The sequence below is a fragment of the Silene latifolia genome, unplaced genomic scaffold, assembly GCF_048544455.1.
Source record: "Silene latifolia isolate original U9 population unplaced genomic scaffold, ASM4854445v1 scaffold_227, whole genome shotgun sequence".
NCBI lineage: Eukaryota > Viridiplantae > Streptophyta > Magnoliopsida > Caryophyllales > Caryophyllaceae > Silene > Silene latifolia.
This window is the reverse complement of record NW_027413179.1, coordinates 44,172-116,260: the sequence shown is the minus strand read 5'-3', so window position 1 is coordinate 116,260 and position 72,089 is coordinate 44,172. Positions and strand designations below refer to the sequence as shown.

The following is a 72,089-nucleotide window of genomic DNA, read 5'->3' as shown; positions in this document are numbered from 1 at the left end:
CTTTAACTCATACTCGGACTAAACTAGTTTCGTAGTTAATTAGAACAATCGATAAACAAAAAACGATAAACAAACAAAAACAAACTATAAAAAACAAACATAAAAAACGAGATAAAAGGGAGAAAGAAGAGGATTTGATGCACCCTCAACCTACATGTATCGTTGACACCGTCTTGGGTCGTAATCCATGGTAGATTTTATCTCGAGAGGCCATCGTCGACGAAGAAACAAAGCAAACAACACGTTTTTATCGAATCTGGACAGCAACTTTCAAACAGCGATTTCTCTCTCGTTTCACGGTGAAAATTCAATTTAAAAGATGTTTTGAAAACTAGAAAGAGAGGAGAACAGAGATCTTAAAGCAACCCCTGCTTGTTTTGAGTTATTGGGCACGAAAAACAAGCACAAACAGAACTGGACAGACAGGAAAAAGCCGCAAAAACAGAGTGTATAACACTCTGTTTTTCTAGGGAATTAGTGTACTCTCAAGGGCAATTTGGCTCGTAAATCTTTGTCTAATGTGTAGATGGATGTTGTATGGTTAATTTGGAACAAGAAACTCGAATTTTGACGGATGTTTGAAGGAGGAACGAATTGTATTTCGAAGAGGACACACAAACTGTTCCAGTTTGCAAGTCGGTTTTGTGGAGGGTTTTTGAGAGGCAATTAGGGTTTGTTTCTGGAGTTTAAAGCTTGTAAGTGACGGTTGTATGTATGGAGAACTTAGAGTAATGAATGTATGGTGAAGGGTGGGTATTTATAAGGAGCTAAAGTAGGGTAAAAGGGAGGAGAGGCAGACGGGCTCCCCTGAGCATAGCTGCTGTCCAGCAGCTTTTGGGAGGTTTTCTAGGGTTTGTATGGGGGGTTTTCTTGGTGGTTAAGGTAAGGTAATATGGGTAGGATATTAGGGTATGGGTTAGGGTAAATGGGCACGGGTTTTGGTGGTATTTGGAGCGGGTTTTGGGCTCGGGATTGAGCTGCAAAACAGGGGGGCTGCTTCGTGTTTTTGCGGGCTGTTGGGGGTGATTTGGGGCATGATTTGGGCCGTGGTTATGGGGTTCGAACTGGGGTTGGATGGGTAGAGGCTTAGTTTAGTTAGTGTACTCGATATTCATGCCAACTCGTAAAGAAAACGGGCTCAAAAACCGAGCTAAAATCGAGCTCAAAAACGTGTGTTTAAAAAACGAGTTTTCTTCGCTTTTTAAAATCGATTTTTCAAATCGATTAACACATTAAAATAAATGATTTTTCAAATCAAATATACTCATAGAATGATTTTTCAAATCAAATATGTATTTTATTTTCAATAAAATAAACTCAAGAAAATAAATTCAAAACAAAATAAAATAAATTGAAATCACCTTAAAAAAGGCTTTAATTTAAATATCATTTAAATTAATAAAATGAATTCACTTAAAAAAACATTAATTTAAATATCATTTAAATTAATAAAATACTTCATCGACGACGCCCATTCTACATCGTAAAACGAGCTCCAAATAATGACAATGACAACTAAAGAATACATGTGTCCTATCATCATCGGGTGTTTGTCGGGTTCTCTATAAATTCCAATATCGACGGATACGGGTATCTACAATGACCTACCAACCTCCCGCAAAAAGCTGGACAGCGACAAGTCACTCGATCAAGTGCCCGGTTCACTCGATCGAGTGAAGCTCCACTCAGTCGAGTGATGGTGTTTCAGAAACTTCAGCCATTTTCCAAATACCAGTCGGTCCCCCATGAACTAAAACGGTGAGGTGGCCCGAAATGGAGTCCAAAACAGCTGCCATTTAACACGAAAAGAGCAACAAAAACCAAACACAATAAAAACAATACAAAATGGAACCTAAAACCGAGCTAGGGATAGGACGGACCCGGAAACCGCTTGGCTTATTCTCGCCCTCGCGTTAGCATGAGCGCACGGGAAACGGAGGATGACCTCGACCAAAAAAAAATCCAACTAACAAACGACACATTACTAAACCCAAAAGACAACGAAAAGAAACAGTCGGGCGGACTGTCTAAACACGGCTGAAACAGACTATTTTTGTGTGTTGTTTTGTATTTTATTGAATGCATAAAAGTAAAAAATAGAAGGATATGACTTAAACAAAAGCACACAAGCTAATGTTCAAGAATCAGAGCTTATCCAAAGCACACAAGCAAAGGACACTACTCTCTTATAAGGTATCAAACCACACAAGTAAAGATACACTCACGATGTGAGTCCTCCTAGAACACAAGCAAAGGGAGAGAACACGACTCATGAGGAAAGGATAGCTATACACTAGACCTAGACTAGACCAAGTGGAGCTACAGCGGACCGAGTGGGTCCACTCGGTCGAGTGAAGAGTATACTCGACTGAGTGAGTCCACTCGACCGAGTAGGGTATCAACTCGATCGGGTGAGTCCACTCGATTGAGTGGACTTGGCACTCGGTTGAGTGACGCGGTTCGGAACACGGGATTTAACCCTTTCTTCCCTAACCCTAAAATCATTTCTATCTTTCACCTTATCTCTCCAAACTCTCTGCCTTCTCTCTAAACCCTCATAAACACCTACTTGGGATTCAATCTTGGATTAGAGGATTTACTACCTTCCTCTTCATCTCCTTCATCTAGTAAGTAAAGATCTACCCTTTTCTAGTCTTTTAAACCCTAACTTTTGGGGAAATTCGTTATGGGTAATTAATTAGTATGTGTAATAGGGGTAATAATAAGGGGTTTGTAGTGTATATTAGTATAGGATGTATTGTGATAGTTATTATGTGATTCGTATAGGATGAGACGGTTCTTTGAAAAGGTTTCGGTCTGGATTCGAGTAGCTTGAGAAGATTGCTAAAAGGTAGGTTAATCCTACTCGGTTTCAATAATGTGGTGTTGTTTATGTTGATGTTGTAGTTAGTCTCACATAATTAAGGCATTTTCATTATAACATGTTTAGTGGTTAATCACATCATTAAGAGGATGATTATGGTACGTTGGGTGTAGTTCATGTATTGGTTATTATCATATATGTTGAGGATGTATTGTTGTTGAGGAGACGTAAGATGGTTGGGAGACCAACTTACGCTTGAGTCGCCTCTTGGAGTTTCCCACTCCAAGAGGGATGTCCACATTAATGGCTTGAGTCACGGAGGGACTCGTGTGGTTGAGACACGACGTCTGACAAGGGATCCGCTTGGCTATCGGACCCGGTATGTCTGGGCGTGTCCTGGTACATGTTTGTGGTTTTTGGTTTGTCTAGGCGTATCCCGGTACCATTGTGGTTGTCGATATGTCTGGGCGTGTCCCGGTACCGTGGTAGTGGAGGTTGGTTGATAGTGTGTCATTCATACTAGTAATCACGTTGCATGTTCACACACTTGAGTCATGTCACACTCTATTTGTTTATTGAAACTGACATTTGTGTGTCTGTGTAATTGTCACCTATTTCCGGGGTGGCCTGTGTCGATCCATATGATATTTTCAATCATATGGGGAACAAGTTAAGTACAGGTTGTTTGGATAGCACGCGGGAGATGGGTCGATCTTGATGAGTCACAAGACGAGTATAGTTGGTTAGATGAGTATAGTGGTCATGAGTTGTATTTTATTCATTAGTTTATGTTTGTAATAACTAAAATTGTTATTTATTTCATAAAGTTCTTAATTGTAATTCCGATTTCACTGCCTCGGGAAACCGAGACGGTAACACTCCCTAATTACCTTGGTCGGGTAAGAAGGGGGTATTACAAAGTGGTATCAGAGCGGCGATTTTGGAACCTAAAACAAATGAACCAAAAATGAATCTAGGAGAGTCTAAGTAAAATTAACCCGACATGAGTACAATAAGAGATCGATTTTGGATGAGTGGGCGCCCTCATATCAAAACTAGTGCCTAATGTCTCGGTTGGTCACTGCGTGGGTGGTTAAGAGTATGGGTGAAAGCTATGTGGAAAGTTGTGTGGTTGCATGATGTGTGAATGTGTATGAAAGTTCAATGCTAGATCAATATGCGTAGCATGTTTAGAAATGGTTAGTACGTATTGGTATATGAATGATGATATTGCTCTTTAATTTTTGTTCCTTGTGTTAATTAAGTACATGTTAGTGTATCTATAGTCTATGATTGGTGAAGTATGTTGGTAGAGTAGTTGCTAGTACTAAGATAGTGTACCAAAGACGGTAAATAGGATAACGTATGAACTAACTAGGGTGAGTCACCGATAGCCGGGGGACTCCCAAACCTTCTCTTTGTGTTGTAGGGACTTCATCATTTTAATCCGACTTGAGATCTCAAGCCATAAGCAGTCACTTTAACGAGCACGAGTCAACACTCGGCCGAGTACAGTGCACTCGACCGAGTGGGCCCTATCACTCGACCGAGTGGACCATTTTCCAGAAGCTGGAAACACTCTGGAAAATAGGGCACTCGACCGAGTGAACTCGGCCACTCAACCGAGTGAAAATTCACTCGACCGAGTGAACTTGCCACTCGCCACTCGACCGAGTGGAGCTGGGCTGGGATTTACACGGGTTTAATTCCCTTCCTTTCATTTCTTATCTCCTTCATGCCTTACTTCCACCTCATTTCTTCACCACCAAAATTCTTTCAAAAATCATTCAAAAATTCAATTGTTGTGATTTGTTACTTAGATTAAACTTTCTACTCGAATCTTCCGTCTCAAATCTCTCCTAATTAACAATGTAAGTACACCACCCTTCCTTTTGTTTTCTCCATCTTAATTAGTTATTTCTATCCTAATGTGCTCAAAGTTTGTCAATTAATTTCATGTTTTTACTTAATTCATAGTAATAAATAGCTTTCTATATCATTAATGTTGCTAGAAATCAAACTTTTATGTCAAAATTTTGGTCATCATCAAGGAACACGAAATTACTTGATAATGAACTTATATGTGGATTTTGGTGTTTGTTGTTGTGTTTAATTGGACAACAAAGGCTTAACCTTTGTTGTTATGGATGGATCTTGTTTAGTATGTGAAAATTTCATTTTAAAATTTCGAATTTTAGAAAAGTCATGCGCAAATTTTGATTTTCATGAGTAAAACTTAGTTTAATTGCTTAATAAGACTACAATCCTAATTGGTAATACGGTATGTGGTCTGAAAACAAAATTTTTCCGTCTTGAAATTTCGGTGAAACTCAAGAAAACTTCTAAGTAGCCATGAAAAACTTTAATTTTTTTGTCTTAAAAATGGTTTGAGAGTGTTAATAAGTTAGGAATTTGATGGTTATTATTACACTATGAGGTAAACCAAGAAATTTTCATCTTAAAAGGTAACTAATTTCTCCAAAATTTGACACTAACCAGGTCGAAAACTTCATTTTGATGCTTAATACACGGTTCACTTATCCATGGTTATTTTAAATCTCAAATTTTAATGTCTTAGGAACCTCCACCTTGAAAATTTCCGTCTTAAAGACCTTGAAAGTGTTGAAAATAAGCACTATATTTACCCGAATTTTGATTTTATCAAAACACCTCCTATCCTAATTTTTCTCCTCGATAATTTACTTTGACGTGTAATAACATAAAACCTTTCCTACTAGAGTCTCAAGTCTCAAAATTTTAATATTTTCAAGATGAACGACCATCACATTGGAACTTGATTATGAATAAGAATGATGTTCATGTTTAAAGGTTATGTTTGGAGTTGATAAGTCCATTTTATATATAGTTTAACCCCCTATTTTAGCTCGGTTTATTTGAATAATGCATTTCTAATAATGTATTTATGAGCTAATTCCGTGTTCTAGTTGTGTTTGCTTGTTTTTATTGTGTTTCGTAGGAAACTAAGCTCTTAGTAGCTTTTTCCCGTCATAGTAGCAAGCACATGAGTTCACGAGGCTAAAAAGACTAAGCATGACCTCGGAAGGGCATTTTGGTAATTTCCAAGCCCGAGTAAGAAGTATGAAGCATATGCAAAATGATCATAAAAAATAAAGCCCAAAGTAAAGTCCATGTTTATGTGGAGAGAGCTAAGCTTAGGATCCCTTTTTATGCTTAAAGACGGAGGAATTAAGAGGCATTTAGGCGTAGCTTTGGATTCCTTGCAAATTTGAGACGGAGTTAAGAGAAAGATCGTAAAATGCCACGACCCCGATCGGGGTGAGGTGGCCCCGTTCAGGGTGCCCCTATTCTACTCTATTTACGTTACTTCCTTTGGTCCTATATAAAGGGTGTTGTATCCATACAATTCCATACACTTTAGTCTTAGTTTTCAGAATAAATTGTAGTTTAGATTAGATTTCCTTTAAGCATTCAATTAGTTGTTACATACATTTCTTTAAGCATTTCAGTTTATAGTTCATTTACAAGTCATTTCCATTTGTTCTATCTTGTTCTTCCTTTCCAAGTTCATTTCCTTTATTGAGGTAATTCTATTTCTTGTATTGTTTTTTTATTTCCTATGTCATTTCCACTATTAGTTATTTATCATGTTTACTTTAGGGTTATTTAATGGGAATTTAGAACTATAGATTTCCTTATTAACTACCAATAATACAATTTTAGTTGTTACAAAACAAAATTTGTTTTGTTAACTTTATAGTAGGTAATTTAACGCGGGCCCATCTTATCCCTTCTAAGTTGTTTCATCTTCCTCCTTTTTTTCTCAATTTTTCTTTTTGAAAATTTTCATTTCAACAATTTATTCATTTCTCTTAAATTTAACTTATGAGTTCAAAATTTTGAGATAAAAACAATAAAACAAGTTGATTTAACATACCTGCAAAGAATTTATTGATAATAAACACTAAAATAGCCAATAAGAGGCGAGCTCATTGTTCTCATAATCGGTTTGATTTTTAAGTTCATTGACTAATAACCCAGTCCATTTCAACACTTAACAGTAAGAAAGAAACCACCAACAATCCACTTTGATTTTTTTTTTGGTGTAAATCGGGGTGTCCACCGTTTCCCATGGACAGAGATCGAACCCCGACCTCATGTCTTTTAGTGTTTTTTTTTTTTTAAATTGAAGCATCATGTTTACTTGTCCAAATGGCATTTTGTCATTAATCTTATATTATGGTACAAAATGAGAACTTAGAAACAACTTACTGTATATTTCAAAAGAACCTAGGAGATTTAGTCACAGGAAGTACATTGGGTTTAATTGGTACCAGATTTGAAGGCTTTGTGAAATTATGTAAACATGAATTAGTTGTAAAGTAAATCCAAAGGGCGTAGTTAGTTGCTTTTAATAAATCAAGTAAAAGCACATAGGATGTTTCAACATCGTCAAATCAAGATTAAGAGCTATAACGCCTTGCACATGAAAAACTCAAAATCATAAATTTGAGTAATCAGAAGATGAGATTGGGAGAAGATTAATGGGGCTTGGTTGTGAGGATTTTTTTGGCGTGTGGAGAAAGATAGAGCATTAATGGCATTATAGATAAATGATGTGAAAGGAGGTTAAAATATCTTTACTATTCTAATAGATTAAATTTATTATTGGTAGTTAAAAGAGAGTTTGGAGTATTTTGAGAAGTACCCTCATAGTTCAGAGTATTCTCATTAAATAACCCTTTACTTTATCATTTGTCATTAGTTTAGTTTACATTATGCAAGAGTAGTTTACTTTGTCTAGGGAATAAGGGAAGCTATGCACAAATAGTTTTTGCAATTGTTGAATTAGGATGTTATAGTAATCGATTAAAAGTGTGCATTACATGGTTGCTTTGTTTTTCTAATCTTTGATAAATGATCACTATCTTAGATTAAATTTGTTAATTCACTTTTATAAGTCGAGAGGCACGAAATTGAATTAGACTAAACATATTTTAGTAGACGACCTAGTCATAACGAGAGTTTGCTAGGGCCCGATCTATGGTTGACAATAAGGCCGAGAGGTGGTTGTCTTTAAGCCTAAACGATTAACGATTTTATCAACTCCTATGTTTAATTTGAGCATTTATATAATTTGCATGTGTGACGCGACTTTCCTAGGCTATTTCTTTATTATTGTTTTATCACAAGTTTACCAACCAAACCAAGCAATCATACATTTACCGACCATGATAGAAGTCACTCCATAACAGCTAATTAACAACTCCCGTCTCCTTGTGTTCGACCCCTATTACTACATTCATTTGTGTCTAGGATATTTATCTTTGATTAGGTTGCGACATCATATCAAATTTTGGCCCCGTTGCCAGGGAGCACGGTTTTGTTTGCTAATTTGTTGTTGAATTCTATCTTATTTTATTTTGTCTCGCGGAACACTTGTTCCTTGGGATATTCTCACGGTTTCTTTGTAGTTTTAGTGCCTATTTTGTAGGTCATAAAGCTTGACCTTTCATAATGAATAACGGATTCGTCCCACAACTCAAAGATGAGCCTTTTTATGAATGCCCGGTTCTACTATTCTTGTGATGGTCTCATCTCCCTTCTTGATGGTGATTACTTTGGTCATCTCGTGCTTGATGTCATGGATTTTGAGACCCGTGAAATGGCTATAAACTTGAGTAATAGGGGTATTTACAACATGATTGAGCCGGAACTTTGGAATTTCTTAGATTTTATGGCTCGCCAAAGTCAATTACGGGAGGTAGCATGCCAATACAATGTGTGGTGTATTCAAGGGGAGCTTAAAGTGCTTCGAGCTCGTTTGGAGTAACTTTCTCAAAAGGAAGCGAGCCAATGTGAGTCTTCTCCCCCTAACAGTTTTGAATTATTAGATGACGATAGACAGACTTTCTTGTTTGAAATTCCCCCTGTTGACGTTCCAATTAACCATTTCGTGGAGGAGGTAGTTGACAAACGTCCCATGGATGATGTTGGGCCCGATTACCATGAAAAGGATGAGGTTTTAGCCGAGACGTTCGACCCTTTTGAGAATCCTTCCGTGGAGGATACCATTGACCCTTTTGAGGTTGACGAAGGACTTAGTGATTTTCATTTAAAGGTTAAGTGGGATGAACACCCCCCCCCCCCTTTTTGATGAGTCCTACCATCTTGAGTTTTCATACCACCAATTTGAGACCGTTCATGATTATAATATTTGCACTAACGGTTTATGGTCTTAAGCATGATGCTCCATCTGTTTCTAACGAGTGGAGTAGTACGGTGGTTCTATTTGAAATCTCTCATAGGCATTTGATAAGATTTATCCTTTCTTTCCCTTGATATTTCATGCTTATATCTTATCAATTACTTACATATCAATTACTTACATATGCTTGTCTATTGCTCATGGCATGAATATGATCAACTTCTAAGGGCGTTGACATGCTTTTTAGAGGACAATGGATATTCATTTAGGGATATTTGTTTTATTTATGCTTTTCAAGACAATTTACAGTTTTTGGACAATTGCAATTTCAATTTGGTTTTGATTTAATACTTAGGACAATAAGACATTTAGTTTGCTTTAGTTTATAGTAGCTTGTCTTTTGTAGGTATCTTGCTACTTGGATTGGACCTTACCCCGTTTTCAAGCTAGCTTGGGGGACTATTCTACACTTTAGTATGCTTCCTTTCCTTCCTTTCTTTCCGCATGTGTCATCCCATCTCCCCTTGTTGGGTGTACTTCTTTATTTTACACATTGGGGACAATGAGTTGTTCTAGCTTGGGGGAGGGATTTAATGAGTCTAGTTATGGGAAATCTACTAAACTAAAAATTCGAAAATTGAAAAATTTCATGAAAAGTTGGTTGTTGTGATCACCCTTTTGTCTTGTGCATAATGTCTCATCTTTCCTTGCATTTCCCTTATTTTAAGCTAATGAATCGTGTATTTTACGGGTTTGCTTACATGGAGATGTCTTGACATAGTGGGTGAGGGATGGATTTTGGACAAAATAGAATTGATCTTGACATTGGTAAGCTACATAACTGGTAAGATAGAGCCTCCAAAAAGGTCGGTACATCTTTACCCGGTCTCATTTAGGAGTGTGTGGTTTCTCCTCGTGGTGTGCATTATATCAAAACGCACAAGTATGGCATTTGTTCCTTATTCTTAGACATGCTACTATAGTTTGCACATGAAGCCTTAATGTTATAATTTCTCACATGCATCACCTATTATTGAGCCTTTTCTCATTATATGCTACCACATATTTGTTTCTAGTTACACACCAAAATGCCTACCTTGTTGAGCTAGTAACCATCTTGGTGAGTTTAGGGTACTTTTGTGAGATTGATGATGTTGATGAGATCACTAATTCCCGTTATGTTGTGAAAAAAAAAAGGTGAGAAAGGAAATAAAATGAATTGAAAAAATGTAGTACAAAGAAAGAAAGATGAAAAAATATGAAATGAAAAAAAAAGGTTTTGATGAAAAAGAGAAAGAAAAAGAGATGAGATTGAACTTCCATAGTTTATGAAGAAATTGAGTTGGGAAGTTCATTTTGTGTTGTAAAAGTTTTAATTTGGGCCATATGCTGCTTTGGTTCAATGGGTTATTGCTATAAGATCGGTATTCGGTTATTTAAGCACTATTTGCTCGTTTGGATGGTTGATTAGCTCGACCTTTAACTCCATATATCCAAACTCGTTTGTCCACTTTTTACCCATTACCTCTAGTCTCTTTTATCTCTTCTCTTAGCTTCTATTTGTGCATTCTTGTTAGCATTGTCTTGTTGATTTGGAATGTTTACCATACTAGATTGCGGACGCATTCTCTTGAGTCGGAGACAGGAGAGTGTCATTCACAAATATATTGCCATGTTCATATTATGAGTGTGAGTGAATCCCGTGAGGAGTCCGATGTCAATGAGATCATGCAAGAGTTGAAATGTCCATGTGAAGTCCTTTATGCTACGCCGTCATATAAATATAATCCATGTTGTTGCATTTTCCATATGCCCATGTTTTTTCGGGATTTAATTCATTGTGCTTTAAAGTTACTTGATGGGAATTGAATTTGGATGAGATGATTGTTGCTCGTACCCTTGTCCTTATCTTACATTGTATTATGTGCTTGCTTGAGAACAAGCAAGGGTTTAGCTTGGGGGAGTTTGATAAGTCTATTTTATATATATTTTAACCCCCTAATTTAGCTTGGCTTATTTGATTATTGCATTTCTAATAATGTATTTATGAGCTAATTCCGCGTTCTAGTTGTGTTTGCTTGTTTTCATTGTGTTTTGTAAGAAATTAAGCTCTTAGTAGCTTTTTCCCGTCAAAGTAGCAAGCACATGAGTTCATGAGGCTAAAAAGACTAAGCATGACCTCAGAAGGACATTTTGGTAATTTCCAAGCCCGAGTAAGAAGTATGAAGCATATGCAAAATAATCATACAAAATAAACCCCAAAGTAAAGTCCAAGTTTATGTGGAGAGAGCTAAGCTTAGGATCCCTTTTTATTCTTAAAGACAGAGGAATTAAGAGGCATTAAGGCGTAGCTTTGGATTCCTTGCAAATTTAAGACGGAATTAAGAGAAAGATTGTAAAATGCCACGACCCCGATCGAGGTGGGGTGGCCCCAATCGGGTTGCCCCTATTCTACTCCGTTTACGTTACTTCCTTTAGTCCTATATAAAGGGTGTTGTATCCACACAATTCCATACACTTTCCATACGCTTTAGTCTTAGTTTTCAGAATAAAAATTAGTTTAGATTAAATTTCCTTTAAGCATTCATGTAGTTGTTACAAATATTTCCTTAAGCATTTCAATTTATAATTCATTTACAAGTCATTTCCATTTGTTCTATCTTGTTCTTCATTTCCAAGTTTATTTCCTTTATTTAGGTAATTATATTTCTTGTATTGTTTTGTTATTTCCTTTGTCATTTCCATTATTAGTTAGTTATCATGTTTATCTTATCATTTGTCATTAGTTTAGTTTACATTATGCAAGAGTAGTTTACTTTGTCTAGGGAATAAGGGAAGTCATGCACAAATAGTTTTTGCAATTGTTGAATTAGGATGTTATAGTAATCGATTAAAAGTTTGTATTACATGTTTGCTTTGTTTTGTTAATCTTTGATAAATGATCATTATCTTAGATTAAATTTGTTAATTCACTTTTATAAGTCAAGAGGCACGAAATTGAATTAGACTAAGCATGGTTTAATGACGACCTAGTCATAATGAGAGTTTGATAGGACCCGATCTATGGTTGACAATAAGGCCGAGAGGTGGTTGTCTTTAAGCCTAAACAATTAATGATTTTATCAACTCGTATGTTTAATTTGAGCATTTATATAATTTGCATGTGTGACCCGACTTCCCTAGGCAATTTCTTTATTATTGTTCTATCACAAGTTTACCAACCAAACCAAGCAATCGTACATTTTCCGACCTTGATAGAATTCACCCCATAATAACTAATTAACAACTCCCGTCTTCTTGTGTTCGACCCCTATTACTACATTCATTTGTGTCTAGGATATTTATCTTTGATTAGATTGCGACATCGTATCAAGAGTCTCAAGTCTCATCTTTCCCTTCTATGTCTTATTGTGTGACTTATCTTGTAGCATGTCAATGAACACGAGGATCAACCGTGGGAGAAAAAACCGCCAACCTCAACCCGAACCGACGGCACCACCCGCCATTACCCACCCGGGATACCCGTGGTTAGAGTTTGAGAGCGAACCCCATAAGAATACTTTCTTAGCCCTCACCGAAAGACGTATGAACGCCACTAGGTGTGTATCAGAGAGTGGCTTAGAAGCCTTGGGGATAGAGGTGCAAGTGCATGAAATTTTTAGCGTACATGGCATGGAGGGATTGTATAATTTGGCGGAGATAAGCTATCGCAACCTTACCTTAGAATTCTTGAGCTCTTTCATCTACAATCCAAAAGACCATACCATGAACTTCCGACTCAAGAACATTTCCTTTCACCCATCTAGTGATGTCTTTATGGAACGGTTAGGTGTAGGAAATAGGACCACCCTTACTCTTGACAAAGTGGGGAAGGAAATGAAAGCCACAAAATACATCGACCTTTATACGGGTAACAGACACACCGATGTTAGTGCCATGAAAATAAACGATGTGGAGCAGCACGTTTTGAAAGTTTTCCTCCGCCTGATGACCAACCTCCTTTATGGAAGAAGGGACCCTGCCAAACTCAACTCCTTCGAAGTACTACTCCTAAGCTCCTAACTCAATCCATTCTATGAGAGGCGTTTTTACTTTGGCCTCGTGTAAATGGTATGCTTAGCATTTGATAGGATGACCAAGTCCGACAAGTGCTCCTTTGATTGTGGCGCCCTAGTGACTAGGCTAGCCAAGAACCTCTTGGGTTATGAGTCGGGGGCTATTAATAGACCCATGAGTACGGAGGTGCCATACTTCACCATTGCCTACATGAAGGGCATGTTTTGGGTTTTGGATAGGAAAGACAAAAAGGGGTACTCGTGGAGGGTGAACACGGACTTATACATAAAACCTCCCGCAAACGGAAGATTGCCCGAAATCTCTCACTTACCCGAACTAGCCCCACTTCGCCCTCCGACCCGATCCTACCTCGTCCTCGAAAACCTTAACTACACCCTTGATGGTTAAGTGGTGCAAGGGGAAGCAACACCACAACTCCTTTCTGACCCTCCTAGGACGTCTCTGCATGCCCCTTCGTCCTCTTATGTGCCCATTCCCTTGCCGCCCTTTGATCGCCCTGGACACTTCACTTATGCCATGTCCTCTTCTTTCCTGCGCGAACCTTCGCCACACCATGACCCTCCCCGCCACTCCATGCACATGTCGTCTTTCACTGGAGGATATAACCAACCACCACCGGCTTTTGATCACCAATATCCCAAGCGGACCTAATTGAGAGAGTGAACAACACCTTGGTCCTAAGGGACATGCATGAGGTCACCTATAACCAAGGGATAAGGCCGACCAAACGCCCTAGCTTTTGGTTCGGGGATGGGAACACTTCTGGAGTATTCAAGGCCTATGTTATCCAACCCTCGGATTGGAGTCATAGGATCCTTCACGTTTATGGACACTTGTTTGGTCCTTGGACGGGACCGCACTATGCCACCAGAAATTTCTTTAATGACGCACATCAAAGTGTAGGCTACCAAGAGAATGTGAGTGGTGACCACCGAGATAATGTGGATAGTACCTAGCAAGGGGTGGGAGGTGTCTCTCACGAGGGTGGGGGCAATGTTTTCTATGGAAGCAGGAGTGGAGGAGGAGCATCTAGTTGGGCACCGGGACTTATGGAGTATAATGGCCGCTATATCAACGCAATAGTGAAGTATGCGCTGATGGACACCTCGGGCGATACAAGGAGTGAGGAGCGTAGCACGCAGGGAGAGGAGTCACCGGTTAACAACGAAGGAGCCTTGGTCCGGTGGGTGAAGAGGCTTGGCAAGAGGAGAAAGTCCTTTCTTAGTCTTGTTTACTTATATGAGAATTTGCTTGACCTTGCGTTGGTTGAATCTCGAACAATTTATTTTCTTGTGTTGTAAACTCGGCCATAAGGCCAAAATCTAGTAGATGTTATGTGGTAGGATGGTGCTATGATCACCATTAAGACCCCTTTGCAAGTATACTCGACCATAGGTAATCTTAAAGACCAAAAGTGGCCGGATCTTAGACTACACTGAGACACTCGGTCGAGTGCCTTTTTTACTTGACTGAGTGGAGGTCCACTCGACCGAGTGACCCATTTCACTCGATCGAGTGAGTCAAAAACATACCCTGGGAACCTTCTGTAAAGACGCGCACTTGACCGGGTGACACCATCACTCGACCGAGTGATATCCCCACTTGACTGAGTAAGCATCCACTCGACCCAGTGGACTGTTTTAACCTTGTTTTGACGAATTTAACCCAACATGGATTGAGTACCTTCGTCTTATGACCCCACCGGCCTCCCAATAGTTGTGTAAGCATATAAATCATTAACGAATGTATTGAAATAAGTTGTTTACGTTAGTATATGTTGTTTTGTGTGTTGTGGTATGAAATATGTTTAGTTGATGGATGAGATCTAATGTGTTTAGTAGGAATAATAATGATGCGGTAATTGGTGAATGCATGTAAGAATTCTATGAGTCTTATGCATGATCGAGTCTTGTGACGACTAGAGTGGGATGATATGATACGATGATGGATAAGAACACATGTGTGATCACGTGGTTTATGCATAACATGAGTCAGTCGGGAATAAGAATATATGGAATAAATTGAGTCACCTTAGATGAGGTATTTGACTGTGTTACAATTATCATGTACGGAGTCATGCGCTATACATGTATATCTAGAGTCACGAGTTATGCACGATACGACTAGACCCGAACCATGATAATGGGAATGAATTTTGAGCTTAAATTTTACTCTAACCCATGAGTCCGGTCTCATCCGGTTATGGGATATCTTTTGGGATTTTAGCCTAGATATCGTTGATTGTAGATGTGAGCGGAGAGAATATGAAAATTCTTCTCGCAAAAGATCGAGTGGTGAACTTCGAGATGAAGTTCTCTTTTAGGGGAAATGAATGTAAAATTTGAGAATAAGAAAGGACATGAAAGAATAAAAGAGCATGTACGGTAAATAACTATGCATGAGCACTAGCGAGAGAGACAAGTGAATGCTTGAGGAAGAGACTTGAGAGTAGACATGACACGAATGAGACGTAAAGAAGTGTTTAGGGAAAGTGAGGGTGAATCGAACTTCGAGGACGAAGTTCATTTTAAGGAGGGAATATTGTAATACCCGGTCATTGTGGGACCTGTACTTGGACCTTGGGATGTACGAGAGGACCATTAGACCGATAAGAGATCACTCAGGAGGAATGGGTAGCTGTATACTAGACCTTCTTTCCAAACCCTTTCTTCCCTAACCCTAAAATCATTTCTATCTTTCTCCTTATCTCTCCAAACTCCTCCCCTTCTTTCCAAACCCTCACAAACACCTACTACTTGGGATTCAAACTTGAATTAGAGGATTTACCACCTTCCTCTTCATCTCCTTCATCTAGTAAGTAAAGATCTACCCTTTTCAAGTCTTTCAAACCCTAACTTTTGGGGGAATTTATTATGGGTAATTAATTAGTAATTAGTATGTGTAATAGGGGTAATAATAAGGGGTTTTGTAGTGTATATTAGTATACGATGTATTTTGATAGTTATTATGTGATTTGTATAGGATGAGACGATCCCTTGAGACGGTTTCGGTCCGGATTCGAGTAGCTTGAGGAGATTGCTAAAAGGTAGGTTAATCCTACTCGGTTTAAATAATGTGGTATTGTTTATGTTAATGTTTTAGTTAGTCTCACATAAATAGGGCATTTTCATTATAACATGTTTAGTGGTTAATCGCATAATTAAAAGGATGATTATGGTATGTTGGGTGTAGTTCATGTATTGGTTATTATCATATATGTTGAGGATGTATTGTTGTTGAGGAGACGTAAGATGGTTGGGAGACCATCTTACGCTTGAGTCGCCTCTTGGAGCTTCCCACTCCAAGAGGGATGTGCACATTAATGGCTTGAGTCGCGGAGGGAATCGTATGGTTGAGACACGACGTCTGGCAGGGGATCCGGTTGGCTTTCGAACCCGATACATTTGGGCGTGTCCCGGTTCGTGTGTGTGGTTGTTGGATGTCTGGGCATGTCTCTATACCAATGTGGTAGTCAGTATGTCTGAGCGTGTCCCGGTACTGTGGTAGTGGAGGTTGGTTGATAGTGTGCCATTCATACTAGTAGTCACGTTGCATGTTCACACACTTGAGCCGTGTCGCACTTTATTTGTTTATTGAAGCTGATATTTGTGTGTATGTATAATTGTCACCTATTTCTGGGGTGGTCTGTATCGATCCATATGATATTTCCTATCATATGGCGAGCAGGTTAAGTAGAGGTTGTTTGGATAGCACGCGGGAGACGGGACGAGCTTGATGAGTCACAAGTGGAGTAGAGTTGGTTAGATGAGTATAGTGGTCATGAGTTGCATTTTATTCATTATTTTATGTTTGTAATAACTAAACTTGTTATTTATTTAATAAAGTTCTTAATTGTAATTCCGATTTCATTGTCTCGGGAAACCGAGACGCTAACATTCCTTAATTACCTTGGCCGGGTAAGAAGGGAGTGTTACAAAACCTTAATTGTTACAAGGATATGTGGGCTTCATATGTGCGTTTCTTATTTAGAATCTCACTTTACATCTAAGTCATCCTTCTAAAACGTAAATCTAAAGGCTACAAATTAAAGAGGAACAAAACAAAAATACAAAGTTGACAAATTACACCTAAATAACTAGTCATATGAGTCCAAATGGACAGCTCTTTTACTGAAATACACGGCTGATGGAAGCCACTTTATAGAGTATTGGAGGTGTAAGTGCAAGCTTGTAATGTTGCACATTGCTCTTCAATTATTTTGGCACCTTTAGGAGACAAAAAAAGGGACCATATGATGTCATTTGTCCTTGGAATCTTTCAATTTTATGCTTCACCATATGCTTCAAAGAAGACGGCTAGAATACCGTGTAAAACAGAGCCCTTGATTCACATTCGGTTCACCCCGCTCGATCGAGTGAGCTACACTCTGTCAAGTGGAATGCCTACTCGGTCGAGTACGGCCTTATAAGCTACAGGTATTACATATTCAAATTAAGAAGGTATACAACAAAAGAGGGGATAACATTTACAACAACGCAAAATATAGTCATATAATATAATTTTTTATTTGTCGTATAGCTGATTTTGAAAATAGAATCTACAAATTTTAATTTTAGTTTCTATTTTGATGTTGTATAGTCTACTTTAAAATAAAAATCCAAATTTTAATGTTTATATTATGCTCTAGTTTGTATTTAATGCTACAAATATATTCAACATTTCCTTTTTGGTTTTAAAATATAATAAATGATAATGATGTGGCTTACTACATTAGATATGTTGATGATGTGGCAGTTAGATAAGTATTTAGTTTGCGTTTCTATATATAGATATGTTGATGTGACAGTTAGATAAGTGTTTAGTTCGCGTTTTTATTATTATATATAGATATAGATATAACTAGGTTTGTAACCCGTGAAATTCACGGGTTTATCTCTTTTAGTTTTGATACTTTTATCGTATTGTTAATATTTGTTCGAGCAATTAATTGTTCAATCTTAAAATTTATAAAAGTTAGTTAGTTAATACCTTATTCCTTTCATAACTATGGTTTATTTTTTTAATCAAATCAGCCATATGACAATGTGATAGCTACTAATTTTGAAAAACTTGACAACGGAGCAATGACAGAGACGATCCGCAATATAATAAAGTGAGTTACAAATATTAAAAGTTGAAACTATCCGTATATAATAAATTCTCGTATGGGAAAAACCTTAATGGCGTCTTATAAGGTTATAAACTTAATACTTCAATATAGTCATCTCCAAATTATTTTCAGTCCTCTCCATCAACGCTCCCATAGAAGTATATTTTTGAATTCTTATCGCCACGTGCATGCTTCAAATATTATTTACATCTGGAAAACATTTATTATATTGATAGAAAAATATTAGATACAATTTAAACGGTATCTACTCCATATATTAATAATTAAATTTTCATTTCAATTGCTCAATAATCTAAAAAACTATTGATACAAATCATGATGATTAAATAATTCAATAGACAGGGATCGAACACGGGTGAGTTGTGTTCAGATTATAGGAAGTAATTTAGATAAATAAAAACTTATCATTCTAGCTGATAGATTAAGTTTAGGATTATTTAATTATTTCTTTAATTGATTAGGAGTCTTGTTTGTTAAGAAGACTATTAGCTTATTTAAGGGGTTTATGTATCTTATTTTTATTCAGTTAAGAGATTAATAAAAAGACAGAAAACGATCAGGTTTGATCACAAAATTCCAGTTTTGAGACGCTACTTCAAATATTTGATTTAAGTTGAATATGTCTTTAACTTAAGCACCCATTGTTTGAGATATAGGTCTATTTCGAGCAAATATCCCACTGACTTGAAGACTAGACTGACTTTTAGTCAAATATCAATAAGGAATTAAACTTCTCCCTCGGTCTTATCAGTCACAAGTTCGATCCTCACTACCATCATCGTTTATTATATTATATCGCTTCCGCTTTTCTATCATATGGTATCAGAGTTTCGGCTCTTGATTTCCCTAAATCTAGACGATCCTAGGCTTGTCAAAGCAAAGTTGTTAGTTGAATTTCTGATTGTGATTAGAGTTCAAGAGTTAAACTCAAGCAGGTAGTTGGTTAATCGGTTTTGATTAGACATTCAAGAATCACGGTTCTAGGCATGACAACAAATTAAAAAAAAAAAAAAGGTTTTACTATTCACGTGTACTGTTCAACCAGGAAAAAAACATGTCGTGAGTATTCTGTTTTGAAAGCAGCTACAACGAGACTGTTACGTTCTATCAAACATTGCCTCCTATTTTTTATGGTTATAATGATGAGGAAACTGTTGAGGTTAACGTCGAAATTATTCTCGTGCAAGAAGGGAGGAGGGGTGGAAGGCACGAGTTGAGATGGCAAAAGAGCGTTATAAATTATTATTATGATTGAAAAATCAACGGATATTGAAGATGATGAGCCGAAGACGAGATTAATGGTTTGCACACATAACTTCCTGTTCTTCATCATCAATTATGCATCTTAATTTGCTAGGGTTGTATTCGATCCCGGGGGATTCGAGGGTTCTAAGAATCGGGATGATTCTTTTGTAGAAGGGAGTATGGTACAAATCCTGATTATTAATTAAGTCAATAGATAGGGATCGAACACAGGTGAGCTGTGTTCCGATTATAGGAAGTAAATTAGAAAAATAAAAACTTATCATTCTAGCGGATAGATTAAGTTTAGGATTATTTAATTATTTCTTTAATTGATTATGAGTCTTGTTTGTTAAGAAGACTATTAGCTTATTTAAGGGGTTTATGTATCTTATTTTTATTCAGTAAAAAGATTAATAAAAAGACAGAAAACGATCAGGTTTGATCACAAATTTCCATATTTGAGACGGTATTTCAATTATTTGATTTAAGTTAAATAGGTCTTTAACTTAAGCCCCCATTATTTGAGATATAGGTCTATTTCAAGCAAATATCCCATTGACTTGAAGTCTAGGCTTACTTTTAGTCAAATATCCCTATGGAATCTAACTTGTCCCTCGGTCTTATGAGTCGCAAGTTCGATCCCCACTACTATCATTGTTTATCATTTTATATCGCTTCCGCTTTTGTATCAACTATATTCCCTAAATCCGAGTTTCAAAAAGTTCATAAACTTTTTTAAGTTCCTCATTCTTATTGTAATACCCGGCCTTTGTGAGACCCGTACTTAGACCTCGGGACACGAGAGAGGAGATTTAGACCGATAAGAGAGCACTCGGAAGGGAAGGATAGCCTTACACTAGACCTGAGCCTTGACCGTGTGGTGTTGCAGCGGATCGAGTGGGTTTACTCGGTCGAGTGAAGGTACACTCGACCGAGTGCGTCCACTCGACCGAGTGCGTCCACTCGACCGAGTGCGTCCACTCGACCGAGTGCGTCCACTCGACCGAGTGCGTCCACTCGACCGAGTGGAGTGCTATTCGGCCGAGTGAGTTCACTCGACCGAGTGGACTCGACACTCGGTCGAGTGCTGCTGTTTTCAGAACACGGGATTTAATCCCATTCTCCCCTAACTCTAAATCATTTCCACCTTCCTCCTTATCTCTCCAAACCCCTTCCCTCTCTCAAAACCCTCACAAACACCTTCTACTTGGGATTCAAGCTTGGATTAGAAGATCTACCACCTTCCTCAACACCTCCTTCACCTAGTAAGTAAAGATCTCTCTTTTACTAGTCTTTAAACCTTAACTTTGGGGGGGGGGGGGGTTCGTCATGGGTAAATAATTAGTGTTTAGTAGGTGTATTTGGGGTAATTAAGGGGTAATAATAGGGGGCTTTGTAGTATATATTAGTATAGGATGTATTGTGATAGTTATTATGTAATTTGTATAGGATGAGACGGTTCCTTGAGACGGTTTTGGTCCGAATTCGAGTAGCTTAAGGAGAATGCTAAAAGTTAGGTTAATCCTACTTGGTTTCAATAATTTGATGTTGATGTTTATGTTGTAGTTAGTTTTACATAATTTGGGCATTTACATTATAACATGTTTAGTAGTAATCACATCATTAAGAAGATAATTATGATATGTTGGTTGTGGTTCATGTGTTGGTCATTATCACATGTTGGAGGATTTGTTGTTGTTATCATTGTGTTGTTGTTGTTGTTGTTATTTCGGAGACGTAAGACGGTTGGGAGACCATCTTACGCTTAAGTCGCCTCTTGGAGTTTCCCACTCCAAGAGGGATGTGCACATTAACTCCTTGAGTTACGGAGGGACTCGTGTGGTTGAGACACGACGTCTGGCAGAGGATCCGGTTGGCTTCCGGACCCGGTACGTCTGGGCGTGTCCCGGTACCTGTTTGAGGTTGTTGGTATGCCAGGGCGTGTCTCGGTACCATGGTGGCGGGGGTTTGATAGCATCTCTTTCACATTAGTAGTCATGTTGCATGTTTACACTTGAGTCGTGTCATATTTTATTTGTCTATTAAAACTAACGTTTGTTGTATCTGTGTATTTGTCACCTGTCTCTCTTGGGGTAGCCTGTGTTGATCCATATGATGTCCTTTGGTCATATGGGGAGCAGGTTAGGCACTGGTTGTTTGGATAGTACGCGGGAGACGGGACGAGATTGATGAGCCATGAGATATGTGTAGTTAGTTAGATGAGTATAGTAGCTACGAGTTGGATTTTATTCATTAGTTTATGGTTTGTAATCACTAAACTCGCCATTTATAATAAACGTTTCTTTATCGTATCTCCGATTTACCGCCTCGGGAAACCGAGAAGGTAACATCTCCCAATTACCTTGGCCGTGTGAGAAGGGGGTGTTACAAAGTAGTATCAGAGCGACGATTTTGGAACCTAAACCAATGAACCAAAATTTACCTAGGTGTGTCTAATAAAATGAACGCGGCTTATGTACGATAGGAAATCGGTTTTGTATGAGCGGGCACCCTCATATCAAAACTAGTGCCTATTGTCTCGGTTGGTCACCACGTGGGTGGTTAAAAGTATTGGTGAACGCTATGTGGAAGTTGTATGGTTGTTTGCTTGCATGAATGTGTGATTTACGTTAAGTTCTCGTATGATATAGTGCTTGCCATTATGCATGAAAGTGTGGGGAAGTTGAATGCTAGGTTGTTATGAGTTCTATGCTTAGAAATAGTAGTATATGTTTATATGAATGATGATGTGGCTTTTCAATTTTCACCGTGTGCTAAATGAATGTGTGTTAGTGTAATTGTCGCATATGATTGGCGAATTATGTTGGTAGAGTAGTTATTAGTACTAAGATGTTATACAAAGACGGTAAAATAGGATGACGTATAAGCTAACTCATGTGAGTAACCGAAAGCCGGTGGACTCCCGAACCTTCTCTTTGTGTTGCGGGGCTTTCATCGTTCCCTTTTAACTCGAAATTTCCAGCCGTAAGTGACCACTCTACCGAGTACGAGTCCGCACTCGAGCGAGTGACGGTGCACTCGACCGAGTGGGCCGGACACTCGATCGAGTGGACCATTTTCCAGAGGGTAGAAACTTCTGGAAAACAGGCCACTCGACCGAGTAGACTCCCACTCGACCAAGTGGAAGTTCACTCGACCGAGTGAACTCGTCACTCGACCGAGTGGAACTGGACTGAGAATTACATGGTTTTGATTCTCTTTTTCCCCATTCCTTATCTTCTTCCTATCTCATTTTCACCTTATTCCAACAACACCAAAATTCCTCTAAAAATAATTCTAAAACTCCATTTCGGGTGATTTGCTACTTGGCTAAGTTTTCCACTCACAATTTCCGTCTTAAATCTCTCCTAATTAGCAATGTTAGTTGACCATTCTTCTTCTTACTCCTTCTTCTTGAATTTTCTAGATCTGCCCTAGTGTGCTTGAGGTGTGTCAATTAAATTTCATGCTTTTGCTTAATTCTTGGTAACAAATAGCTTGCTACATTATAGTTGTTGCTAAAAAAATCAAACTTTGTGTCAAAAATTTCGGTCATCACCAAGGAAAACGAGATTTTGATGATGAATTATATATGGATTTTAGTGATTGTTGATGTGAGTAATTGGACAACAAAGGCTTAACCTTTGTTGTTATGGATGGATTTTGTTCAATATGTGAAAATTTTCGCCTTAAAACTTCGTCTTAAATTTTCCAATTTTAGACAAGTCATGCCCAAACTTTGATTTTTCTTGAGTAAAAGTTGGTTTAATTGTCTTATAAGACTACCATTCTAATTGGTAATATGGTATGTGGTCTCAAAATAAAATTTTTCCCCCTTAAAATTTTGAGTGAAACTCTTAAAAGCTTCCTAAGTATCCATGAACAACTTTGATTTTTGTCTTGAAAATGGTTTGAGAAATGTCGACAAACTAAGAATTTGATGATTATTACTACACTATGAGGCGAATCGAGAAATTTGCATCTTAAAAATATAAATAGATTTCTCAAAATTTAACACTCACTATGTCAAAAACTTCATTTTTCGTCCTCGCTACTTGGTCAAGTATTAAGGTTAAGAATTTGGGGAGGATTTCATCCGCTTTCAAGCTAGTCACAAGTCTTATCTTTCCTTTTATATCTTGTGTGTGATTTCTCTTGTAGCATGTCAAGGAACACGAGGAGCAACCGTGGGAGAAACAACCGCCAACCCTAATCCGAATCGGAGGCACCACCCGCCCTTATCCATCCGAGATACCCAGGGTTAGAATTTGAAAGTGAACCTCATAGCAATACCTTCTTAGCCCTCACCAAGAGACGTATGAATTCCACTAGGTGTGTGTCGGAGAGTGCCTTAGAAGCCTTGCGGATAGAGGTGCAAGTGCATGACATCTTTAGCGTACTTGGAACAGAGGGATTGTATAACTTAGCGAAAATAAGCTATCGTACCCTTACCTTGGAATTTTTGAGCTCCTTCCTCTGCAATCCAGAAGACCACACCCTGAGCTTCCGACTCAAGAACACCTCCTTTCACCTATCTAGTGATGTCTTTGCGGAACGACTAGGTGTAGGAAAAAGGACTACCCATACTCTTGACAAGGTGAGGAAAGAAATGAAAGCTAAAAAATACATCAACCTTTACACGGGTAACCGCAATGCCGACGTTAGTGCTATGAAAATAAACGATGTGGAACACCCCGTTTTGAAAATTTTCCTTCGCCTTTTGACCAACCTCCTTTACGGGAGAAAGGACCATAGTAAACTCAATTCCTCGGAAGTACTACTTCTTAGCTCCTACCTCAACCCATACTATGAGAGGCGTTTTCACTTTAGCCCCGTGTCTATGATATGCTTCGCATTTGAAAGGATGACCAATTCCGACAAGTCCTCCTTTGATTGTGGTGCCCTAGTGACTAGGCTAGCCAAGAACCTCTTGGGTAATGAACCGGGGGCAATTGATAGACCCATGAGTACGGAGTTGTCATACTTCGACATTGCCTACATGAAGGGCATGTTTTGGATCGTGGATAGGAAAGACAAAAAGGGGTACTCATGGAGGGTAAACACGGACTTATACATTAAGCTTCTCGCAAACGGGAAATTGCCCAAAATATCCCATCTACCTGAGCTAGCACCACCTCGTCCTCCGGCCAGATCCTACCTCATTCCCGAAAGTCTTACTTACACTCTCGATGATGAGGCGGTACGAGGGGAACCAACCCCGCAACTCCTTTCCGATCCTCCTAGGACTTCTCCACATTCCCCATCGTCCTCCTATGTGCCCATGCCCTCGCTGCCCTTTGATTGCTCTAGACACTCCACTTACGTCCCGCCTTCTTCTTTCATGCACGAGCATTCACCGCGCCATGGCCCTCACCGACACTCTACGCACATTCCATCTTTCACTGGAGGATACAACAAACCACCGTGGCTTATGGTCAGCAATACCCCATGGCGGACCTAGTTGAGAGAGTGAACAACTCCTCAGTCCTAAGAGATATGCATGAGTTCACCTATAACCAAGGAGTAAGACCGACCAAACGCCCTAGTTTCTGGTCCGGGGATGGGGACACTTCTGGAGTGTTCAAGGCTTATGGTATTCAACCCTCGGATTGGGGTCACAGGATTCCTCACGGTGGCGGACACTTGCTTCGTCCTTGGGCGGGACCCCACTATACCACTGGGAGTTTCTTTAATGATACACACCAAAGTGGAGGCTACCAAGAGAATGTGGGTGGTGATTACCAAGGTAATGTGGATAGTTCGTACCGAGAGGAGGTGGGAGGTGTCTCTCACGAGGGTGGGGGTAATGTTTTCTATGGAAGCGGGAGTAAAGGTGGAGCATCCAGCTGGGCTCCAGGACTTATGGAGTATCATAGCCGCTACATCAACGCAATTGTGGAAGACGCAACGATAGACACCTCGGGAGATACAAGGAGTGAAGAGCTTAGCACGCGGAGGGAGGAGTCACCGGTAAACAACCAAGGAGCTCTAGTTCGTTGGGTGAAGAGGCTTGGTAAGAGAAGGAAGTCATCGTCTTAGTTTTACCCACTCATGTGGAAACTTGTGTGACCTTGTATCGGTTGAGTCTCGAACAATTTGCTTTTTTCGTGTTGTAAACTCGGCCATAAGGCCAAAACCTAGTAGATGTTGTATGGTGGGATGATGCTATGATCACCATTGAGACCCTTTTTGCAAGTATCATCGACCATAGTTAAGTTTAGACACCATGAATGATGGGATTTTAGACTATCAGGTGACACTCGGCCGAGTGACGCTTTCGCTCGACCGAGTGGAGGTCCACTCGATTGAGTGCCCTTATTCACTCGATCGAGTTAGCCGAAAACAGACCTCGAAAACTTTCTGTAAAGACCCGCACTCGACCGACTAACACTATCACTTGACCGAGTGACACCCCCACTTGACCGAGTAAGTCTCCACTCGACCGAGTGGACTGTTCTGTTTCTGTTTTGATGGTTTTGAACCGACATGGATTGAGTATTTTCGTTTTGTGACCCTACCGACCACCCAATAGTTATATGAACGTAGAAATGCTCAACGAATAAACTGGAATGAGTTGTTTACATTGTTATGTGCCATTTTATATGTTGTGACATGGAATATGTCTAACCGATGGATGAAACCTAGCATGCTTAGTAAGGATAATAATAATAATGCGGTAATTGGTAAACATAAGCGAGAATTATATGAGTCTTACACGACCGGGTCTTGTGGCAACTAAAGCAAGACGATATGATATGAGGATGGATAAGAATAAATGCATAATCACGTGGTTTATGCACAACACGAATTAGTCAGGAGTAAGGAATATGGAAGAGAGTGAGCCCCAGTAGGCGAAGTAGTCGGCTGCGTTATGATTGTTATGTACGGAGTTAGGGGCTATACATGTATACCTAGAGTCACAAACTATACATGATACAACTGGGCCTTATCCATAAGAGTGGTAATGAATGTTGAGCTTGACTTGTACTCGAACCCATGAGCCTAGATCGAGTGAATAAAGAGAATCCTTCTTGCGGGACATCAAGTGGCGAACTTCGGGATGAAGTTCTCTTTTAGGGGGATTGAATGCAACATTTAGGAATAAGAAAGGACATGAGAACACAAAATAGCACGTACGGTAAAACACTAGCGAGAGAGACAAGCGTATGTGTAAGGAAGAGTCTTGGGGGGGGAGGCATGGCACGAATGGGCCGTAAGAAAATGTTAAGGAAAACTGAGGAAGAGGCGAACTTCGAGGACGAAGTTCATTTTTAAGGAGGGAAGATTGTAATACCCGACCTTTGTGGGACCCATACTTAGACCTCGGGACATGTGAGAGGAGATTTAGACCGATAAGAGAGCACTTGAAAGGGAAAAATAGCCTTACACTAGACCTGAGCCTTGACCGTGTGGTGTTTCTGCGGATCGAGTGGGTTTACTCGGTCGAGTGAAGGTACACTCGACCGAGTGCGTCCACTCGACCGAGTGGAGTGCGTCCACTCGACCAAGTGGACTCGGCACTCGGTCGAGTGCCGCTGTTTTTAGAACAGGGGATTTAATCCCTTTTCCCCCTAACCCTAAATCATTTCCACCTTCCTCCTTATCTCTCCAAACCCTCTCCCCTCTCTATAAAACCCTCAAAAACACCTTCTACTTGGGATTCGAGCTTGGATTAGAAGATCTACCACCTTCCTCAACACCTCCTTCACTTGGTAAGTAAAGATCTCTCCTTTTCTAGTCTTTAAACCCTAACTTTTGGGGGGATTCGTCATGGGTAATTAATTAGTATTTAGTAGGTGTATTTGGGGTAATTAAGGGGTAATAATAAGGAGCTTTGTAGTATATATTAGTATAGGATGTATTATGATAGTTATTATGTGATTTCTATAGGATGAGACGGTTTTGGTCCGAATTCGAGTAGCTTGAGGAGAATGCTATAATGTAGGTTAATCCTACTCGGTTTCAATAATGTGATGTTTATGTTGATGTTGTAGTTAGTTTTACATAATTAGGGCATTTGCATTATAACATATTTAGTGGTAATCACATCATTAAGAAGATAATTATGATATGTTGGTTGTGGTTCATGTATTGGTCATTATCACATGTTGGAGGATTTGTTGTTGTTGTCGTTGTGTTGTTGTTGTTGTTGTTGTTGTTGTTGTTGTTGTTGTTGTTGTTGTTGTTGTTGTTGTTGTTGTTGTTGTTGTTGTTGTTGTTGTTGTTGTTGTTGTTGTTGTTGTTGTTGTTGTTTCGGAGACGTAAGACGTTTAGAAGACCATCTTACGCTTAAGTCGCCTCTTGGAGTTTCCCACTCCAAGAGGGATGTGCACATTAATTGCTTGAGTTACGGAGGGACTCGTGTGGTTGAGACACGACGTCTGGCAGGGGATCCGGTTGGCTTCCGGACCCGGTATGCCTGGGCGTGTCCCGGTACCTGTTTGAGGTTGTTGGTATGTCTGGGCGTGTCCCGGTACCAGTGTGGTTGTCGGTACGTCTGGGCGTGTCCCGGTACCGTGGTGGCGGGGGTTTGATAGCATCTCTTTCACATAAGTAGTCATGTTGCATGTTTACACTTGAGTCGTGTCATCTTTTATTTGTCTATTGAAACTGACGTTTGTTTTATCTGTGTATTTGTCATCTGTCTCTCTTGGGGTGGCCTGTGTTGATCCATATGATGTCCTTTAGTCATTTGGGGAGCAGGTTAGGCACAAGTTGTTTGGATAGTACGCGGGAGACGAGACGAGCTTGATGAGCCACGAGACGTGTGTAGTTAGTTAGATGAGTATAATAGCTACGAGTTGTATTTTTTTCATTAGTCTATGGTTTTTAATCACTAAACTCGCCATTTATAATAAACGTTTCTTTATCGTATCTCCGATTTATCGCCTCGGGAAACCGAGAAGGTAACATATCCCAATTACCTTGGTCGGGTAAGAAGAGAGTGTTACAGCTGTTTCAAGAATTTTGTCCATCTCTTATTATACTTAAGTCCACGATCCTATATATAAATAAAACTAGTATTGAAGACTATAAAATAATCTATTCATGTTTTGAAAAAAAAAAAAACACACACACACACACACACATAAACTTAAAAACATGCGGAATAGAATTTTGAAACCATACTATTTAATATTTACTTGAAGGTTCACTTTCGCTTCTTTTTAGTATGCTCTGTTTTAGTATATGCCTTGATAATAGTTCATATGAAATGGAAAAGAAAAACATATGTTAGAGATGACTATACTCTTGAATAGAAAAATACAAATTCAAATAGGTTGATCGAGAAAGTATAATAATAAAATTACACAAAAATATACGTTTAATAAAAAATTAAAAAAAAATATAAGATCCCTAATTTGAGATCAACAATCACCTAATAATGGTTATAAAAGCATCAACCACTTAAAATGTATAATAAATTTATAGAAAAACAACAAGACAAGCGGTGAGAGTTGGAGAAAACTCAACTTGGAAGAGGAAACGACATAATTAAAATGATTAATTATTGTCGTGATAGTTCAAAAAGTAAATTGTTGAATTTTAAAGGTTTTTCATTCAATTATTTACACTTATTTTTTTTACCATTAATTATGAGAGTAAGTTTTATGTATTGTGACACGGCTATCGCAACCTATCAAAGATAAAACCTAACGGTCTCAACTAAAATGTAGCAGAGGCAGTCGAGTATCGAATCCACAGGGAGGTAATGTAATTATAGCTGTCTATTTCTAATCCTATGGTAACAATTGGGGGTTTGTTTGAAATTGGTTCTAATCTACGAAGTTGAAAGGAAGAGAAATAAAATAAAGAGCAGTAAAGGCAATAAAAAACGATTAAACTATCAAGAAGAGAGGGACATGTCGGGATTTCGGTTCACTACGGTAGTCCAATAACTCACCAGAATGATTCGATTTAACTAATGTGAGACGGATGTTAAAAGGTCCTTTCGGTCCACTTTCTATCCTAAAATACCACTAACTTAACTTTCGTCCTCATTAGGGTAGTCTCATTTTATAGCAGCCTATTTAGTCCAATCTTTCGATCCAGGATTAATTTTAGCCGATTAATGGGTGACATAGAAGCGTGCACTCAACTAGGTCGGGAATTACGCTTAAATTGCTATAGTGACATAGTCTCGTGATTAATTCGTCTAATTCATCTACTAAATCGTCATCTTTCTACCGTAGATTCCCTAATCCCAACATGAAGGGAGTTTAGCTACTCATATCGGTGATTAAACTAACAAAGAAATAATTTACCAGCAAAAAACATAATGAATAAACAATAAATCGCAATAATGGAGATTAGGGTAAAGAGAAATAAGAACACAAATGAGAAATTAAAGCAAACAAATGATTATTATTAATAAAGGGAGAGAAAGGATTACAATCGGTGCGAATCCTAAGGCGTAAAGAACAACAATCCGAGCAATAATAACCCAAGTAAAGTAACAGTAGGGAAAAGCAAAGCAACGTACTAAGGTTACAGTAGAGAGTTTGATAGTATATGAGATAATCCTAATTAACCTAGTAATCACTGCTTAAATAGCAAACAAAACAAGTTTATGCGAAATAAAACATCACGCGGGCTAATTAAAGCCCAAACCCATAAAAACCACTCGATCGAGTGGATTAAACCACTCGATCGACCAACTTCTCAAATAGAAAAATTCACTCGATCGACCAAATGGTTACTCGATCGAGGACTTGGTCTTTGTGCAGCTTACTCGATCGACTGAGAAACAGCTCGATCGAACATCAGGGGGTGTAGAAACCACTCGATCGACTGAGGAACCACTCGATCGAGTGATTATGTCTTCATTTCAGCTCACGTCTTCACCCAAGTGTCTCGTAATGCATGCCATGACGCTTCCAAATGCAGTACCTCACTCTGGGACAATCCCGTCTCCTCTAAATGCATGCAAAAAGGACCAAAAGGAATATGGTTCCACTACTTTCGCGATCATTCCTACAAAAAGGACAAAATACACCAAAATAGCCAATTTGGGGCAAAATACCATAAAAACAGTATAGAAATGCATAGCAATACGTGCTGAAATAGGCTAAAAAGACTATACATTAGGCACATATCAAATCTCCCCAAACCAAACCTTTACTCGCCCTCGAGTAAACTCAAAACTAAACTAATGGAACGGAAATGATAACTCAGAGCTAGCTCAACTTGTCTACTTGAACCAATTTAATGCAACAAAAATCAACAGTTAAAGCCAAGCAATACGCAAACGAATTATAAGTCGTTCGAAATAAAGTGACCTATCGACCTTGCAAGATCAACAAAACTGGACTCTCACGTGGTCACTCTTCTCTCATGAAGCAAAGGGCAAATGTATTATGTAAAAGAGAGAAGAAAAGACAGTCACTCACCTAACTGCGACCTACATAGCATGCAAGCAACAAAAATGAAAGACAATTCAAGTACTAATGCACAAATTTCAACCGATAATGTCCGTCACAGCCGAGGGTTTGCAAATAATATGGGAATAGTGAGGTTCAGGTGAGAAAAGGCAAAACAAGTTATGGAAAAGTGGAGGTAAAAGCGTCAAGCTAGTTCCTAACAAGACCATAATGAAACCATCCGGATCTCAACTGACTGAAAAACTAAGTACAAGTGCCCTTCACTTGGCACAAAACTCACTAGACTCAAAGCACAATCTCCTCAAAAAATGTGAGATAGAACGGAGGAGTCAGACGGTCACAAACTTCCCTTTTTAAAAACACCGTTTGAAACAACTAACTGAACAAACAATCCTTTTCGATTGTACGTCTTCAAACATCTTCTCAACTCTAACAAGAGGGCACAACTGTTTTCACAATTTTTTTCTTCTTTCTCTTTTTTTTTCGTTCCAGCTCTTTTTTTTTTTTTTTTTCATATATTTTTTTTTTCTTTTTTCTTTCACGTTTCTTTCTCTCTTTTATTTTTTCAATACTTTTTTTTTCTTCTTTCCTCCTTCCTTAATACAAACACCAACTCCAAACAAGAATTGCGGACCAAACTGCAAGGCTAACATACCACAAAAGAACATACTAACTAGCTTGACTAGGCAGGCTTAGTTTGGAATGTAGCTAATGGGTCAAAAAGACAAGTTTTGGCTAATGTGGAGCTAAATGGGTGAAAGATATAAAGAAAGGGGAATTTGCAAGACCCTCCCTGCATGTGACACCAACCACAAACCCGAATATGTGCATTTGACGAGAAATTGAATGTCATAAATGTGCAAATGAGGTGAACATGCTATGCAAGGAGTACTACTCTCAAAATTCCTAATGAACTGGTCATAAATGGCACCAGTTGTGGCTCTAAAAAACTCAGAATTTTTAAGTAGTTTGCCAGTTTATAGGTCAAGTCTAAACAGTCAGCTTATATTTGAACAGAAATTCGTAGATTATGCGTACGACAAAGCTAAAAACTATCAATAAAAGTGCAAGGCTCAAGTAAAATGACAAGTTATAGTGCAATTTTCATCACGGGAATCTACCGTTCCGACTCAACCTATATGCAAAAATAAACGTGAAATGTTTTTGAATTATTGAAATTTTCTAATTGTTTGGATTTTTTGGATTTTTTTATTGAAAATAAACAACAATGCAAGCTGAAAAATTAAACGTGAATGCAGAACAAATGCAGATGCAGACTCAAAAGGATGCAATACCCTCCCCAAACCAAAACGGACAACGCCCTCGTTGTCCTCCAGCATACACCAGCAGAAAAATGGGGGATCGGGAATATACAACCAACAAATAAAATAAAAGCAATAAATATAGGAGACAAAATAAAAGAGTAAGAAAACATACAAAACGCGGACTTCCCCAAACCAGCCAGAAAACTGGGGAAGTGAGTAGACCAGTAGCTACTCGTCGCCGTCGGCACCGCCATCTCCCTGGTACTCCGACTCAACAAGACGGTTTCCCCAAACCAGCAACAAACTAGGGGAAACTCTAATCGTCATCCCCAGCCACATCCTCCGCAGTCGGTGTAAACGGTGGGTCTCTCGCCTCCTCTCTGGCAGCTCGTTGTGCCGCCTGCTCAGCCCGCAACCGCACCTCTCGTGCTACCGGTGTCTCCTCCGCCTCGTCCTCTGAGTCAGAAGGGAGTGGAGGGCACCCACCCTCTGGGTATCGGTAGAAGGAGGGATGCGGCCACCCTGCTGGAATCGGTCGCCGTGCTCGGATATGGAACTCGTAGAGCGGGAATACAGCCAAGGCCATATCCCGTCTCATCTCGGAAATGTACCGTGGGCATCCCTGGTAAAGGGGTGAGAGCGGCCTCTCCCGTAGCAACAGCCCCAGAAGGGATGGAAGTAATGGCTAGGTGGCTAGCCGGCTGACTCGGCCTAGGTGGCAGCATACCAGGTTGCGGGAATCGAGGCGTGGCTCCTCGACCCAGCATAGAGAAAGGCCTGGTAGGGGTAGAAACAGTAGCTGAGGTTGCGGTGGTGACTAAGGTGGAGCTAGTGGCAGCAGCAGGGGCCACTGACTCGCTCAAGGACGGACTGGAGGTGGTACTAGTAGAAGGTAAAGAACTAGTATCCATCCTGCAAAATGATAAAGGGCATGATAAGAAGAACGGCTGCTAACCGTGGTTAAAACAACACGTTAACCAACATGTGACAGCACATAAAGGCCCTATCAGTCGAAAATTCGACGTACAGCAGATAAAATCCAACAATTCCTCTGAAATTCGGAATACAGTACGTGAGTGATGATAAATTGACAATGTAATGACTGCTAATGGAGACTAAAGCTAGCATGAGAACTGCATATGGCAACATATAAGACTCCTAGTCAGTCGAAAAATTCGACTCACAGAACATGATTTCCCAATAGTTCACAGCAAGTAATGGCGAAAGGGGACGGAAAACATGAAAACAGTTAACAACAACAGCAAGTAAGCAAGAACTGAAGTTAGACAAAGCATGAAAGCATGTAGACCGTCTCACAGTCGAAAAATTCGACTTAGAAGCCCTAATCGCGGAAATTTCGCGCAAATTTCGAATCAAACATGTAACAACAGCGAGGAATTGGGATATAGTCATCAAGCAAGCTAAATCAGGGCATATAAACACAATTAAATCGAAAAAATTCGACTAAACATGGATTTTTGAAACCCTTGTTCAAAATCACCTCATGAAATTCGAATTAATCGAAGATAAAATGCAAAGAGGGTGAATGAAACACTTACTTGATGATGATGAACCTACAAATGCAATTAATCCTCAAGTAAACAAGCAAAAAAAAAAGGCGGATTTCAGTCGAAAAACCCGCAAACCCTAAATCCCTTTTTAAACCGTGAAAATGGACACAAATAGAGGGGAAATCAAGGGGCTATTGAAGATTAATATGCTTGCAATGAAATGTAGGTGACGAATTTGGTGATTTGGGCAAGAAATTGGGGATTTTGGGGAGTTGAAATCGCAATTATGGGGAAGGGTTAGACGGAATTAGGGAAGCAAGTGAAATAGAAAATGAAATTAAGAGTTTAAGTTTAGAAAACTCCCGTGTCCTGTTCATTTCACTCGATCGAGTGATTTTAATTCACTCGATCGAGGACTTTTGATGTCCCTGTTGCTCGATCGATGAACATCCACTCGATCGACCAGCTGCCCCTTTGGCTTTTCTCGATCGAGTACATGAACTACTCGATCGACCATAATTTCACTCGATCGAGTACAAAAAGTACTCGATCGAGGACTTTCCTCTTGTAGGCTCTTGAATTTCGTCTTTTCCTCCTCGAATTGCGTGAAACTTCCCCAAACCTGCATAAAAACACATCCAAGAGTTTCCCAAAATACCAGATACGCAAAAACACAGTCTATAGTCTTACGTCTATGCTAAAAATTGTCTAAAACTAATTGTCCTAATTAAAACGCAATAAAACAAAGTTAAAAGAAATTCAAAAATTATCTATTACAAGGTGTTACACGGGGCATTTCCCCGTTTAATTCCCATCAAAATTCAGTAGCCCCTTCGTGGGCTTCTGACTGGAGGACGTCACCTCAGCAACGCTGATTGTCCTCTTCATCTTCCATGAGCTTGAATTATCTTTTGAGACAGTAGGAGGAATGTAATTCCAGTCTATGTAGGTTCGAACTTTACTCGTCCTTGCTCCTCTGTCATCTTCTTTGGCATCCTCGCTTCCAGTTTAATTGACAACAGTTGCACGACATCCTTTGACAACTCTTTTCTTGCTTTCATCTGTACCTGCAGCAAGGAAAACAGACGAACTTTCCTCCTTTTTGCTCTCAATCTGAGGCGGAGGGTCAACAATAATGGCACAATTCTCCAAATTTTCATTTGGAGTGTCAATAATAGGAACAATAGAAGAGAGAGCATTGCAAGGTCAAGCTTGCATGGGAGCTCTCCGGAACTTGGACTGATGAAAAATCAGCTCCTCATCCCCTACCTGAAAGGTCAAAGTCTTCTCCCTGACGTCTATTACTGCACGGGCAGTGGACAAAAATGGTCTCCCTAAAATGATAGGGGTGTGTGCATCTTCGGGGATATCTAAGACAACAAAATCAACGGGAATAAAGAACTTCCCGATCTGAACATGTACGTCTTCTACTATACCTAATGGCCGTGATAGACTACGGTCGGCCATCTGGACAGTCATGTTGGTGCAACTCAGTTTTGTCAAACCGAGTCTCTTAGCCAGAGACAAAGGTAAGACACTTACGCTAGCGCCTAAATCGCATAGCGCATTATCAATCAACTGCATACCGATATGACACGGAATCGAAAAACTACCCGGTCCGATTGCTTAGGGGTAACTTATTTTGAAATAGGGTGACCCCACCTCGATCAAAGCTACGGTCTCACTGTCATTAATAGTCCTCTTACGTGCTAAAATTTCTTTCATAAACTTTAAATAAGAGGGTACCTTAGTCGAAGAATTCGAAACGGCACGGAGACTTCCAAACTCTTCAAAAGTTCGACAAATTTGCCAAACTGTTGATTAACTTTGGTATTCTGCAGCCGCCTCGGGAAGGGAACCGTGATTGGTATCTCGAGCCTCTTGTTCCTCGCTTCCAATGTATCTTCCGGTGCAAGTTCAGTATCCTTTGGACGCTTCTTACCTCTCGAACGAGGTCTTTCCAGTGATTTCTCGCTTAAACGAGCACTAGCAGGCTCTCGAATAAGCTTCCCTGTCATCAATACTGCTCGATCGATCAACTTCTTCAGTCGATCGAGCAGTTTCTTCTTCATTGTCAGTCGATCGAGTAACATTTCCACTCGATCGACCAACTGTACTTTCCTCTTCACTCGATCGAGCAGGAAAACCGCTCGATCGACCTGTTTCTTCACCATTTCCACTCGATCGAACACCAGTCTTCAGTCGATCGAGTAACTGCTTTGTCGTGAGCCCTTTTTTCTCGATAGTACACTGTTCACCATCAGTAACGGCTTCCCCTAGGGTCTGATTTCTTCACTTTTGGTCCCTCATAGGAAAGACCGCTTCTCAATTCTATCAGTTTTACCGTCTCATGTGGATTCTTCTCATTTTGAGTCGGTAATTGACCCGGCTTTCTCGAGGATTGATTTGCAGCAAGTTGGGCAACTTGAGTCTCAAGTGCCTTATATGACGCGTTTTGCTGTTGATTTTGTTGATCATTCAGCTGCAATTGCTTTGATATGGCTTGCATCATGGACTTAAGCTCACCCATTTCACTCACCCCACTAGAAGATGATGAACCTTGGTTAGGAGGGTTGAAAGAAGGAGGCTTCTGATAGCCCTGTTGATTCTTGTGTGGAGGAATATACGGCTGATACGGAGGGGCAGTGGGATTGAGTACGTTCTGACTACTCCACCTCAAATTGGGGTGGACATTCGGCTCGTAGTAACTGTTGTTCTGCCTGTAGTGTTGAAAGGCAGCGCATTGCTCAAAAGGACTGGGACAATGATCTGAGACATGCCCCTCTCCTCCACATCTTCTACAGACGAAAGGACCGTCTGTCATAGCATTAACCTGATACATCCCTCCCTTGGAGGCTCCTCCTAGCTCATACTTGTCAAACCTTGCAGTAAGAGCTTCAAGCACAGCGACAGAAGAAGACTCAGCAACTCTTCTTTGATTTCCCCTCGAGTTCCCATATTCAGCCTTATGGATGGCCAAATCATCTATGATCTTCCACCCCTTGGTTGCTCTCAAGTTTTCATCAAATCGGTCATTGGCTGCAGCATCCAAAATAGCCCTCTGATCGTCGTACAGACCATTATAGAAATGATTGCACAAGCTCCATTTTTCGAAACCATGGTGCGGGATGGTACTTACTAGCTTTTTAAATCGAACCCATGCTTCGTGAAAATTCTCGTCGGGCCCTTGTTTGAAGCTCGTTATCTGAGCTCTAATGGCAATAGTCCTCGATGCAGAAAAGTACTTCTTATAGAACGCTAAAGCCAATGAACTCCAATCAGTTATACCGTGAGCAGCTCGGTCTAAATCCCTATACCACTCCCTCGCAGCATCGCGGAGTGAGAAGATGAACATGGTTTCTTTTATCTGATCCGCTGTCACGCCAGCAGGTGGGGGTATGGAGCAGCAATAATCAATAAAAGTCTCCATGTGCTTCGCTGCATCCTCGTTGGCAGCCCCACCGAACTGATTCTTCTCAACCATATTAAGGTAAGAAGGTTTCGGCTCGAATTTCCTGGCCTCCCCTGGTAGCTCGAACCCCTTGTAAAGATCCTCAGCCGTGGGTTCAGAATGACTGGCAATGGTTGCTTCTTCGGCCATTTCGGGAAAGTCTGGAAAAATAACGGTTTCAACTGATGAATTGGAAACTGGAGAAGACGGTGGATTGTCCTCGAACAGTTCGTTCTCGTAATAGTTGGAATGAGAACTAGACTCTTCCTCTAACTGTTGATCTTGAAACAATCTCCTCTTTACGTGCAAGGATCTTTCAATCTCAGGATCGAATGGTAGTAGTGGACCACCCTGCGACCTGCGCATAAGAAGAAACTACAACAGAAAATAAGAATAGTCTAAGGAACGGGTGTCCCTTAGACTGGAAAGGACTAAAAATAAAGCAACTAATAAATTGAACAATTGCCTCCCCGACGAACGAACGCGCCAAAATTTGACACGGCTATCGCAACCCTATCAAAGATAAAACCTAACGGTCTCAACTAAAATGTAGCAGAGGCGGTCGAGTATCGAATCCACAGGGAGGTAATGTAATTATAGGTCTCATTTCTAATCCTATGGTAACAATTGGGGGTTTGTTTGAAATTGGTTCTAATCTACGAAGTTGAAAGGAAGAGAAATAAAATAAAGAGCAGTAAAGGCAATAAAAAACGATTAAACTATCAAGAAGAGAGGGACATGTCGGGATTTCGGTTCACTACGGTAGTCCAATAACTCAGCTGTAAATGATTCAGACGAACTAATGTGAGACGGATGTTAAAAGGTCCTTTCGGTCCACTTTCTATCCTAAAATACCACTAACTTAACTTTCGTCCTCATTAGGGTAGTCTACTGTTTATAGCAGGCTTATTTAGTCCAATCTTTCGATCCAGGATTAATTTTAGCCAGATTAATGGGTGACATAGAAGCGTGCACTCAACTAGGTCGGGAATTACAGTTAAATTGCTATAGTGACAGAGTCTCGTGATTAATTCGTCTAATTCATCTACTAAATCGTCATCTTTCTACCGCAGATTCCCTAATCCCAACATGAAGGGAGTTTAGCTACTCATATCGGTGATTAAACTAACAGCAAATAATTTACCAGCAGAAAACATAATGAATAAACAATAAATCGCAATAATGGAGATTAGGGTAAAGAGAAATAAGAACACAAATGAGAAATTAAAGCAAACAAATGATTATTATTAATAAAGGGAGAGAAAGGATTACAATCAGTGCGAATCCGGCGTAAAGAACAACTGAATCCGAGCAATAATAACCCAAGTAAAGTAACAGTAGGGAAAAGCAAAGCAACGTACTAAGGTTACAGTAGAGAGTTTGATAGTATATGAGATGATCCTAATTAACCTAGTAATCACTGCTTAAATAGCAAACAAAACAAGTTTATGCGAAATAAAACATCACGCGGGCTAATTAAAGCCCAAACCCATAAAAAACCACTCGATCGAGTGGATTAAACCACTCGATCGACCAACTTCTCAGCAAAATTCACTCGATCGACCAAATGGTTACTCGATCGAGGACTTGGTCTTTGTGCAGCTTACTCGATCGACTGAGAAACAGCTCGATCGACCATCAAGGGGTGTAGAAACCACTCGATCGACTGAGGAACCACTCGATCGAGTGATTATGTCTTCATTTTAGCTCACGTCTTCACCCAAGTGTCTCGTAATGCGTGCCATGACGCTTCCAAATGCAGTACCTCACTCTGGGACAATCCCGTCTCCTCTAAATGCATGCAAAAAGGACGAAAAGGAGTATGGTTCCACTACTTTCGCGATCATTCCTACAAAAAGGACAAAATACACCAAAATAGCCAATTCGGGGCAAAATACCATAAAAACAGTATAGAAATGCATAGCAATACGTGCTGAAATAGGCTAAAAAGACTATACATTAGGCACGTATCATATTGGGAATTGAGATTTTTTTTTTATATATGCTACTATGCAAGAAATGCCACATGAACTAAATTATTGCCACGTCACACTAAATTATTGTCATGTCACAATTAATTAGGTGTTTTAGTTAGACTTTTAATTATATTGTATAGATGTTTTGAATAAAAAAATATATATAAAGTTGTTCGACATTATTGGTAAAATAATAAATCACGAGCACTTAAATCTATTTATTACACTAACTCTTATTGAAAAACTAACAGCAGTTCTTTTCATAGGTTCTTATTTAGTTATTTGTTCCCTAAATACTTAAAGCTGTGATGCTATATTTTCATGAGTAAGTCTCATAGCACGGACACTTCTCTTAACTAGTCGTCTCGTGTTTCATGCTGTGTTGGATAGGTTCTTGTAGAACAAGCAGTCTAAACATGTCGAACACCTATAAAGCCGTGTCTAACTTTCCTTATTTATTTGGGCATGTGTCCATGGTATTGGACACGTCTCGCACATGTGTCTATGGTATTTGGACACATTTTAGACAAACTTTCAAATGGAATTAAGTTGAATTTAAGGTGAGTGGTGTGCGTTAGTTGGTTTACGATGGGGAAATGACTTGAATTGGGGGTGAATGTTGTTCTTTATACGAGGAATTAGATGTCGAAGGAGATTGGGGGTTTGGGTGGGAAATGAGAATAAGTTATAGTTACGGTCAAGTTTAATCATTTATTTAAATTTAATATCAAATAAATACTTTTACGAAAATAAAATTGTACGTATATAACTGTAAAATATACTTCATATATATTTTATTAAATTTAAATAAGGTGTCAAGTGTCCTAAATTTCATGGGATGTCGTGTCATATGTCCGTTTCTTGTCCGTGTCCTATCCATTTTGGTGTTATCTAAGTATCAACCCACTTATTCCAACAAGACAAATCTATTGTTTTTTCTCCTATGCATTCTGTTTTTGTTTATTCTGACTACTTGCCATGTTTAAGTTAAAACAAATATACCCATTTTAATTTTTAAATGATAATTTGTGCATTTTCATATGATTCGGATGCTCAAGTGAAGTTTACTCGTCTTAAGAAAGACCAACTCAAACAATTTTATACCAACATTCGATTACTTTGGTCACGGGTAGAGTTAGCATGTCTGACCCAACCCGAGTGACCTGACCCAAACAGCTCGAGCAAACCCGACCCGACACAACCCGAGAATATTGCAACCCGAAACTGACCCAACCCAATAATAACTCATAACCCGACATGACTCGTTGATCAGTGACCCAAACCCGACCGATACAGACTTGATTAAATTGATGACCCGACAATTATTAAGCTTAATATTGATCAAACTGGAAGTGATTTTGTGTTTAGATTTATATGTTTGACTTAACATTGAATTAATTAAACCAAATAATGGCTAAAAACTACATTTAATGATAAAAAATTTGAAGTAATCTGATAAAGTAATCGGACCCGATAATGATCCGACCCTACTCGATACATCGTTTGACCCGAAATGACCCGGCCCAATAGTAACCTAAACCTGACCCAACCCGACTCGAAAGGGCAGACTGACCTGAACCCAATATGACTCGACCAACTTGACACGATTTCCATCTCTAGTCACGGGTCTATAGTCCAAGAGAAACAATGAAACATTTATTATTACTTCAGTAATAGAGGCTAAAATAAGAAGAAATGGGAGGAGATTAGTGGTTTGTGGTTATTGTGGAGGGTTAAAAATGGAGGTTAGAGAGGAATTATTACCTCCATGTGGAGATAATTAATACTATCTCCTATTCTAAATAACTTTTCCTCGTTCTTTTTTCATCTATTCACAATACATTCCCTGTTTCCTAATTTAGTAAAATTTTATACTTATTCTAATCATCTCATCCCACAATACTCATACTTTATCTTATTTTAATCACCTCACCCCACAACAATACTTATTTTAATCACTTGACCCACAATAATACCCGACAATACCTTTCTTCTCTCCAATTACCTCACCCTATCACAATACTTTAGGTTATTTAATTCAAATACTCTTAATTCTCGTGGCACCCATAAATAAGGAATATATAGACTAGGAGAGAGTACATTACTTGAGAAGGGATTGGACTGAGGAGGTAGGCAACTATTATTTACCTAGAAGGGGACTATTACCAAATCTTCCCCCCATTTTTATCTCCAAGTACCATAATTTCCTCCAATTTTTTCTCATTTAAACTCAATTACTCAAGTAATAATTACTTTTAGGATTTTTTTGTCAAAAGCTAACTAAGATTTGTCTTACTTGCAAATACATTACCTATCATTTTATTTTTTGTAAGACACTACTTTTAATTTTTTAAATTTGGTTGAAAACTACCAAAATTCATTTTCCGGTCAAATTTTGGTCAAACTCCAGCATTGACTTTGTTTACTCCTTTTATCATGTGGGAACTGTCATTTTTTACCCTTTCATTTTGTCTTCCCTTGAAAAAATCAACACCCTCTCTTCCCTCCTCATTCTTGTCCTGATTTAACCCCTTTCTCATTCACAACCATCATCTTCTCCTACCCCCTTATCTTTCTTCTTATCTCCTTCATTTCCATTTCTGGTTTTGCCCAATGTCCAGTACTTCAATAAGATCCACGAAAACCTGAACTAGAAGAAAGGTATACAACTGTGGCATTCATGTTGTACCTAAAACATCTTGAAGTTTCGTGTGATGAGAAAAGTTAATCAACTTAAGTAAGGAGTTAAGTAGAAGATGCATTTGAAAGAGTTTGATTTCAAATGTGATGAGATGAAGATTTGTGTTGGAGATGTTGAGGTCATAGAAGAAGAAAGCTAAGATATTCATAGGATTGGTGTTTTCAATATTGTTTGCTATGTATTTCAATGCTGGCTAATTTAGACTTCAAATAGATGTTATATTACGTGATTTTGACATGAAATGCAATGTAATGTACTCAAATACTGGTTCTTTTTAATTGCATAATTGCATTGCTTACATTTTCTCATTACAAAATAATGGATGGGGGATTAAAATAAAATTCACCAATCCTAAATAGGTCAAGAAGAAAGGGAAATAGGCATGGGGATTATGGTAAAAGACGAATGAGGGAAAAAAATGAGGAAATAAGAGAGTTCCCACGTGAGAATTGGAGTAAATAAGGTCAATGCCGGAGTTTGACCAAAATTTGGCCGAATAATAGGTTTTGGTAGTTTACAACAAAACTTAAAAAATTAAAGTATTGTCTTGCAAAAAATAAAATGATTGGTAGTGTATTTGTAAATGAGACAAATCTTAGGTAGCTTTTGACAAAAAAACCCAATTAGTTTTATCCTAAACAAGCCCTAAGTCATGGAAAGACCCGTATAGTATAGAGTAACAAGAGTAAACACAAGTAGTAGGACCTAAAATATTATACAATGTGGCCTTAAGGACCTCAATTTTTATTGGGTAGCTTTAAGGACCTTAAAATTACTTGTGACTAAAATACCCTTGCATATTGACATATATATGCAAAATTTTGTGGTATTAGCTTTATTTTTGTCGGACACCATTATTAGATTGATAATCAAATCGAAACATATATGCTATATTTTGTGGTATTAGCATTATTTTTGTCAGACGCCATTATTAGATTGATAATCAAATCGAATTGCGACGGATTTATTTTTTATATGGATTTTTGGATTTCGCTACTGAGTATTTGGTATTCCCGGGACATTTTGGCTTGAGTGGAAAATTAGTACAGACTATATGAAATCACGACTGATTTTCCGTCTAAATTTGTCCCACATCGACATGGAATGTTTATAAACCGTCTTTAACGTACTTGTTTGAAAAAAATTGTCAAAGTTTGTTTAAGACAGAATTTTCTTAGAAAAATAGTAAATTGTCGCAAACTCTTATTTGTAAGGAAAAATCATGATTGGCCGTTTGCGACGACTTTTCGATCGCAAAATAATTTTAACGATGGATATGTGTCATTTTGCAGCGGGAACGATACGTTGCTTTTAACGCTTTTCTTAATAGTGAATATATGATGATTATTTTCAAATTAAATTAACAAAATATTATTATAAATCGCGTAACATCTTTCGTTCGAATTTGACAATATTATTTTATGATGTAATAAGTATGCTAAATATTTAATTTGACAACATATATAATTTAGTCTGATAAATGAAAATTTGTCCAAAAGACATTTAATGTTTTGTCTAATCCCGAACAAGTGATTTGGCTCTCCGTAGCTAAAAATAAATCCGTCACATTTGTTCGATTTTATTAGTGTTCAATCTAATAATGGTATTGAATCGGACAAAAATCTAGCAAGTACCAAAAAATATAGAGTATATATGTTAATGCACAAGGGTAGTTTGGTCAATAAGTAATTTTGAGGTCCTTAAAGCTACACAATGAAAATTGAGGTCCTAATAACTACTTTATATGATATTTGAGGTCCTTCTAATGGCGTTTACTCGTATAGTATAATACTAGGTTTGGTGCCCGGCTTCGCCCGGGCTACCTCTATTTACCGTTAAATTTTATTTTCAATGAAATAAACTATGCTGGAGTTGTCTAACTCACACGTTTACTATTTGTAATATATTTTTCTACGTATATCTTGTAATTATGATGAAATGTAAAATTTATTTTCAAATTATGAGACACGTTCACTACCCCGCTACATTCTTTCTTAATATCATTACGTTCACTACTCCCGTGGTTCTATTGTTTCTTTTACTAATTATTTCTCTATTTTTTTCCTGTTAAATTCATTATTCCCGTTAATTTTATCCGACCTATATTTAAATAAATAAAATATTTTCTTGAGTCGATTGGTTATTTAATTCTTCATACTTTTTCTCATTGTTACCACTGTTACTTTCACTACATTCGTAGTTACTTTCACTACTCTCACTATCATTATTATAACTGTCACTACTCTCACATTAATACCGTTAATTTTATTAATCTCGTTGCTGCTACTATTACTTTTACTACATTTAGGGGGCGTTTGGTTGGGGGTCTAAAAGAAAAGGAAAGGGAATCACATCCTTTCATTCCCTTTGTTGTTGTTTGTTTTGCTATTTTTTCCTTACCCTTTCCCCCTTCCATTCCTTCCTTACACCCAAAATGTCTCTATCTCCATTCAACTCACCCCCCCAAGGTTTGAAATTGATTCCCTCTTTACTTCACTTGAGTACCATGAACACCACTCCCATGAACATTTATACCGTTAATTTTATTAATCTCGCTTCGCACGGAGCCGCCAACTTCACCGGAGACTATGCCGGAGCTATTACCTTCGCTACCCTCTTCCCCCACCCTTACTTTTACTACATTTAATTTAATGTATAATTCTATGATTTATACTAATTAATTCCATAATGGAGCATGTTAATTTTAAGGAAAATTGGTGGTATATTCTTGTGTTTTGAAATTTAATTACTTTATTTTAATGGTTGAATTTTTGGAATTATTTCCATATATTTCATATTTCATATACCAAACAAGGAGGAAAATCAAAGGGAATTTCATACATTTCTTTCATTTTATACCATTTCCTTCATAACCAATTTAATGTATAATTCTATATATAATTAATTACATAAATGGAGATCCTAATTTTAAGGAAAATTCATTATATTCTTGTGTTTTCTAAATTTAATTACTTTATTTTAATGTAATTTCCAAAATATTCTTCATAGTATAATTAATTATAATATTTACATTGAGATCATTTATTATTTTAATTTTAAAACTATATAGTATAATTAATTTGTATAGATTTCTTTAATTACATTGAAGTCCCTTGGTTTCTGGAATTAATATATATAGTATTGATTGATTGATTGATCGATTGATATAATCGGTAGAAGCGTTCCAAACTTGAGGCTCTCGAAAATTCGGTTAGATCGATAATTCCTAATCAAATTAAGAATGAGGAAACAGTATTGCATCTTGATGATTTCTGTGATTAGTCTCATCATTTTCAAAGCATCAGCTTCATCACTCTCTTCCAAAGATACCCACACTTTCCCTTCTACAACCACACTTCCTTTACTTTTTCTCCGTATTAAGCCTAATCAGGTCTCTAATCTACTCTAATTACTCTTTGCTTTTCCTACTTTTTTATACGGCTACTTTAGATTACAATGCTTTTGATTCCAATCCTTTTGGGGCACAAAGTGTTTTCAAGTACAAAAAAGGAGGAACTTTGCAAAAGAGTACTTCCCTTTTTTCGAATTAGTGTCTTTGTGATGGGGTTTTACAGTAATATAGTAGTAAAGCAAAACAATAATTTAGAAAGCGGTTACCGAAAAGACCCTTTTGACATAAATTCTCGTGTAAGGCGGCCTTACACGAGAGAGAAATTGTGATTTTCTTATTGCATGCATTGGCACTTATGTTTTCTGATAAATGTGCTATTAATTATGCTTAGGCTGCATCGACCTGTTCATTTAGAGTTCAGATCACTACAAGTTGCTCTTCAGTCTCTTCCACCAGGGATCAAATTAGTTTGTCTTTTGGTGATGCTTATGGCAATCAGGTACTGTATATATACAAATTATACTAATGTATTGATAGGGCTTGGATTTTTCAGAATTTCATATCTCTGATTTTGAGTTCTAGGTAATGGATATATCCTGAATGCAATTCAAATTCACTTGTTTGTAACTATTTTGTTTTGTTGTGACTTGTGAGCTTATCGTTTTTTTTTTTTTCGAGTCCAAAAAAAAATAACACAAATTCTCATTTGTGACGGACAAAATCCGTTACTTTGAAGAGACTTGAGACAAAGGGACCGTTACACTTATGTTTATATTTATTGTTGCTATTCCTATATTTAAATCGGGGTCGTTACAGACTTACAGTTGTTGTGAGATAAGAGCACCCGAAAAAAAATAGAAGACGGATTCTTTTTTTGTTCAGTGGATTAGTTCATAGATTTTGGTAAGCCAGCTAATTCTTCAAAAATTAACTATGTTTACTCATTGAATGAGCAATGACAAGCACCTTAATTATCTTCTTAACTTTTCTCCCAATCTTCGCCTCTCACAAATACATTGAATAATGGAGTATACTCCGTATGTTTTAAGACATGGATGACTAGTAAACGTGGTTAAAATGAAACTATTTTACGTTTTCTAAGAGTTGTTGTAAGTTGGAGGTCGGAAAGTGAAGGTCCATAGCATTACTCGTCCTTGAATCCCAATTGACAAATAAATAACTAATGAGAGAGAACCAGGGAGGAGAGCGGAGACCATGAATAGATTAGAACTCGATTTTCACGGGGTTATTGATTTTTGTTTTGGTTGAAATCTGTGCTTTGTTTTTTGGGGGATGGGGGTGGTGAGTCCAACAGACCTTGCTGTTACCGGATTACATCCACAAGTTAATACTTGGGAAATCATCAAGAGGTGGTATAAGGAAATAAAGGGCAACTTTTTAGGAAACATTATAGATTTTCTCATTTTCTATGTTAATTTTTAATCTTTTTGTTCTTCCAGGTGTATGTGCCAAGGATAGATGATCCATATTCAGGTACATTTGAGGCATGCTCTACTGACACATTTGATATTTCTGGACCTTGTACTTATGATGTATGCTATGTCTACCTTTACCGGAGGGGTTATGATGGTTGGAACGTTGGGAGTGTGAGGATTTCTAGTCCGTATATAAGAACAGTTACCTTCAACTACAGAGGTTGGCTACCAAGTGATGTTTGGTGGGGATTCAATTACTGCAATGGCGTGTCGGCCTCTCCAAAACTATAGGGCAAGTGAAGATGAATGATAGATGTTTCTGATATCTAAATAAGACCAGAATCTGCTTGCTTGCTTGCTTGCTTGGCAGTTGATGGTGCTATGTGTAATCAAGATCGTTCCCATATTTGTGTGTTTTTTTTTCACGACAGTGTATATTCTGAGACTCTACTCTTCAGTCGGTTAAATATTGTTGTTCTGAATAAATTGTTTGCATTAAAATTGTTTTCCTACTTATGCTTATTATGTCTAAAGTTGGCGTTTTATTAAGGGTCCTTAAATACAGCCCTTAGGGCTGTATTTATCATTTCCCTTTTATTAAACTTATGCAATTTTGTGTGTTTACCAATTCTTTGGTCATGGCATCTCAGATTCAAGTAATACACTTGAATGGTAGATTTTGATTTGCTCATGGTGCGTCATGTTTAAGATTACCTATGTTTCTGGTTCCATCTTGATTTCTCCTTCAATGGCTGCTGACTTCTAAGCTTAATTACCTCGTTAAATTCTACTACATTGTAGCATCTTAAATTACTTCTAGTGGTTAAGACTGAAATACAATAGACATAAATTGTAGTTTTGATTGTGATTCTTTTTACTTTATTATAGCTCTTGTGGCTTCTTTAACGCCAAAAGAAAAGAAAAAAAAAAAAAAAATGACATGATGAGTATGATGCATTGGTGTGATAAACTAATAATAATGGTTCATCCCAACATCTTTAATATATACTCGTACACAAGGTCCTCCACAGGAATATAGTTCGTCCCCTGCCACCAGTGTGGCGGATCATAAAGTAAAGAAACTAGTGTAACACCCGTGAAAATTCACGGGATTGTTTTAAATTTTTTAAATAAATTTTATCTAATAAATTTGTGAATATAATGTTACACGAGATACCTAACTATTATTAATAGCTAAATTTAACAAAAACAACTCAATTTTTGTTCATTCTTTCAAAAACAACTCAATCTTTCGTTCTTAACATGAAATATTCACCTTTTACATATTTTTAAAAAAAACGACTTGATCTCAGTGGAGGAAAAATACCCAGCAAGAAAATGGATTTTAAATCTACCTGAGTTAATACAAAACCTTATTTTTTAAAAAATTGCGCATGCAACTTGTCGAAAATTCTATGGATAGTAAAGATTAATAAATTACAGAAGATATTATACTCTATAGTTTTTGAAGAAAGTCTCATGTGAAACATCAAATCATAAGTTGAATGGCGAGAGATTGGGAAAAATAGTCATCCCATCTAAGCACGTTTGATTTTATATTACCCGTTTTAATAAGATGAATATTTCGTCCTAAAAAAGACTAATGGAATTAATTGTTGATGTATTTTTGGAACCATATTTTATTTAGCTTAAATATTATAAGACCGTTTCAAGTTATTCTTAGATAAAATTAACTAAACAATGAATAACTTTTATGTTAATAATTTAAGTGGCAAATATAGTTCAAATTTGTTAGATAAATATAGTTCAAATTTGTGAGATAAATATAGTTTTTGTTAAATATAGTTTTCATTCACCTGTGAACACTTGGGTGAATGAAAATGAGTAACCATCCACTATACTATTTTTTCCCTAGAAAATAAAGTTTATGAACATCTGAAAGCCTACCATTTGCCTCATTACTTGTCCTATTTCTCTCAACTTTCAATGAATATTTCTACTATTTCCATTTTCCCACATACACATGAGTCAAACATTGAACACCTGTCAGACATGTCTATATGAATTCACCTCTAAAATTTGCATCATGCATATTTCACGGCCGGTCTCCGATCTTAGTCCTGGTTATTTTTAAGGACCGAAGTTTGACTCGGAAGTGAACAGCTGAGGTTCTAGACGTTTTATCGACCACTATTTGAACAGCCCGACTCCCTGCCCTCAGAAACTACCTCTAAACATAGCCTTATTATTCATTTTCATTCCAACAAAGAATATATAGAAAGCTTCATACGGATTAAGTTGAGAAAATCACTTTTCATTTCATCAAACTCAATATAAACTGTAAAAACTAAACCCATGTATGGATCCACAAATTCTGTTAGGTTCATATACCCATATTAGACTCATCTAATCATCTAAAACCCTTATAAATGTCCAAAGTTTCTAAAAAAGTTGCTTATGAACAGTAGAGCAGTGCCTTTCGTGCGTCTCACGTGAGGAACAGCCATTGCACTGTTCTTGCTCTTTCACCTTTTTTCTGATTGTTCCCTCTCTATTGTCTCTCTCTATATTCTTTGTCTCTCATTCTTCTTCACCTGGTTATTTTGAGCTCTTTCATTCTCTTTTTCTCTATCTGTAATCATCTCTCATTATTTCTTATTTCTTAATCTTGAATCATTTCAGATCTGCTGCTTTGCTCGCCTCTTTATTCACCATTTTCTTTGGTAAGTTTATTGTTAATTTGTTCATTAAGTTTATTGTTAATTTGTGATCTTAACTTGATTGATGCTTTTAGCGGTTTTGCTTTCAATGGCTCGGAAATTAAACTAAGGTTGTGTCGTGTGATTAGGTTTAGTGGTTTTGGATTGACAATTTTAAGAGTTGCTACCTTCAGTTGCTCAGAAGTTAATCAGGGTTGTGTATTGTGATTAGATTTAGCGGTCTGTTGTTGAGGAATCAATGCTGATAATTGTTATTCAATTGTTGTTTGTTGCTGCTACTTAATCACAGTCGCTAACAGAAAAGCATATCTGATAGCCTCAGCACTGTCTCAACCAACACGTCCTTTGTCAACATGACCTTGTAATGTGGTTGTAGGACAGACATTGCAGTTGTGGGTGCTTTGATTTAATAAGAGTAGTGTAGTTGGTTTACGTGAGTTATCTTTTCAATTTTGGTCAACATGATCTTGTAATGTGGTTCTAGGACAGACATTGCAGATGTGGGTGCTTTGATTTAATAAGAGTAGTGTAATTGGTTTATGTGAGTTATCTTTTCAGTTAGTGTCCATTGACTCTTGTGTAATGATCATTATATTAAGAGAATATGTAGATTGACAGGAGATAGACAATATGAATGAGAATGCAGCTATAGTCCGAGATATTGCAGATGTGGGTGCTTTGATTTAATAAGAGTAGTGTAATTGGTTTATGTGAGATATCTTTTCAGTTAGTGTCCATTGACTCTTGTGTAATGATCATTATATTATGAGAATATGTAGATTGACAGGAGATAGGCAATATGAATGAGAATGCAGCTATAGTCCGAGATATCCAGGAAAAAATCGACCGCATTGTGTCGGATGCGCCAAAGCTATTTCAGCGGTTAGATGTTGTCATGGCGTCAACCGCTGTATTCGACTTGTTGTCTCGACACGGTTCAGTCCTTAGACATCTTCGCCCTCTGTGTGTTAACATTCCATGCCCAATTTCTGTACCAATATTGGGTGGGATTGTCACAGACCGTAAGTTCCAGTCAACCTTTTATATATAGTATAAAGGTCTAGAGCCTACTGCTACTTTACATCTCCTGATTATTGGTGCGTCTTTTGTTTTGAGTTACTGCAGGATCCGTAGCGCTGAAACGAGAAGAACTTCATAATCTGACAGGAGAAGTAGTTGAATTATTTGAAAGGTTGCGGAATGTCTTGGCCTGGAATGCAGTGTTGATATCTGTTCTGCCTGTGGGAAGATAGTGATACTGCCAGAAGGACACCACGAGCCCCTAAGAATCTTTGATGTGTATTGTGACCATCTAGAAGCGCTACATGAAGAGCGACTAAGAGAAGAAATGCTTCAAGAACTTGATTCCTCATCTTCCTCTATTGATAGTTATCATGGTTGATATTTTATAGCTTATACTGTGGAGGTCTCTTAAATGGCATCAGTAGTTAGCCGCGCACCTGTTATAAGTTGTAGGGTTATAATCAGTTAATGTTAGAAAGTTCTGGTGGCCTATTTTGATATAATCGGATAGCTTCTGTAATGATGGGTGTCCTGACTAGGAGTTTGGTCTACGATGTGTTTTGATTGATTGAGCAACACACTGCGTGTTTGTAAACTTTGGCTGACAATGTATATATATGTAATATTTTGCTCCACGCTTTCCACTGAGTTGTTTAGCTGTGATCATAACTGTTGCTCAGAACTACTATATTTTTTCAGCAAATATTGCAAACATAATTAAATCTAAAATAGTGAGCATTCCATATCTACAAGGGCCCTACTTACACCATTTTCATAATCCTTAGAATTTTCACAACAAAATTGGTACTTGGTTACTAAGTAACTTGGAAGTCTCAGTTCCAGGATTTCTTCACTTTCTCAATTGAGAAATTAAAAGAGTTGGCCCATGAACAGTAAATATAGTAAGGCTATAAAACCACTTTACACATGGCTTCTCCCTACACTTTAAATTTGCATACCAACTTGGTACTTACTCAAAACTTTAGTTAAGATATCTCAAAGAATCCCATATTTTATGCTATGTAAACTACTTTTATAGTACTACACTTTTAGAGGGGTATTGTTGAGACAATGACTATAATTTACATATATACATACTTATTATTGGCTTATTTGCTATATATGGTTTTATCAAAAGTGGTGATATTATTCTGTTGTTTACTAAAACACAATTAACTCTTCTTCACTGCACGGTTGATGGCTTATCATCAACAACAATTTCACATGCCTACTCCAAAGGTATATATTTTGCTTAAACATTTGACAAATTGTATGCTTTCATTTATTTAGTTACATGCTTACCCTCCTCACTATGGTGTTTAGCTATGTGTCTAATTATGCTATGTAACTCTATGTTCCATTTTTTTATACGCTCTCATTTATTTTCCATAGCGGTCTTGAGTTAAGTACAGTAGGTTAGATTAGACTGACACACTGGTTTTCAAATTTGTTTGACCTCAGTATTGTTAAATCTTGGTCAGTACAATGTTGTTGCATGAAGTGTCTAGATCAGGGCATGTTTCTAATTTAGTTGTTTATACTGTTACGGTTAAGATTACTATCCTGATAAGTTTGGTCAAGTTGCACCAACTCATGTGTGCTTTCAATCAGTATTAAACAGAAAACATTTACCTTTCATGGAGTTTAAAATCCTTGGTTCAAATTACTTCAGTTAGAATTATGCAAAGACACTTCAGGGTACACTCTATCAAATACAGTTGTGTTAAGTTAAAATCAAGTTAAGTTTGTTAAAAGTGAAATTGAAATTGTCTCCTAGGTCTCTTCTAAATATTTTAGGCATATATAAGCTGACTCAGCTCTTAAATGATATCATCTTATGCAGCATTGGCTGCAGCTTGTTCTGAAAGTTTGAATATAGAATGTGTCTTGTGTCCATGCTCCATTCATTTCCAGCGTTCATGATATAAGTGTTAGAGTCTGAATTACTGCTTTGATCTGAACTGTAGATGTGTAGGCTTGTTTAGATGTGATAAGAGTTAAGCGTGTCATAGAGCTGATTGTACAGGTTTAATTTGTACAGGTGTTCCCTGCGACGGTTAATCGGATAACTGTACCTTTCCATCCACTCTTTGAAACAAATAGCTTTGTGGCTTTGCACTTTCTGAGCCTCGCTTACCACATTCTGGACCTGTCTAAGAATAGTTCATATGTGGCAGTTAAAACGAATATCATGCAGTCACCTACTGTGATTTTAACTCTAACATATGTAGGTGGGCGCGCTAAAACAGTAGAGGAGTCTTGCGAGGTTGCTGCGAAGAAGGCTGTTCGTAATCTAATAAAGAAGTGGGGAGTCCTTGTTGAAGACTTAACTTTTGATCGATATAGTGCTCTGGAGCGCTGCAGTGGCCTTTACAAGCTTAAGCGCTATGAATTAGAAGATCTTATCAAAGGAGAAAGCAGGGGTGCTTTAGAGGAGAATATGCCTGGTAGTCTTGCGAATGTAACCCATGTTTTGTTAGACTATATGCCTCTTCTCAGGAAAATTTTCAAGGCTATTGCAATTCAGTGTACACCGTTGGAAACTGTCAAGCACTGCACTGGTCGTTACACGTCTTGGATAATTGTCCAGCCTCAGCTTAATAATGCATCCAAGGAGGTTTTTGTTGGGCCAAATTGTGACACCCTTGTGAATGCAAAAAGCTATTTGGCTAAGAAAATCGTACAGTATCTTATACCTGCATATAATCTTGAGATTGTTGATGCAAATTATGGAACTCGTGAATCTAAATTAGGAACTTTGTTATGTGGTCTTGAACTGGAAAGCTGCTTTGCGATAAGAGCAAGGATGAATGGGGTCCTTAATGAACCAACATTCTCAAACCTACTTATTGAGCAAGATGAAATGTCATTTGAAAATGAAATTGACTCATATTCCCAGTTACTCTAGCACTGTCAAAACAGAACCTCTGCGACGTAGCCGTCTGGCTAGCCCCAGCAATGTTATAGTGTGTCAAGCTGGTCGTAACCCTGTTTACTATAAGGCTCCACTACAACAAGGGTCTACCAGAAAACGCACCAGGAATGTCTAGAATATTTTCGCTCCTAGATGCACAGGTGCTATGTTATGTTTTCTAAATAAAAGGTCCGTTTTTAGGGTAGTCGTCGATTAGTCGTAATATTGTGACCTGTTGCATGCTTGCCTCGTGTATTGTCTTTGCTTGTTACGGTCATTCTTGTTTTGTTGTGTTACGCTTTGTATGCGGGAGGTTGTATTTTGCTTAGTATGTATCCTTTTAATTATGGACTTTGCTTGCTTATGTTTTCTTGTAATTAATGTTCTAAGCACTTGTTCTTTTTTACTCACTTTAGTAATATGTTATGTTCATGTGGACGACTATCACTATGTCATGCCTTTGTGCAGTTATAAGTCTATACTTACGTGTACTGCTTGAGTAGTGTGTATGCGAAGCTAGGAAATGAAGACGTTGTTGACAACTAATGCTTAGCTGTAACATAAAGCATTTGAGCTTCTTCATTCATATAATAATTAGTAATTAGATGATACTAACATATCCATGATGTGTAATTGTTTGATAATCAGTGCTTTCAAATTTAAATGGCATTAGGTCTGATCTTTCTGCTTGTTGATTACATGTATTATTAATCAAATGTATTAATGTAGAGTACCCATGTTGCCTCTGATGGACTGTTACACATGCTTAACACTCTTTCAGAGTTATAGTGTCAATTCATCTTCTCAGATTCACCGTTGTCATCATATGCTTACTCTTTGACGACCAAACAGATCTTTAATATACGCTTTCATTTATGTCAGTCTTTGACCCGTTGTCTGGAAATCTAAGCTTAAAGATTATTTTAGCAGATTGCTTTTATCAGACAACGAATAAGCAAGCATCTCATCTTGTGTTTATCAGGCTTAATAGGAAAAAAACATTATGAATGCTAAAATTTTACTTAAGACTACTACGTAAACAAGCGTATTTGTATCCAATAATACCTACAAGTCCTTATTAATACAGACTAAGATTAAACAACTTGCAAGATTGTCTAGATGAACTGATCTGTACTATGCAAGCAGCTACTCATTCAGCACATGCGTCCATACTTATAATTTGATTAGACAATGGGCAATAACCAACCAACAAAGTACATATCAATCCCACCAAATCTGAAATCAACAAAAAAAAAAAGGCGCCAATGTAACTAAATTATTCTTATACTCATAATTTAGTAACTATACTTACACCTTTGCACATATTTTCTGCAACTATGTCACCTTATCTCATCATAAGTTGAGCTTTGTGGGGCTTGCAATATTATTTTGCTATAAAAAAGAATTGTTTAATAACCCTACTACATGTACTACATTTTTCTGTATATAACAACATATGTGCATTTTCAATTACACACATTCACTAATATCAGATCTTTCTCTCAACTGCTCTGATATACTTCATTCTGCTCTTCTATAACAAGCAACCAGTTTTCAGAAGGTGCTTTCTTGCTCATTCACTACGCTTTATCATTGACAATTCTGTTAGTAGTTACATGAAAAGTAGATTTAACCTTACTTTTTATTCTGACATTTGTACTTACAGTTAAATTTGCATGCAATTATTTCTTGCAAATTAATTTAACATTCTTTGTCTTACAATCAAATAGTTATATGTTAAGGTATATAATCTCAGTTTTTTTGTTTGTATGGAATGGAGTATAATTTAAATTAAATAGCTCAGAATTATTGTGACATTTAATCACTGATTGTTTAGTGGTTCTTAAAAGAGGACTCAGTATGCAATAATTTGAAGGGCTCTTGCTAAATTGGGAATTGGGTATATTAATATGTTTGTTGTCATAGTTGTTCTATTTGCTGCTCTCTTTTGGTTCATCAATTGTCGCGTCTTCTTTCGATATTGGTAGATTTTAATAGCTAATTCAAAGATTTACTTCTTAGTGCTTTAAAACATTAAGGTGAATCTTGACAGTCTAAGCTCCAGACAACCTTAGATAGTTCTGAATTATGTAATATAGGCTAAAATAGCTTGTTCAGCTGTAATTGTAGACTACTGAAGTCTAGAGTTATCTGAACAAGTTAATGTTGAAAAACCATTTTTCAAAGTTCTGTATATTAAGACCACAGTAAATCTGCAAATTCCTAATGGTTGAAGTTACAGTCTTGATCTGTTGTGCTATTTGTGCAATGCACACACAAAGTGCCACTTTGTAAGCTTTGTATTTCTGAGCATTCATGGAATCCTATTTAATGCATCGACCCTACCAGCTAATGCTGATCATTGTTTGCCCTTCTATATAGGAAACATTGCTTGGAGACGATGGCTACATCAGCCATACAGATCGCAATTCCTTTTCACCTTTGCTAACACGAATCACCGACTGTCTTCAATTCCCAAACCCTACATATACTGTACTGGGCTTAGAACAAAACACCGTCTCTGTAACTGTCACGCCTGATTATGTGGCTGATGAACTTATTTACATAGGAGGCCCTTCAGCTACTCTAGAGGAGTCATATGAAAAATCTGCAAGAACAGCTATCTCTGATCTTATAGATAAGTTTGACATCTACATTGCAGACTTTACGGCTGCTAAAAAACAAGAGTATAATAGATGTGCCAATTTGTGGCGCTTGAAACATGTAGAAATAGACCGCTTAGGAAAGGGCCTACCTAAAATATGTTTAGATGAGGAGTTTGAATTCCATGAGATATCTCATTTACATTATGTGACCATTGACATGGTGTCTGTTCTTATGGTAATCATCAGTAAGCTTTCTATTCACAGCCCCTCTTTATATACCATAGAACATAATCCTTCAGCTTTCACTACATGGACAACTATAGATTATTATGGTGAAAGTCACCCACATGCCTCTTTCTTTATCGATGTTGCTGCAACAGCACTCGCATCACAACAAGAGGTTGCTCACAAGGTCATAGAGTACTTAATACCTATTTACAATATCGACATCATTGATGCAAACTATGCTCCTGATGAAGTTAAGTTTGCTGCAATGGTATGCAATTATGTCAAGAAAAAATTCCATACTTTAGAAAAAAAAACTTTGTGAGGTGCACCAGGGTCTTCTTAATAGTGCTGTGCTGATTGAAAATAATTGTACTACTCCTAAAGGTGAGCTGCACACAATCCATGACCTGAAATATCCGCCTCCACCTCCTCAGAAACGAAAGATAAGCGTAGCTTCATCCATCACTGTTGCTGAGCTACAAAACAAGAATAAGAAAGCTTTTATAATTCCTGCAGATTCTATTGACAGGCTCTTTAGAAAATCCTAAGTTCGTGTGATAACAGCATGGTTCTCCACTTATTCTCTTTTGCTTACTTGCAACCACACTTCTAGACTGATGGCATTGCTTGTAATTTTCTTATCAAAAAACTGGGCGTAGTTGCTTTTGCTTTTTATAAGCCATGTATTATATGCGTAGTTGCTTTTTCTTTTTCTTTTGTGAGAACTGGGCAGTAACACTGAGTTACTATAATAATGTCCATGTTAGCTATGTTTCTCTTCAGTAGCGCTACTTGTTCTATAGCTAGCCTGTATTTTATAAAGCAAGGTGTATTGTAAGTTCTTTAGCAGACATTAGAAGATGTCATTATGTTTTCAATTCCTGCAATCAAAATATATGTCTGTACTGTAATCCTCAGCTACTTACAGCTATCTTAAGTAATTTGTAATGCAGTTGAATATTTATCAAGTATTTCCTAAGATTTGTCAGCCCTGAATTAGTTTTAAAAGTTGCGGGTTTGTTCTAAATTAGCCTTTGTAAAACTACGCCTTCGAATTGCTGTAGCTATACTACAATTATAGATTAAATACGCTCATTAATAATTTACAACTTTTGATTATTTTGGGTACTACGGTGCTCTGACAATAGTTTGTTCTTCTGAATCAAAGTGACATGCTTTCAGTGGAAATTGTTCAGCGTAAGATTGGTTCTATCCACACCTAATTATTAAGTTATTGATCATTTACGCTCACAGCATATTAGATGCTTCTTTCTCTGTGTGTATTCTTACCTTGTATATTACAAGAGCAGTCCCCATTGATGTACTACTTATTAAGCAATAAAACTAACCATTTAGCATGCAGAAAATTGCAGACGACAAAGGGCTTGCACTTTTACATATGCTCTGTATATTAATTAGATGGGTAAGTGAACAAGTCAAGTTACACTTTTCAGAATTAGTTTGATAATGATGTTTATAGCTTATTTACCTTGAGTTTATATGATGTTTCATGCTTATTTGCAGATGATGACTTCCCATACTACCCAAGTACATCTACAACTAGCCGGACAAAGAGAAAATGTAGGACACAAGGCCAGTCTCTAGCTGCTGTTCCAAAGTAATGCTCTAACTATACATTAGTTTGTATTATAAGATTATATCATTAAGACATGAATTAAAGCTTTATCTCTAAACATTAGGCGCCGTCAAAGCAGAAGTGGTCCAGAGATCCAAAAAATACGCATGACATACCTATAACACCAAAACAAAGAAAGGTATATTTTTTATCGATTGTAGTTTAATTATTGTCCTATATGCATATATAAGTATTTAGCTTTTTACTTCATGTTACAACTTTGCGGTGCATTTGCTCTTTGCTATGATTGGGCAACCGCTTCCGGGAAACCTCTCCAACTACCATTTGCCCGATCATGTACAAAGTGTCTAGCAAAGAGAATTGCTTCTGAGTCCCGTACATTTTGTTACGGAGATGGAACAATAGTGCTACCATCCAACAGCTATCCTGTAGCATTGTCCAGATTATACACGTCTCGAGACCCACTGTCTACTCATTTCAGGAAATATGCACGCCTCTACAATAACTTATTTGCTTTTAGCTCAATTGGAGGTAAAACTTACGCAGATACACAACAAGGAATCTATGTGTTTAAGCTACATGGTCAGATCTACCACAACGTTCCAGATCTTGTGCCAACAGACGGAAATCCAAAGTATTTGCAATTATACTTTTATGATGGTCAACATGAAGCTGCTAATCGCTTTGGGTGCTTTTCAGACTTAGATCAGAATGTGATTGACATACTGATGAATATAACACAATCAAACCCATATGCACGTTTCTTCCGATCATTAAAGAATATTACCGTGAATCGACAATACACGATACGTATTCGGAAAAATCCTACAAGAGACCAACGTGTAAGCAATGTACCTACGCCTCGATGAAGTTCTTGTCATCCGGGCCGATGATACCACATTAGGTGAAACCAGTGGACCCCATATCTTAGTAACTGGGCGATCGCAAGCTTCTCATAGAATTATGCACTACTATGGTTGTTATGACCCGCTTGATGCCCTCTTCTTTTCCCATGTGGAGAGTGTGGTTGGCACCAAGGTTTGAAAAAGTGTATTATCCAAGCGGATACTGATATCAACAAGTCATAGTAGTATGACCCTTGCTCCTATTACAAATACAAATATCATCCACCAAGGTGAAATGCCCCTACCTTCCACATTTGAAAACGCTCAAGGATTACTAAATGCGAAAAACAAAGTAAGCATTGATTTTATCTTTGCCCCATTAAGTCATGGCCTCACCCCTATGCATGACCACCTAACTCAATCATAAATCCTTCTTGCGGAAGTTCACGAGACCAGGCTCACAAGAACGCAATGTGTCTTGCCGAGAGTACTCTCGCTATAAGGCAACAGGCCAGGAACATGTTTATTACGAGGGGAGATGTTTACTGACAATATGTGGTTGATATGTACGTGAAATTAGAAAACACTCGCTTGGACTATTTCCGAAACAACCAAGATACTATAAGGTCCGAATTGTATCGGGGTTTACTTGACACAATAGATGCGGTGAGCGGTGCGCAGCTAACGTTGGTAGACGAGTTATCCTTCCAAAGAACTTATATTGGAGGACCTAGGGATATGAAAAGGAGGTATCTTAATGCAATGGCTCTTGTACAGTATGCTATGGGAAACCAGATTTTTTATGATCATTACCTGCAAATGCAGTGGCCTGAAATAAAAGAGAGCGGCTCCTGGAGAAGAAGCTCGAATCGTCCGGATATAGTAGCTAAAGTGTTTCGTGCAAAGTTGCTAGCATTGAAGAAAAGGTTGGTTGAAGATAAGATCTTTGGAGAAGTTGCTGCATTTGTGTATGTAGTTGAATTTCAAAAAAGGGGCCTTCCACATGCACATATTCTGCTAATAATGAAGCCTGGCAGTAAGATGAACTGTACTGGCGACTTTGACAAGTTTGTTAGTCTTTGAGATCCCGCCATGACTAATGTAAGCTGCGCACGGATGTGCTAAAGCATATGATGCATGGGCTTTGTGGCCACCTAGACCCTGAACGTCAATGCATGCAGCACAAAAGTAGCAAAGGCCGATGTAAGTATGCGTATCCGAAACAATTTGCAGATTCAACGACTAATAGTTCAGATGGATATCCTGTCTACAGGTGGCGTAAGACAGGAGATAGTGCTAAAATAAGGGGTGAGCAACTCGACAACCGTTGGGTTATTCCATATAACCCATACCTCCTTGACCTGTTGGATTGTCACTTAAATGTCAAAGTCTGCTCCACCATACAAGCAGTTAAATATTTATATAAGTATGTCTACAAAGGTCACGATAAGATATCGTTCAATATAGCAAACAGGAGATGCGGACAAGTAGTTGATGAAATTAGCGCATGCCGGTCCGGACGCTGGGTTTCCTCAATAGAGGCAATGTGGCGGATTTATGGGTTTGATCTGTTCGAGATCCATCCACCAGTCATGCCACTTCCAATACATCTTCCAGGCATGCATGCAATACAATTAAGGCCTCATGAAAACCTAACTCGGGTAGTTTGCAATGAAAAGCGGATCAGGACACCATTAACTGAATTCTTCAAGATTAACAACGATAATGAACACAAAACAACTGAAAGGTACTTATATAGCCAATTTACTGAGCACTATAGATGGGATAAGACAGAACGGACTGGGTTCAAAAGAAGAAATAAACTACTTGTAATAGCTAAGCTTGTGTTTGTTTCGCCATCAGAAGGGGAACGGTATTTCTTGAGATTGCTACTTAATCATGTTAAATCTCCCAAATCTTTTGAAGATCTTAAAACAGTCAACGACCATTGTTGCTCAACTTACCAAGAAGCTGCATTAGAACTCAGGTTAATTGAAGAAGATAATATGGTCGATCTGTGCCTTGCTGAAGCATGTAATGTCTGGATGCCTTCGCTCTCGACGTCTGTTTGCAAATCGTTCTCATTTTTGCCAGCCAAAAGATCCTGTAAACCTGTGGGATAAGTACTACACTGCACTATCTGAAGACTTTAAAAGAGAGCACCCAAACGATGCATACACTGTAAGAGTTCTTACGGTTCAGAAGTTTGAACAGCATCTAGAAGCAATGGGCAAATCTCTACGCACATTTGGACTCGCGCACTTGAGCGAAACCCAGGATATTGTGTTCCGCAGAACCCGAGATATAATTGATGCACTTAATGCACCTATACCAAAAGAGTGTGTAAAATGTCGCAGTTCATTGAATCCAGAACAACAACAAGTTTTCGATACCATAGTTGAACATGTTAGAGAAAACAAGCCTGGTGCCTTTTTTGTGGATGGTCCTGGTGGTACCGGTAAAACGTACTTATACAATGCTTTGTACGCTGAAGTCCGGTTACTTGGTAAGATTGTATTACCTACTGCAACTTCCGGTATAGCTGCAGCAAACATACCTGCTGGGCGAACCACACATTCCAGATTTAAAATTGCTTTAGATTTGGATGTCTCATTGACCTGCGCAGTGCCAAAGCAAGGGAGCCTTGATGCGTTAATACAAGCAACCAGCTTAATTATATGGGATGAAGCTTCAATGGCAAGGATGGAAACAGTTGAAGCCCTGGACCACTTACTACGTGATCTATGTGACCCAGATTTGGTGTTTGGTAGGAAATTAATTGTGTTTGGAGGTGACTTTCGCCAAGTGCTTCCAGTAGTCCCTCATAGATCGTTAAGAGAAGTAGTGAACTCTAGCATGGTCTCCTCTGCAATCTGGTCTCAACTGATCAAATATCGCTTAACCGTTAATGTTCGAGCCAGAGATGATCCAGAGTTTTCCAGGTTTCTTTTGGCTCTTGGTAGTGGTGAGCTTCAAATCAAGAAACGATCGATTGAACGCCTCCTGGGATTGTAGTAGAAACACGCAGATGTAAAGAAGAGTTGATAACTACGATTCTTTGATATTGCATACCCGAAGGCGATGTTAACGCATTGGGTACGATATATTTATCAAACGATCGATCTTCGACGCCCATGAATGAAGATGTTGGTGCTATTAATACACCTCTTATAAATAGGTTCCCAGGAGAAGCTGTCACATATAGAGGCTACGATTCAATGCTTTGACGATAATCGCAACATTTATCCAAATGAATTCATAAATACACTTTGTCCAGAGGCATGAGTCCTTATGAATTAATTCGAAAGAAAATTGTCCGATCATTCTCGCTCGTAAATCTTCTTCCATCTTCCGGTCTCTCGCAATGGAACTAGGTTAATTTGCAAAAGATTTACGCCTAATCTAATAGAATGCATGATAGCTTCTGGACATTACAGTGGTGACCATGTGTTTATCCCACGTATTAAAATGCAGCCATCAGCTTCTGATAATTTTCCATTTCAGTTCCAACGTAATCATTTCCCTTTGAAGTTGAGTTTTGCAATGACCATCAATAAATCACAGGGGCAGACATTGGACCAAGTTGCTATCTACCTTTCAAGACCCTGTTTTTCTCATGGACAGTTGTATATCGGTCTTTCACGAGCTAGAACATCAGACAAAGTAACGGTTGTTTGTGCATCAACAGATCATGCTTCATCACAACAATCCGTGAAAAACATTGTTTCTTACGATGTTTTGAGACTTGCAGGCATCATCTAAGTAACCTCACAAAGGAAGTGTTCCTGCAAAGTCAGCGTACTTTTTTGGCACCTAACTAGGACAATATATTGTCTAGATTTTGAAGACACAACTGCAAGGATGACTCTGCTTATCGAGATGAGTCACACACCTGCGAAATTAACCTCTATTCCCATTAGTACAACCATGCTACTTAGCCCACCATTGTGCATAACAAAGCATATGAGCCAATGGTTGGCTATATTGTATCAAGGAATGTAATGCACTTTTGACTGCAGGAGCTTATGAATCATGTAATATAAGGACTGTTTAACAGAAATGAATTATAAAGCTTCTAGCAACCTTTTCTTGTTTTGAACAAAAAAAAAAACTACTTGATCATTACTTACAATTTCAGAACACTATTATATTAAATCAACAGAATAATATAGCTAATACTTTTTTACAATATAGAATATTTCTCAATTATGTTAAATGAATCAATTTTTCATAAACCATACATACACAGACACACACACCCCTTCCTAAAGCCAATTTTCACACAATTATTTCTAGATAAACTTCTCCATTAGCCAATAGTCAATATTAGACAAGTCATCTTATAATATATAAATAAATAACTATAACTATAAATACACTATACTATAGTACTCCTACAACCTACTAATAACAATATAATATTTTACTTCTTCTAATACTCACAACGATCACCTAACTACCCATTACTCTAACTATAACGAAACAGTGTACTATCTTATTGGCATGTGCTAAGAAATCAATCTAGCCTAAGAAACATAGTCTTCTGCTGCACTCCACCTACCTTCTTTTCCTCTTTTCCCTCACTGCCTTTCATTCATTTGCTTTTCTAATTCTATGTCAGCCATTGCTCACCTCTTCCACATGTTTGAGTAACTACTTTGCTACTTATAGTACCACCACTTTCTAATTCCTACTTCCAGTTACAGTTCTCAAAGAAATAAGAAAACAACTTTCAGTATGCACTTCTAATTTCAGATACACTCATCCTTTCACTCTATATTACATTATTTCAATTTGTTGTCTTCTTGAATTATTATTTACATGATTATCATTGTCATCTACAACTGAATCAGGTCTTTATTATCATGGCTATCTTCAAGTACATACATACTATGAAGCATAAAATAGTCATGCTTCTATATTAGAAAAGTAAAGACTACAAAATCAGGAAAACTTGCTAGAAAAAAAAAACACCTTAACAATCATAACTTATTTGGTGAATTTGGTCATATGTGTTCACATAGAAAAGTTGTATTCATATGTCAATTTAGAAATAATGTGATGCAGTTTTGAATTAACCCGTTTATTAAAATTATCTACAAAACTACATCCAATTTACAGTTCAAAAGTTTCCAATTTCAGTCTAAATATTCTTCATTGAATAGTCTGCATTTCAGAACCCAGATACTAAATCTGATGTTCAAAATACATAGAAATCAACATGAAAATTATTTGATTATTCTGTGGCCTCTCTTAACAGAATGAAGCCGCAACCAGTGTACCTGGATGAACTAACAAACACCACTAAGGACTACAAGGTCAAGGTGAAAGTAATTCAAAAGAGACGCCCAAAGACATCTCCTTCAAAGGTGGTCTACCAGGGCTTCGTCGTCCAAGATGATAAGGCAAGCCCATTATTCATATAAATCTTTGTCTAAAATAAATTGTGAATGTAGATTATAATTTATCATATTTGATCTTATTTTAGGAATCTATATATGGAGTAGTTGATGAATTAGTGCATTTACTAATTAATTATCATTTAGTATATTTTATAACACTCTGCTCATATATACATATATTCGTTCATGAAACATTTCAATTTAGCTGCAACCATTAGTGCATAAATGGAAAGGATGTGCTTCAATGATCATTTTGGCTGTGACGTTTGGTAGTCTTAGTATAACATAGTGAACTTGAAATGCTAAAAGACTTGTTTCAGATGAAACCTTTAAATACATCTCTTGTTCTTCTTGAATCAAGAATAACATTGTCTTCTACTACAAGTAGTTTTATTAAACCCTAAATTCTACTTGCCTAAGTACAACACAACTAAGCACTGCACATTTCTTATTAAACATTGTTCTCTTTGTACATGAACAAATCACTTGAAAGCTACTTTGCTAACAAGTGAAATATAGTCAGTACCACGTGATAAGATTTGCTGTGTGTATAATAATAATGAATATACAGACAAATCTAAATAGTATGTGTGATTAGGTTTCTTGATCGTGTCTTAGGATTAATCTATTTAATAAACCATAACTAACAAACATAGTACTATTAACATGGATCTACGATGCGCGGTGCTCTTTTTGCTGACCAAGTCGATCAATATGAAGATGCATTCAAGCACAACAGACTGTATGAGATAACCAACGCTCCAATATCTCCTCTGAAGCCAGAGTTTAAGTTAAACCCCACAGATGTTGATTTCCAGATGAACTTTGGACGGCGAACTATTGTCCTACCAGTTGATATTGATGATGGCACCAATACCATAGACTATAGACCCATTTCTCATCTTCCCAGAGCAACTGATTACACTGAGATGTTTGGTATGATTAAGTGATTAGTTATATCATCTTTTTGACTACTTTCTTGTATTACAGGAAAACTGTACTCCACCATAACATTACCGTGTTTCTTATATATTGCAGATATAGTTGGTGTGGTTCTCTTTGTAGAAGAGCATTCTCGTAAAGTTACAACAAACAAGAACCGCGAAACAAATGTTCGTGAGATTGTGCTCACTGACCACAGGTAAATCATTGTCATAGTTTACAGATTAGTTAGTGCTAAAATACTAAACAACAAATATTGTATATGAAACTAATAACATCAATTTAAATGGAACAACCTACGCAGTACTCCGCAGCCACTATCAATCTCAGTTTGGGATGACCTGGCAGAAGATGATTTCACAATGCTGATTCCAGAACCTGGCAAATTTAGGATCGTGGGACTCACAGCTCTCAGAGTGTCTAATCACAAAGGTCAGATACATTTAATTAGTTGCAATTCTAAACATACGCACTAAATGTAGTAACTGACAATTAATAACTATACCTTACCATTTACAGGTTTCTCAATGACCACTTCTAGCTCAACAGTCATCATACATTCACCTGTTGGCGAGAAAGCAGAAGCGCTAAAAACCTGGTACTCTCTGAACTCAGTAGTCCTAATTCAAACACTACGAACACGACATTTTCTACATGCTATTTCAGATGCTAATGTTAATCACTTTTACAGGATGGCAAGCCATCACACATCCTTGACACAACTTCAGTCTAGGCTCTTTCATGTCAAGCTACCTATGCCAAATGAAAAGAGAACCAAAATTTCAGCTCTTCGTGCTAAGAAAGTAAACACAATTTACTGATGCACCTTCTAATGTACCTACTACATATGCATTTACTAATCTGCATCATACTTCCAACAGGCAAAATCAGCTTTGCAAGATGAAAAACACTGGTTAGAAGTTACTATACCATTCTTGAACTACATAAAGTGCATGCATACATAGGATGTTCAAAATGTGCTAAAACCTCCAGCATGCCACCAGGGCGTCCATACACATGCAACCACTGCTCCGCGCCTGATTGTACCTCAGTGCCAAAGTACGTCTACTGCATCACTTTAGTATTACAATAACTTCAAATAAGTAAATATACATAATCCCTCTCTTACATATAACATGACTAATAATAGAACTCATTCAATAACCTATAATTAATAGCTAAAACACAAAGAAGGTACTAATGCTTAGACAACATCTATTTCAGAATCACATTCAACTGCGAAATATCAGATGGAACAGGAACATTGCCAATGACCGCATTTACACAGACTGCTGAAAGATTGTTCAAAATGTCAGCAGCTGATATATTCCACATGAAGCACTTTATAAGGCTTACAACATAAAACCTCAACTAATAAACTAGCACACACATATTAATAATTATTAACCTAATTTTCAGGACCATGAGGAAGCATTCTCGGCTGTACAAGAGTTGCTCCGTACAACTCCTTTCAAAGTTCAAGTTGGCCCTTCTACATCCCTCTCAGTAAATAACATCTTGCAGTGGGTGGTGAAGCGGGTGGTTGTTGACGATGAAGATGACACTGTATCAAAATCTGAACCAGTGCAAGAGCCAATCCCAGAATCGCAAGTTATAGACGATTCTGAAGTTCGTGCAGCTGACAAGCAAATAGTTCCTGACCAATCTGCAACCAATGTCACTACTACTCCTGCAGAAGATGCACTTGAAATATCCTCTGATCACCAAAGATCTCTAGCACATTCTCGCATGCACCAACTACGTCCAAAAAAGGGGACCAGAAAGAACACAGGTCCTAAATCTGCAGCTTAGCCGTGAAGCTATTAAGTATGGACTATAATAGCACAGGCATAGTTGTAATAGTTAGTGGTCATGGCCTGTCATTTTGGTATTTTGTCAACCTACTGTTACTCTTGAACAATTCGCCGAGCTGCTAAGCTTGCTGCGTGTGCTCTTTTATCTTAATCTTAGCTTTTGTGTGTAATATAAACTATGGACCAGACAAATCAGTGTACTTATGAACAACTCAGTTCTGCCTTGTACTAAGGCTACTTAATCTACTATGATTATCATTAATCTTTCACAGGTTATTTGATCATTTGATAGTTTATATATTTTCTTTTTAATTTCGTGCTTATCTTACTTCGTTCTGCATCTCTCAAATTGATATGTATTGTATATCTTATCAAGATATCAAAATAAACATTACTATCTTACATTCAGAGACTTTTAATTAATCAAGCAACAAATGCAATGTGAACACAGTGTATATGCGGACGTCGTCTTGGCGAAACACTTTTCGCCTCATGTCGAGTTCTATACGGGACCTGCTCATACGCTAGCAGTTTAGAGAAATACCTTGAATCTTGCCTTTATGCTACTCACAAATATGGACCAGGTTGTAGCTTGACATACTAACATAACATATTACTAAGCCAACTTAGAAGGACCATATGATTCTATTCTTGTCAAATTAAACGGTTATTCACTAACTATAACTGATCTGAATATTTCTAATTTAAAAAATTGGTTTAACAATGGACATTAGCAACAATAATACAAATTTAAAATTCACAAAATTGGCGGACATTTATACATATATTATCTATGTTACGTTTACTTAAGTGTAGATTACAAATCTGGATACGGAACAGTTTTTAGGCTTAAAGGTTCTTATTTATCTCTTCAATATACATATTCATTATGTTAGGTAGATAGTGTATCCAATTAAACTAATAGATTACTTAATAAAAAGTGTATCTTAGAATAATAATCTAAAAAGTCATTCCCGTTCATCAACATGAATCTTCAAATGCTGAACCTAATGCCAGTTACTATTATAGGATTCATTTAAAATGTTATTATACAAGTAGAACAAACATTATATAATCAAAAAAAAAAAAAGGGTACCGAAGTTCAAAACTAAATGGTTAAGCTAACAAATATAGTACGTCCCGACAGAACATATTAGTAAGCCACTTAGAGGACCATGTGATCCTATTTTTTTAGAATATAATGGTTATTCACTAGCTATAACTTATCTTAATTATTACTCCCTCTGTCCCGGTCATTTGTTATCCTTTGGTTTTAGCACAAAGACCAAGGAAAAAAGAGAGAGCCAATTACTAAATGACAAGTAGAATAAATTGAGTGTGAATGATCAAATTGCTCGTCAAGTTCATTCTTAAAATAGAAAAACCAACAAATAAGTGAGACACCCTAAAATGGAAACAGACAACAAATGATCAGGACAAAGGGAGTACATTTAAAAAAAAAAAGTTAACTGAATGACATGTGTGACCAATTGAGTATGAATGATCAAATTATTCTTCGAATTATTTCTTAAAATAAAAAAACAACAAATCACTAAGACACCCAAAAATAGAAAAGGACAACAAATGACCAAAACAAAAAGAGTAAAAGATAACTTGAATCTTTGATCAGCCTAAATTACGTGCGCAGTAGAATACACAAGATATAATGAGATCACTTTGATGTGCTATGACTGTTGATATGAATGACTAATGAGGCTTTAAATCCCAACTAACCACAATAAAATATAGAAGTTTGCATTCTCTGGCTCATTAAACAACGCAAATTATTGTTTGACATGCAGATTATATCAGCTTTCATCATTACTAATTAATAGCTTGTCCCTCAAACTTCTCTTTAACAAAGATCTTAAAATCAGAAGTCAATCAATTCATTCTATTCTAATTAAGATAAAATAGTTGGCATATTAAATTAAGTATTTTTTGTAAAAAAAATAAGAAGAATCATGCCAAAATTCAAATGCACCAGGCGTGTTTACGTAAATGAAACGGACAAGATTGAGTTTGTCGAAGATTACAAGCGATGGAAGAAGACCACGTTTGCTGCTCAAGACATCTTCACAACTAACAAGGTAGAAATGGAGATAAAAAATGGTGATGAAACTGAACACGAATTACTGAGTTTAGAGGATGTGGTCACCAATGTCTTCAACAAGCTTGACAATCCAGGAAAAAGGAACATGTCTGAGGTTTGCAAGTGTTGGGCCAAGTGGTTCATAATCGGCACTGACACATCAAAGGTCAGTCGTGATTATAACTCACAGTTGGCAAGGGAAAATGATGGTGGTATGATCTCGCTGTACAGGAAAGACAAGTTAGTCCACAAATTCTGTGGATGTAACTACCACAACACTGACAAGGAAAAGCGAGCATTTCACAAAAGATTGGAGAAAAGACAGGCAGCTAATAGGAGGTACATGCCTTACAATTCCGAGACATCCGGAAGTGAAGGGTATTATAACTCTGACTAAGTGCAAAGATGTTCTGTAAGCAGGTCTGATTTTCAGGTTTTTGTTTGTCTATATAGCCTAACCTACCGTAGCCTTTTGCATGTACAAATATGGCGTTACATAGGGTGATTGCAGGTAGTTATGTCATCCCACGCAGATCAAACATTTCGAAACCTGCTAAGGTCGCCTTCGTTTTAAACATTGGCTATTTTGTAATTGGGTTGTGATGTCTAAGAAGTGTCTATGCCTAGGTTTGTATCCTGAAACAATCTTAAATGGGGGGGGGGGGGGGGATGGCTGTATTTTCAGTGTATATAAGGTCATGAGCTGCAAACCTTTATGCAGCTGTATAGTATTAGCACCTTTTCTTTGCTTTCTGGATAATATGTAGCGAACTTACAACTAAACGCGAGTGTGGTTACAGCACATTTCACAGTATTCATTTCGTCCTATCAACGGTAATGCACAAAATACTCACAAAAAAATGGCGTCTACTTAGCTGTAAGGTTATCAGATTATTTTCTGCAGCAATCTATAACTATTAATATAGTAGGCTACAATCAATTTTAGGTCAAATAATTAGATAATTAACTCCGCGAAAGATCAACACAGGCTGCTGAAATAGGCTCGCTTTACTGTTTCAATAGGCGTGTAAACTATGATTGATTTCTAGGCAGTAGTTAGATACACATGAAGAGTCAGTTTATAGACAAAGTAAGAAGAATTTACAGTTCATAACACAATATGAACAAAACTATTTTTAAATGGTTGTGATTAATAAGCAAATGTCTACGCCATTCAGAAATTTAAGACTTGAATTCAGATAACAGTTCAGTAACAGCAAGGCTGTGGTTTGATTGCAGGACATTAGCTTCGCCAACTTACAATGCTTAGAATTGAAAAGCTGAATTCAGAGTGTTATATTAACTAATTCAGACAAGATCATCATTACCTATCGTAGTTACTTGCAGTATTTAGATCTGATAAGGTGTATGTTAACATATGAAAAATACTAATTGTGGGATTAAGAGTTCGTCTATCTGGATCATTTAAATTGATAATTGAAGTATAGTATGTAGACAAACAAAGCTACATTGTTGGGTAGTCTCTGCTAATTTCTTAGCAGCTAGGAAAGCCTGATAATATAGTATAGTTGATGCTAAATGGTGATGTAATTTGATTTTAGTTGGCCCTTCAAATCACATAAACAAAAACAGAAAAACAGAATATATATCAGGTAACATGGAAATAAATGACAGACAATGAATCAGTATCTGAATGAAACGGTTTTCAATGACCAATAAATTAGATTGTATAAATATTATAAATATAGATTAATAAGGAATAGTAAGAGGCAACCAAACCAACAGATACAACTAATACGGCTGGAAGTAGGAAAGGTATTGTATGAACATAAAAGTACAATGAATTGTGCGAAAAATTGACTGTCCAGATTTCAGACCTAAGAGTATATATAACATACAGATTAAACACAAACAAAAGGCATAAACGTAAAGTAAACAATCAGAAACAAAATAACAAATATATAGAAAATGGGAGATCAATTTGTATCGCCATACACATGCATTCTCGCTAATGTGCCAGGGAAAATGGAGGGGGAACGATATGTACCGATAAATTTAAAAGCATTACCAAACATTCTCGACAGCCATGGGTATACTATAGAAGTATTAAGCATTACCAATTGCACAAAAGCAGAACATTTCAGTGGTATAGTTCGCCTTGAGTTTGGAAATGACGATGAATCATGCAGATTAGCATTCAAATTACAAGAAAAATTTTAATCAGTAGGACGTAGCAGACAAGATTTCTTTGCTGAGTACAAACCAAGACATGGACCATATCTATGGGTGGCAACAAAAAAAGATGCAGAGTACTTTACCTGCACACCAATGTGTAAGAAGGTCCCTTACATATTGCGGAAACAAGGAAGGCAACTCGTTGATCAGGACCCAGTTTGCATCTACAGTTGCATCAATCTCAAACTTTAAGATATTAATTCATACTATTGTTATCATCACATTTAAACTATGCATTTCGCGACTCTAAACATGTTGTCTGTCAATAAGTGCAAGTTAATGGCCTGTTATAATTATGTTTCGCAGTTCAGAATTGCTTGCGTATTAGATTTGCTGTCCGTAGCAGTGCACGTGTATAGTAGTTCTTCTTTATCATTTTGACTTTAAAATAACACCTGTACTGCCCCTCGACCTCTAAATTTAGGCACATATATCTGCATTTCTGCTCTACATACTCGCGCACCCTTAACATATTATTCGTAACATCCTTATCCCATCCTTAATTTATTTGTGCTACTGTTTCTGAATGTTAGAATCTTACTAAACTCGCTTACGCTTAGATTCTACCGTCTATTAGAGAGATGAACTACATTTATCTATAAGTAATTCCATTTTGTAAAAACAAGACTAGCTGTCAATGATCTAACTACACTGATGCTGTTTACGATGACTAACTTTAGTTGTATTTTGAAAGTAATACTCGCGCTTATAAGATGTCCATTAATTTCTGGTAATTATACCTGTCTGATTTACAAGTTATAGTATTGATTTGATCTGATTAAATTTTAACAATTGAGGCGCCATGTTAGTTTTCTCAACATTAGTTTTCTCATACACTGTGAGTGTATTATTTCTTCTTGCACCGAATGATTTGATAAAGGACACAAATGACAAGTATATCACTAAATATTTGAAGATGGTTCAATAGAATAGGAAAATAAAACGTCAAATTAAGAGAACTACATTGAACATTACACATAAAAAAGAAAGCTTCTACACTAGAACAAAACGCAACTACAGCAACATACATTCAGTAATTCTCGCAAAGTCTACGCCATAAACAAATTCGCTGCAACAAAAATAGAAACGTGTCTTGGATCTCCGCGCGCAACGCGCACGGAGAAACAACTAGTTTAATAAATTACTTATAATTTATATTCATGTGGATCTAGTTGCATGCATGATAAAATGAACAAATAAGGAGAAAAATCG

At 37.6% G+C, this 72,089-nt stretch overlaps 2 protein-coding genes and 1 long non-coding RNA gene across 3 annotated transcripts; all 3 read left to right on the top strand.

Moving 5' to 3' along the window:
• Positions 1–44,906: 44,906 nt before the first annotated feature.
• Positions 44,907–47,038, top strand: LOC141638908 (embryo-specific protein ATS3A-like). The gene is made up of 3 exons (XM_074448086.1): positions 44,907–45,140; positions 45,493–45,600; positions 46,562–47,038. Exons 1-3 carry the CDS (start codon positions 44,991–44,993, stop codon positions 46,826–46,828), a joined length of 525 nt encoding a protein of 174 aa, XP_074304187.1. The 5' UTR covers positions 44,907–44,990; the 3' UTR covers positions 46,829–47,038.
• A 1,285-nt stretch (positions 47,039–48,323) lies between these two features.
• LOC141638907 (uncharacterized) lies at positions 48,324–50,885 on the top strand. Its single transcript, XR_012542294.1, has 4 exons — positions 48,324–48,666; positions 49,181–49,221; positions 49,998–50,240; positions 50,344–50,885. It is a non-coding gene; the product is annotated as an uncharacterized LOC141638907 (long non-coding RNA).
• A 6,949-nt stretch (positions 50,886–57,834) lies between these two features.
• LOC141638909 (uncharacterized) lies at positions 57,835–62,193 on the top strand. The gene is made up of 5 exons (XM_074448087.1): positions 57,835–58,396; positions 59,012–59,502; positions 59,613–60,470; positions 60,526–61,396; positions 61,853–62,193. The coding sequence occupies exons 1-5, from the start codon at positions 57,835–57,837 to the stop codon at positions 62,191–62,193; spliced, it is 3,123 nt and encodes a 1,040-aa protein (XP_074304188.1).
• The last annotated feature ends 9,896 nt before the right edge of the window (positions 62,194–72,089 follow it).

Coding starts and splice junctions, on each gene's coding strand:
- LOC141638908 (XM_074448086.1), top strand. CDS start 44,991: ATGAGGAAACAGTATTGCATCTTGATGATTTCTGTGATTAGTCTCATC. Junction 45,141..45,492: donor TCCGTATTAAGCCTAATCAG/GTCTCTAATCTA, acceptor AATTATGCTTAG/GCTGCATCGACCTGTTCATT. Junction 45,601..46,561: donor GTGATGCTTATGGCAATCAG/GTACTGTATATA, acceptor TTGTTCTTCCAG/GTGTATGTGCCAAGGATAGA.
- LOC141638909 (XM_074448087.1), top strand. CDS start 57,835: ATGTTACAACTTTGCGGTGCATTTGCTCTTTGCTATGATTGGGCAACC. Junction 59,503..59,612: donor CTGGCGACTTTGACAAGTTT/GTTAGTCTTTGA, acceptor CAATGCATGCAG/CACAAAAGTAGCAAAGGCCG. Junction 61,397..61,852: donor TCTTTTGGCTCTTGGTAGTG/GTGAGCTTCAAA, acceptor AATGCATGATAG/CTTCTGGACATTACAGTGGT.